General features: G+C 46.3%; 1 long non-coding RNA gene across 1 annotated transcript; it reads right to left on the bottom strand.

Annotated features, from left to right (window-relative positions):
- Nucleotides 1-20,393: 20,393 nt before the first annotated feature.
- LOC147117705 (uncharacterized) lies at nt 20,394-40,957 on the bottom strand. The gene is made up of 2 exons (XR_015078303.1): nt 40,859-40,957; nt 20,394-21,157 (listed from the first exon to the last, which is right to left on the bottom strand). It is a non-coding gene; the product is annotated as an uncharacterized LOC147117705 (long non-coding RNA).
- Nucleotides 40,958-72,089: the final 31,132 nt, after the last annotated feature.

The following is a 72,089-nucleotide window of genomic DNA, read 5'->3' as shown; positions in this document are numbered from 1 at the left end:
TCGCTTTCAAACAGCCGCCTAACCTCAAACAGACCATCGTTCGCAGCAAATTACCCAGCTTTCAGGAGAACAGCGAACACGACACCACACAACCCTGCCACAGCAACCTCTGCAAGACATGCCAGATCATCAACACAGATACCATCATCACACGTGAGGACACCACCCACCAGGTACATGGTACATACTCATGTGACTCGGCCAACGTTGTCTACCTCATACGTTGCAGGAAAGGATGCCCCGGAGCATGGTACATCGGCGAGACCATGCAGACACTGCGACAACGGATGAACGGACACCGCGCAACAATCACCAGGCAGGAGTGTTCCCTCCCAGTCGGGGAACACTTCAGCAGTCAAGGACATTCAACCTCCGATCTTCGGGTAAGCATTCTCCAAGGCGGCCTTCGAGACACACGACAACGCAAAATCGTCGAGCAGAAACTGATAGCCAAGTTCCGCACCCATGAGGACGGCCTCAACAGAGATCTTGGGTTCATGTCACGCTACATGTAACCCCACCTGACGCAGGGTCATCCAGACTCGAGTCGACATTGGCTTGTTCTCTCTACACAGATGCGGCCGGACCTGCTGTGATTTCCAGCCAAAAAAAATGTTTTTTGTCTGTTTTTTTGTTTTTCATACAGACCCCAGCATCTGCAATATTTGACCCCTTGTGACCCCACCTCATTGTTCTTTGATGTAATGTTTCCCTGACTGACCTGTTTGGACACCATTCACACCTTTGACTGCTGTGATTATCTCTCTGCCGAGGTGTGATAAATGGCAGTTGGAAAGGTTACCTGTAAACATCTGACATGATTCTCTGACTATATAAGCTGTGTCTTTATGCATTTCTCCACTTCACCTGAAGAAGGAGCAGCGCTCCGAAAGCTTGTGATTTCAAATAAAGCTGTTGGACTATAATCTGGTGTTGTGTGACTTCTTACAGTTGTATACAACAGGCACCCTTATTTTTCCTTTGGTGTATACTTTCTGCCCCGTATATGTTTTTAAGATAATGGATGTGTCTTTTAAAGGTATATGCGGAAATAGCCTCTCGTAATCCCATCGATTTATTACAGTCAGAGCTGATCCTGTATCTAGCTCCATTTTAACTGGGGACCCTGCTATCGTGAGGGTAACCCAAATGGTCTGGTAATCATCTTTGGCAAGTACATTATGTAATTTGAGATAGCTTAGTCTCTTGTTTTCGGAGTCGCTATCGCTCTTCTGGTCTTCGGAGCTACTGTCCGTCATCATTTATACCTTTCTGTACTTTTCTTTATTGATTTTTTTTCTCCTGTCTGTGGATTTATTTTGTCCAGATCGGCATACCCGTGCAATGTGTCCAATCTTTCCGCATTGCCTGCATGCTTTGTCCTTGAACCAGCAGTCCCTCTGGTCATGGGTGGATCTGCCACAGTGAAAACATCTCTCGAAACCCTGTGTCATTTCATGGGTGCCGAAGTCCTGTGTCTTTTGTTGTATTTCTGCAGCTCCTCTTGCGGCTGCTTCGTATGATACAGCCATACTGAAAGCCTTGTCCAGTGTTAAATCTTTTTCAGAAAGCAGCCTTTTCTGTGTTCCTTCACTTAAGAGACCGCAGACGAATTTGTCTCGAAGATAATCTGCTAGTCCTGCCCCGAATTGGCAGTGTTTTGATAGCTTTCTTAATTCGGTGAGGTAATCAGCGTTACTTTAATTCTTGTGTTGAGTTCTCTTGAAGAATTTGAATCGTTCCGCTATCAGCAGCGGTGTTGGGTTTAAGTGCTCCTGTAGGGTATCAACAATTTCTTTAAAATCCTTGTCCTTTGGTTTGGCTGGAGTGATTAAATTTCGTAACAGCCCGTATGTCTTTGCGCCCATTAGATTCAGCAGTACTGAAGCTTTTTTTTCATCTTCTATTCCATTTGCAGTGCAATATACCTCCACTCTTTCTACATATGTGGTCCAATCCTCTATCTCGCTATCAAAAGCATCAATATTGCCAGACTTAGGCATCTTAGAAAAGATATGGTGCTTCCCGCGCTTTTCTTTCTTTTCTGCAGAAAAGATATGGCGCTTCCCGCGCTTTACCGCCGCTGCTGCCGATGACAACGCTGTTTCCCGCGGTTTCCGTTCTTTTTTTATTTATTTATTTACAGTTCGAGACTCGTTCCCGCCGGACTTTCTCTCTAGGTCTGAACGCCGACCTTTTTGCAGCGCCGGCCGTCTCCCGAGTGCTCCCTCCCCGTCTGTTACTGCTTGCCTCCGCTTTCGCTGCTTGGCCCAGCTGTAAAACCAGCCACTGGAGCCCCAGCCTGATGCCCAGGAAGGATTAGCGCAGTGCCTGCCACCAGCTTGGCCAGCTGGTGAAACCACAGCTTTTTTCACTTTCTTGATTCTTCTGGACGCCAGAGGAATCGATGTCCTTGAGGTGCTGCCGAATTGCAGGTAAGTCCGTTTCCACTTCATCGCCACTGTTGTGTCTGTGTGTTGATAGAGACACTGAAGACAGGAGTTGGTTCATAGGTGTTTACTAAGCAAAGTCTGGAGGGGAACTAATGGATATAACACAATATACAGGCTTATATAGCCCGAGTGGCCATTACAGCACACATGGGGCTCTTAAAGGCACATACACTACAGTAGAGTAAGGGATATGCCAGGCCATGAGGTTACAGATTGTGGTGGAATACAATTCTGCTGCTGCTGATGGCCCACAGTGCCTCATGGATGCCCAGTTTTGAGCTGCTAGATCTGTTCTGAATCTATCACATTTAGCACGGTGGTAGTGCCACACAACACGATGGAGAGTGTCCTCAGTGTGAAGGCGGGACCTTGTCTCCGCAATGACTGTGCGGTGGTCACTGCTACTAATACTGTCATGGACAGATGCATCTGCGACAGGTAAATTGGTGAGGACGAGGTCAAGTAGGTTTTTCCCTCGTGTTGGTTCTCTCACCACCTGTCGCAGGCCCAGACTGGCAGTTCTGTCCTTCAGGACTCAGCCAGCTCAGTCAATAGTGGTGCTACCGAGCCACTCTTGGTGATGGACATTGACGTCCCCCACCCAGAGTACATTCTGTGCCCTTGCTACTCTCAGTGCTTCTTCCAAGTGGTGTTCAACATGGAGGAGTACTGATTCATCAGCTGAGGGAGGATGGTAGGTGGTAATCAGCAGAAGGTTTCCTTGCCTATGCTTGGTCTGAATCCATGAGACTTCATGGGGTCCAGAGTCAGTGTTGAGCACTCCCAGGGCCACTCCTTCCCAACTGTATACCACTGTGCTGCCACCCCTGGTAGATCTGTCCTGCTGGTGGGACAGGACACACCAAGGGATGGTGATGGACAAGTTTGGGACATTGGTTGAAAGGTTTGATTTTGTGAGTATGACTATGTCAGGCTGTTGCTTGACTAGTCTGTGGGACAGCTCTCCCAATTTTGGTACAACTCTCCAGATGTTGGTAAGGAGTGTAGGAATTAGCACACACGCTAGCGGGGTTGGGGTTATTGTCTCTGGCCAGTCAGAAGCCTCTGAGCTGCTCCAGGGACCCCCGTGCAGTTTCGAAGCGCTCCCCTATTCCTGGTTCTGACCGCCGGGCTTATTCGGTAGCGAGGTAGACAGAAAACGTGACTCGTGCTTTGGGTGCAAAACAGACCAGCATTTATTGAAACAAAAAGAAACAACTTAAAATAATCGATACAGCACACCTGTGCCTGGTACAGCACTCTTGCTTAACGCAGTACACATAGTGTCCACTAGAGCGCTCTTTGCTCAGTGCAACACTTCTTTATTTAAATACAGCACTTTTAAATACAGCTACTTAGTGTCCACTGAAGCACCTCTCTGCTTAGTGCAACACCCTTTTAATAGCACTTTCAATATAGAAACACCTTGCTCACTACAGCACCTTTGCTTAGTGGCTTTTACTTAAAAACAGCACTTTAATACAGAACATTTAGTGTCCACTGAAGCACTTCTCTGCTTAGTGCAACACCCTTTTAATAGCACTTTCAATATAGAAACACCTTGCTCACTACAGCACCTTTGCTTAGTGGCTTTTACTAAAAAAAAACAGCACTTTAATACAGCTACTCTCAGTGTTCACTACAGCCTTATCTGCTAGTGCAACACTGTTACTTAAATAGGGGAGGAGAGAACGGACACAACGAGGGAAAATCGACTAAAATCACAGTTCTAACAAAATTCCCACTTAATTCCCACCCCTATACCTATTCTAAGTTGCCTTGTAATGGGCCAGAAAAATATATGCTCACCAATGACAAACGCCTGCTCCGTGCCCTGCGATCTTTGATCTTCCCTGCCCCGAAGTAAAAACACCCCAGTATTTTAAAAGTAAACTGCTGGTGTTCCACTCCTTTAGGCAGGCTCCCACGTTGTAGAGGGCACGGTGTTAAGCTGGATTAATCCCATACTGCCTTACCAATGATTCGCAAAGCATGATGGACTACTTGACATACAGTGAATGGTTTAAATGTAAAAAGCTGATACAGGACTGTGGGAATGCAATACACATAGATAAGAAAGGACAAAACAGAATGTTTATAGAACAGAGTAGAGACAGTCTCAGGGCCGAATTTTGTTGAAAGCTAAAGTGAATTTTAAACAGAACTCTGTAAAAAAAAACAAGTGACTCGTGGAGCGCGTGATCGCCTAGTTTTCTGTTTTCACGACTTGCAATTTGTGAAAATGTATAAATATTGTAGCCCCGTGAGTCCGAGGCTCACTCTTTGGGAGGCATACTTGTGTGCAGAGACACAAAGAGTTTCTCAGAGTGAAGTCCAGTACCGGTTACCGGAATAAAACTTTACTTATTTTACAGTTTCTGACTTTGTGTATTACTGAGAAAGTGACAATAGACTGACCGGCGTGTTTAGTCTCCTAAAGCAGCGAACCCTGATACCCCGAGTTAGGGGTAGATCCTCCTCACAGAAGCGAGGGGTTAACAATTCTGGCGACAAGGATGGGATTCCAAAGCACTTCAGTCCAAATCACAGCGGTCTAGGCTGACTGGTCGCTTTCGGATGACTGAGCAACTAAGTGGCCACAGGTAAGATTTTTACCTTTTTGCTCTGTCTGTTATGAAGTGACTTGCCGCATTCGCTGTGATCCTGGCCTTGTGCTGGCAGAATCCTTTAGGTAAGAATTTGGTATTAGATAACACTTTCTCAAAGTCAGAAGTGTTAGGTTCAAGTCCTTTGGGTTCGAGTCCCATAAATAGGTTCAAGTCCTTTGGGTTCAAGTCCCATAAATAGGTTCAAGTCCTTTGGGTTCGAGTCCCATAAATAGGTTCAAGTCCTTTGGGTTCGAGTCCCATAAATAGGTTCAAGTCCTTTGGGTTCGAGTCCCATAAAGTGTTAGAAAACAGAGGTTATATTCCTTTGGGTGAAAGTCCCATAAAGTGGGGAAAACAGAAGTTATATTCCTTTGGGTGAAAGTCCCATAAAGTGGGGAAAGGGTTAAGCGCATTAAACCGGTTCGCAAGTACGTACATAAATTGGAAAAAAAATCAAGTATGTACTAAGAGTGGGAAAATGGGGGTAGGAAAAAAATAAGAGTGGGGAAAATGGGGGCAGGAAATATAATAATTGAACAAAATAAGAAAAAAGGGGAAAAAAGATAAACTTAAAGTTTTACCGACATGGAAGTTATTAACATCTGTGCCGAGACAAATAAAACACAAGATTTGCTGAGTGAAAGGATCCTTAAAAAATATGCTGGAATTTCAGTTTGTGTGAAAGTGTGACTGTTTTCCTGACTATGAATGTTTAAGATGTTATAGTATTTTTGTCTGAAAAGTCTGTCTTTAAAAGAAAGATTCTGTTATGTGTGTTTTAGCTCCACCCAATTCTCTGTGTTAAAAGCATTTTGATTTGATTTTGGAAGTTTTAAGAATGTGCGAATAAGATTATGCCCCAAGAATTGAAAAAAACCTTTCAACTACAATTTAAATTAAGCTGGTGTGTAAAAACTGAGAAGAACAAAAAGTTTGTTTTTCAAAAGATTAAGTTTCAGTCTAAGATTTGACCTTGGAGTCACGGTTGCTATGGTGAAGTCTTCTAAAGCAGTTTGATTTGATTTGTTTTGTGAAAGACTAATTTTCTCCAGTTATACTCAATGTTTTTACAGTATTTTGGAAAGACATCTGAAGAAAGGACAATAAGAAAATTAATATGACGTAATTTACTGTTTTCTGCAAGAGTGTGCTATTTTGTTTTATTTGTCTGTTCATAGTTTTACAAAAGATGGGCTTCTGCCTTAAAGTTACAGTTGCCGATGTGCTTGGAAGAAAATTAATTTGAATGTTTACAAGATCTGGATTAAATTGGAGTTATGAGGTTAATTAACCTATTAAAACCAAACTTTCATTGTGGCCACGGTGAAATTCTGGTTGGTGTGAATTTGTGTAGACCGCATTGAATAATACTTAGCTTGTGAATTTTGCTCAATCCCGTCTTTGTCCATATTACCTCCATGTTCATGTTTGGTTAAAGTGTAAAAACACAACTGTCTTTTTCGATCGGGAAAGTTTTTTAAGTTTACGTGAAGTAACGTAATGACGTGCATTTGATAATGTTTTGCTCCACCTTCTTAGAATCCTGCAAAGGAGTTAACCCAACTTTAGTATGAAGTTTAAAGATATTGGACGTTAAATAATTTAAGTTTCTTAATTTTAAGTTAATATTTCCCCAGTGACAGAAGGAACTTATGATTTGATAACTTAACCTTGGGCTCTAAGCCGAGTCACAATAGAGTCTCTACTTTCTTTTGTTATATGGAAGTTACCTTGTAAACTAATTGCAGCACTTCTGTCACTAATGTTAAAACACTGTGTAAGCTACCTAGCCTGAGAATTACTTGTTTCTGAAATTGGAAATGGAGGATAAATTGATAGAAATGAAATTGAACATTGACAAAACCTGCCGGTACAATAATACTGCTGTTTGGATTTTGGGATAATTTTGAAATGATGAAATGGACTCAGGCACTATATATTGGGTTACTTTTGGGAAAATAAAATATCCTCTAAAATAATGATAAATAAAAAAGTGTTAATAACTTGGATCAAGTGAGAACATTTGCTCTATGTTTTCTATCTTAAATATTGTACTGGACAGTAAAGTTTCTCCAGGACTCATGAATGAGATATGAATGGTAATTAAAGGAAAGTGATTGAGAGTGTAAGATGTAGTTAAGAATAATAAAAAACCTGCCGAGCGTGTGCTCATTCATCTTCAGTGTGCTGTCCCTTTAAAAGCCTGTGCTTCCCTCTTCGAGGTCACAGGCTGCGCACTTTCTCTTTCTCTCTCTCTCTCTCTCTCTTTCTCTCTCGCAATCATGACTGCGGCTAGAAGTTGTGATTGAAGTTGCATGGTGCGTGTGTGTGTCAACTAATGTGCAATGTGCAATGAATTACGAAATGAGAATGTACCCGATGGCTGAGAAATCGGCTAAAGACGCGAAGGCAGCTGTGGATAAAGTAGAGCAGGATATGTTAATTACAAAACAAGCTTTTGAACAATTGCCATACGATGAAGCATCAGAGTATGATGAAATTATCACTCAAACGTTGGTGAGATTGGGGGAATTATTGGCTTCAGCTCAGTCCCGGCAACAGCGATGGATTGTCAAATAGATACAAAATTCATTTTGAACCATTTGTCAAGGGAAGGGTATGTAGTATCAAAAGCAAAGATTCAATTTTGCAAAAAGCATGTAACATACTTAGGGCACATTCTGACACCAGGTGAAAAAGTCCTGCTCTCAGAAAGGACCCAAACAGTATCCCAACATCCGGAACCTACCACTAAAAGAGGAATACGAGCATTTTTAGGATTAATAAATTTCTGCAGGACAGATGGATACCAGAAATCACTAAACATACGAGGCCCCTAACTATACTAACAGGATCACAGGTTAGAGAACCGTTCGTTCTATCAGAAGCACAAAGAGATGCGTTCAATTCTTTAAAACAAGCCTTAAGAGAGGCCCCGCCCTTAGGAAGACCAATGTATGATAGACTATTTAGGTTGTATGTGACTACTACCGATTATTGAACAAATTATCCACACAGCACATGACGTCGGCAAGGATAAGTAGATATGAGATTAACCCACAGAACATGTAGGTGAACCAATACATGACTGTGTAACAAAAATTGAGACCCAAACAATAATCAGACCTGATTTAAAGGACGTGCCTTTGAATACCCCAGACCATGAGTACTTTGTGGATGTATCAGCCTCTAGATCAGATACAGGTGAAGGACAGATAGGATACGCAATTATAGAATCACCAAATCATTGGTCAGCATAGCAAGCAGAATTACACGCACTAGCAAGAGCATACGAATTATCAGAAGGGATGAAAGTAAATATTTATACGGACTCAAGATATGCCTTCGGATTAGCGCATGATTTCGGAATAATATGGAAAAGGGTTTTCTGACCACATCTGGAACTCCCATATTGAACCAAGTACAGGTAGAATGATTGACACAGGCAGTATTACTACCCAGGGAATTAGCCATAGTAAAATACCAGGCACACACACGGTTACATACACAGGTTGCTGAGGGGAATAGATTGGCAGATGAAGCTGCAAAATATGCCGCTATGTATATGGACAAGAAACAAATGCCGCAGTTGGAACAAAAGGAGGGAGGGAAGTAAGTATCCCTCTTGTGCCCCATCATTGGAAGATGTACAAAAGCACCAGGAGGACGCTCCTGAAAATGAAAAACAAGAGTGGATAAAAGAAAATTGTAAAAAGGATCCTTTGACACAACTATATGCCAACCCGAAGGGAAGGATAGTTGCTTCAAATTGAAAAATTCTTGGTACAACCCAAATTGGGAAAAAGTGGCACAGCAAACAATTGATCACTGTCTGATATGTCAGCAACACAACCCAGGAAAAGCCATACCAACAGTAACAGCAACAACTCCTATCCCAGACGGTCCCTTTACAAATACTACAGTTAGATTTTGTACAATTAGAATCAGCTTATGGATATAAATATGTACTAGTTATCATTGATGTATTTAGTAAATGGATAGAAGCCTTCCCAACAAGGAACAATACTGTGAAGACTGTGTGCAAAATAATACTGAAAGATATTGTGCCAAGGTTCGGAGTGCCAATACAATTGAGTTCCGACAACGGACCACATTTTGTTGCAGAAATTAATGCTGAACTTTGCAATGTTCTCAATATTAGACAGCATTTACATTGCCCACTCCATCCACAATCAGCAGGACTGGTGGAAAGGGCTAATGGAGCCCTAAAGCTAAAATTGGCCAAACTCTGTGTAGAAACCAAATTAAAATGGCCAGAAGTATTACCAATGAAAGACAGGGTTATCACCAGCAGAAATTATCTTCGGAAGACCTTTAAGAACCCCGTTCTCGGCTCCCATCCAAGACGACAGACAAATAGATATTCATGTAATGGACAATTAGATGATGTCTTATTGTATGTCACTAACCTCTGCTTTAAAGTTGTCTCATCAACAGGTAACAGCCATGACTAAACCAACACCAGAGGATGCCCGTCATCGACTCAAACCGGGTGATTGCGTTTTCGTAAAGAATTTCTACCGAAAAGGACTAGAACCCAGGTGGAAGGGACCCTATCAAGTACTGTTAACCACGCATACCGCGGTGATGGTCGAAGGAAAGACAAAATGGATTCACGCTTCACACTGCAAGTTGTCATCACCGCTCTTGTCATAATGGACATAACCTCAACAACGAGAAAGGGGACCCCAGGCGGGGTAACATCAGGAAAGATAGAAGAAACAGAGGATACCCCAGGCGGGGCAGAATTAATGGAGCACACCGAAAGAGAAGATCCGATGCAATGGAGAGGAGACCCCAGGCGGGGCAGAATAATCTTCAACTATATGGAATAGTTGACACCCTGTGCAGTATGTAGAGAAAAGGTCGAGGTTATCATGTAATGATAAATGGAGGGAATGTTAAGCTGGATTAATCCCATACTGCCTTACCAATGATTCGCAAAGCATGATGGACTACTTGACATACAGTGAATGGTTTAAATGTAAAAAGCTGATACAGGACTGTGGGAATGCAATACACATAGATAAGAAAGGACAAAACAGAATGTTCATAGAACAGAGTAGAGACAGTCTCAGGGCCAAATTTTGTTGAAAGCTAAAGTGAATTTTAAACAGAACTCTGTAAAAAAAAACAAGTGACTCGTGGAGCGCGTGATCGCCTAGTTTTCTGTTTTCACATGACTTGCAATTTGTGAAAATGTATAAATATTGTAGCCCCGTGAGTCCAAGGCTCACTCTTTGGGAGGCATACTTGTGTGCAGAGACACAAAGAGTTTCTCAGAGTGAAGTCCAGTACCGGTTACCAGAATAAAACTTTACTTATTTTACAGTTTCTGACTTTGTGTATTACTGAGAAAGTGACAATAGACTGACTGGCGTGTTTAGTCTCCTAAAGCAGCGAACCCTGATACCCCGAGTTAGGGGTAGATCCTCCTCACGGAAGCGAGGGGTTAACAATGGAGGCGAGGCCACAGAGAGAGAGAGGCTTCTGAGAAGCTATCTTTTATACCCCATTTGGGGCCGAACCCTTCCCGCCCAAATCCGGATGTATCTGGGCTAAACAAAAGGGATCCAAACTGTCCCCATTGTCTGTAATGGGTTTGGATGAATTACCCATTCGTTTAAACTGGGTTTTTTTCAGTTTAAATGTGTCCTCATTGTCTGTGATGGGCTTTGAATAAAGCTGCAGTTTAAATGTGTCCTCATTGTCTGTGATGGGAAATGTGTCCTCCTTGTCTGTGATGGGCTATGAATAAAGCTGCCGTGGTTTGGAAAAAAGCATGTCTATTTCCTTGATTGCTTGAGTAAACAGCGTGTAAACAAAAGTCATTGTCCTTGTGGTCAGACTGAAACCACAATCTCAAGTGGTTAATCCTTTGGGTAAACATTGTAGCAGTTTCTGTAAACACATCAATTGTCTGCTGCAGGGAGGGGAACTACCTGAACTGCCGTTGATTGGCAGTTTGACTGCTCCATTGAACCTTTTTCACAGACACAGCAGGCTGCCTTTTCAAGTCCTTTTTTTTTGTCTTCTGCCACGTGGTTTTGTTGGCCATTTTGATCCCTGGATTTTTAAAGGTATATTACCCAGGTATTCTTTAATCGAAATTCAATCTTCGGAACTGTAGGAAATCTCAAAATTATTGTGAAATCCCTACAGTCCCCCATCGGATACTAAAACTTGCTTGTAGTATCCTGTCCAAAGATGAGCAATAATTTCTGATCCCCCACATACAACCTTCCCTTATACTTATCTAAATCTATCTATCCCGACACCTCCATCTCCCCTGCCCAGAGAGAATCACAGTGTGGTAGGCATCTATCGACAGAAAACCAAAATTAATTAAATAATCAATACATGGAGGGAGTCCAATGCTCCTGCACCACTTATATTCACAGTAACTCAAGCATGGAGGGGGCCCGATGCCCCTGCACCACTTGTAACATAATTTTAACATGATACAACATCTTTAATGGGATTGTCACCCAGCCAACATATCTGAACAAGGTTTTATAAATTCTTAATCTTAAATTGAATTTCCAGTCACAGTTTAAATGTTGTGGGCATCCGCCTCCTGCAGACCCCTTTCTTCACAGGCTGGGAGTGCTCCTTCCTTGAGCACTCCTCGACACGCTGGTCCTCTGTGCCTTCCGGAACTCTGAAAAAGACAAAAAAAAACATCTCGCCAGGTCCCCTGGCTCGGGGGGGGGGGGGGGGGGGTGTAATCAGGTCCCGCGACCTCGATTCACAATACAATTCCGGAACAGTACCATACTTAAAACTTATACACTAATAATATCACTACTGAATTGCAATCTAAAAATTAAAATTAACACGTTCTACCTTAATACACATTCTACCTTAATACACGTTCTACCTTAATACACGTTCTACCTTAACCTTATACACACATCACTTGCACAAAACTATATACAAGCGCCGCCCATCTCCAGGCGGCCAGCCTAATCCCTGGTTGGGCTGCCACAGGCTGCTGCCTGCGGCGTGGCTGGACTGACTCCAGCTTCTAGTCCCTCACAGCTTATGGCTGCTGGTTGGGGACCTCTGCCTTTTGGCTTCTCCCTGACTCGGGAGACCACCCTACTCCACTGGAAAGTGGGTGACCATACTTTCTTGGGCTGGGGTACATGAAGAGATCTCCTAGGGAGTGTCGCTGGTGGGGCTACCCTGGTGAGCAGACCCTTAGCTCGGGTCACACTCCCTGCTGGCTGGGGACCTCCTCCTTCGGGTCCCTCCCTTCCCAAACCTGGGCTGGGGACAGGCACTCCTTTGCCACCAGTTGCCGGTGGCTGAGAGCCTTCCCCTTCAGGAACTAAAACCTGGTTCAGGCTCCTCCCCGGAGTCCCACAAGAGAGGGGGAATCGCTCGGGCCAAGTGCTGGGGAGCTTCTACAATCCCAGCTGCCTGTTCCCCTGCCCCCTGCTTAAACAACCCACATTGTTTGATATAACTGGCTGCCTGCCAGTAATCCTGTTCAAAATCATGAATAGCTCTTCCCCTAACACAAGCCACAGCGCCTGCCTGTGCAGCCTGTGAGCTTGTACCTGCTGTGGGCTGGGGATTTCTATTCTCAGGTTCACTCCCAGCTGCTTGTTTCCCTGTGAGTCCCATTAAGCTAGATGGGACCCCGTTAGACCGGGGTGAATTGGTCAGGTCTTCCGAGTGGACCACCGTGCTGGAGGCTCCAGTGTCCACCGAATATCTCCCCTGCACCATCTCCACCCCCATCTCAACATAGCGCCTGCTCCCCTCAGCATTTTCGCGGGGACACAGGTCAACAGGCTGCGCTGGCTCTAGTCATTGCTGGGAGTGAGGTGGGGCAGACGGGGTTAAAACACCGGTGGTGGCTGCTACTCTCCCCTGGCCAGTCAGAAGAGACCGTAGGGACTGCAAAAATAACTCAATTGCTGTGGGAGGGAGGTCTGGCCCTGCCTTTTGGGCTGGGGCTGTGGGATCCTTTCCTTTGTCCTTCCAAGGATTTTTACAGTCTTTTCTCCAGTGACCGTCTTTCCCGCACCCATAGCAATTTAACCTAGTCTGAGGGCCGGTTCCCCTCCTGGTGCCACTCTTTCTTACTCTGGCTCCCAGGTTTAACCTCATGGACTCTTCCCTTGGGTTGGGGAGCCTCGATACCCCTCATATTCCTGAAGGCTACTGTGAGCTGGCGGATCACCGCTTCTTCGGTGGTCTGGGGGTTTCGGGGGTCAAACCAAGCCATGACCTGGGCTTGGATCTGGGGTAGGCTGTTTGTCATGAGACACCAGAGCTAGTGGGTCAATTGGACTGGGTCCAGTGCTGCCCGCCCTGGCATTCCCGGGCATGCACTCCGGTAGACTGGCCACAGCCTGTCTGCGAACGCCTGCGGGGACTCCCCTGGGAGCTGCACTGTTCTTTCCGCCTGAGCGAACGGGCTACCACCATTGAGTCCCATGGCCTCCAATACCTCATTCTTGAGACCCTCATAATCCCTCTGCCCCCTTTTGCACTCGCCAGATAGGGACTGGAGGAGATCACCTGCCAGGGAAAACTGCAGCATTTTTGCTTGCTCTGCCTCATCACAGTCATTTACACAAGCTGCTTGCTCTATCTCCCTGAAGTGCAGAGAGGGGTCTCCCTTTTAAGTGAGCTTGGGGATGTGGCTAACCATGTCCCTGAGCTGGTGGGTGCCATATGGCACCAGAAACTGATTCTGGATGGCCCCTGGGTCATCTTCATCAACGGGCGGACCTTATCTCTGTTGTCAGAAGGGGTACACTGGTCCTGGTCCCAGCCTATCTAGCGGGGCCTGCTGTGCTTCCTCTACCACCTCATCCTCCACCCACCTTTGTTGCCAGAGCTCCTGAAAGTTCGGAGCCGTGGGTGGCGGTCGTGGGACCTCTGATTCCCTGACCGACCTTTCCCTGGGTGTTGCCTGTGGGACCGTTTTATTTGGGCTGCCAGTAAAATCCGACTGACCTGCCTTCGGTCTGATCAGACATATCATCCCCTTTGCTCTTTTTAAAGCCATATGCAAGCTTTCTATCTCTGCTCTACAGGGGCCATGATCTGCTTCCTCAAACCCTTGCTCGCAGGCCAGCTTATATGCTGCCTTTACCTCCCTAACCTTTTCCTCCTGCTCTTTTATTTCTTGTATGAGGCGAGCGTTCTCCTCCCGCAGCCTCATCTCATTGCTCTTGGGCTCTGCAACTAGGCACTTCAGGTACTCTGACTCGTGCCCTCACTAAACTGAACCACCAGGTGCTCTATCTTGGCCTGGTATTCCTCAACCTCCCTTTCCCTATCCCAACTCTCTGCTCTGGCTTCCCTAAGCCTGCGGGTAACCTCCCCAAGCCTGCGGGAACCAAACCACAAACAAACCAGTGGGATAAAAAGAAACCCAATAACTGCTGCTCTCTCCAGACTCAAACCACTGTCTGCCACATCGCACACCGTGGCCGACGCTCCAGCCGCGGTCGCCATTTTGTAGGAATTAGCACACACACACGCTAGCGGGGTTGGGGTTATTCTCTCTGGCCAGTCAGAAGCCTCTGAGCTGCTCCAGGGACCCACATGCGGTTTCGAAGCGCTCCCCTATTCCTGGTTCTGACCGCCGGACTTATTCGGTAGCGAGGTAGACAGAAAACGTGGCTCGTGGTTTGGGTGCAAAACAGACCAGCATTTATTGAAACAAAAAGAAAGAAACTTAAAAAATCGATACAGCACACCTGTGCCTGGTACAGCACTCTTGCTTAACGCAGTACATTTAGTGCCCACTAGAGCGCTCTTTCCTCAGTGCAACACACCTTTATTTAAATACAGCACTTTTAAATACAGCTACTTAGTGTCCACTGAAGCACCTCTCTGCTTAGTGCAACACCCTTTTAATAGCACTTTCAATATAGAAACACCTTGCTCACTACAGCACCTTTGCTTCGTGGCTTTTACTTAAACACAGCACTTTAATACAGAAACATAGAAACATAGAAGATAGGAGCAGGAGTAGGCCATTCGGCTCTTTGAGCCTGCTCCGCCATTCAATGAGATCATGGCTGATCATCCAAATTCAGTACCCTGTCCCTGCCTTCTCTCCTTATCCCTTGATCCCTTTAGCCTTAATAAATATATCCAACTCTTTCTTGAATATATTTAATGAACTGGCCTCCACCGCCCTCTGTGGCAGAGAATTCCACAGGTTCACCACTCTCTAGGTGAAGAAATTCCTCCTCATTTCAGTCCTAAATGGCTTACCCCTTATCCTTAGACTATGACCCCTGGTTCTGGACTCCCCGGCCATCAGAAACATCCTTCCTGCATCTAGTCTGTCCAGGCCTGACAGAATTTTATAGGTTTCAATGAGATCCCCTCTCAATCTTCTAAACTCCAGTGAGTATAAGCCCAATCGACACAATCTCTCCTCATACGTCATTCCTGCCATCCCAGGTATCAGCCTGGTGAAACTTCGCTGCACTCCTTCCATGGCAAGAACGTCCTTCCTCAGGTAAGGCGACCAAAACTGCACACAATATTCAAGGTGCGGTCTCACCAAGGCCCTGTACAACTGTAGCAAGACATCCTTGTTCCTGTACTCGAACCCTCTTGCTACGAAGGCCAACATACCATTTGCCTTCTTAACCGTCTGCTGCACCTGCATGCTTACCTTCAGCGACTGGTGCACAGGAACACCCAGGTCTCTTTGCACTTCCCCTTCTCCCAATCTATTGCCATTCAAATAATAATCTGCCTTCCTGTTTTTGCCACCAAAGTGGATAACCTCACATTTATCCACATTATAGTGCATTTGCCATGTTTCTGCCCAATCACCCAACCTGTCCAAATCGTACTGGAGTTTCACGACATCCTCCTCACAGCATACCCTCCCACCCAGCTTTGTGTCGTCTGCAAATTTGGAGATATTACATCCAATTCCCTCGTCCAGATCATTAATATATATTGTGAACAGCTGGGGTCCTAGGACCGATCCTTGTGGTACCCCACTAGTCACTGCCTGCCACTCGGAAAATGACCCGTTTACTCCAACTCTTTGCTTTCTGTCCGCCAACCAGTTCTCTATCCAAGTCAATACCTTGCCTCCAATCCCATGTGCCTTAATTTTGCACGCTAACCTCTTATGCGGGACCTTATCGAAAGCCTTCTGAAAGTCCAAATACACCACATCCACTGGTTCTCCCTTATCTATTTTACCAGTTACATCCTCAAAAAATTCTAGTAGATTAGTCAAGCATGATTTACCTTTTGTAAATCCATGTTGACTTTGTCCGATCCTGTCACTGCTTTCCAAGTGCTCTGCTATTACATCTTTTATAATGGACTCTAGCATTTTCCCCACTACCGATGTCAGGCTTACTGGTCTATAATTCCCCGCTTTTTCTCTACCACCTTTTTTGAATAGTGGGGTAACATTAGCTACCCTCCAATCCATGGGTACTGTTCCAGAGTCTATCGAGTTCTGGAAGATGACCAGCAATGCATCTACTATTTCTAGGGCCACTTCCTTAAGTACCCTGGGATGTAGATTATCAGGCCCTGGGGATTTATCGGCCTTCAGTCCCATCAATTTTCCTAACACCATTTCCCTACAAATACTGATTTCTTTCAGTTCCACCCTTTCATCAGACCCTATGTTCCCTGGCATCTCTGGGAGGTTATTTGTGTCCTCCTTTGTGAAGACAGAACCAAAATATGTATTTAGTTGGTCCTCCATTTCTTTGTTCCCCATTATAAATTCCCCTGATTCTGACTGCAAGGGACCTACGCTTGACTTCACCAACCTTTTTCTCTTCACATATCTATAAAAGCTTTTACAGTCAGTTTTTATGTTCCCTGAAAGCTTACTCTCATATTCTATTTTCCCTTTCTTAATTAATCCCTTTGTCCTCCTTTGTTGAATCCTAAACTGCTCCCAATCCTCAGGATTATTGCTTTTTCTGGCCAATTTATATGTCCTCTCCTTGGATCTTATGCTATCCCTAATTTCCCTTGTTAGCCACAGTTGAGTCACCTTTTTTGTTTTATTTTACGCCAAACTGGGAGGAACACATTCTGTAGCTCATCCATTCGGTCTTTGAATGTTTGCCATTGCCTATCCACCATCAACCCTTTGAGTGCCATTCCCCAATCAATCCTACCCAACTCGCTCCTCAGACCATCGTAGTTTCCTTTATTTAAATTCAGGACCCTAGTCTCTGAGTCAACTACTTCATTCTCCATCTTAATGAAGAATTCGATCATATTATGATCGCTCCGACCCAAGGGGCCTCGTACAACAAGATTGCTAATTAATCCTTTCTCGTTACATAATACCCAGTCTAAGATGGCCTGATCTCTGGTTGGTTCCTCGACATATTGGTCCAGGAAACCATCCCGAAAACACTCCAGGAATTCCTCCTCCACAGTATTGTTACTAATTTGGTTGGCCCAATCTATATGTAGATTAAAGTCACCCATGATGACTGCTGTGCCCTTATTGCACACTTCTTTAATTTCCCTTTTAATGCCATCCCCAACCTCCGCCTTACTGTTTGGAGGTCTATATACCACCCCCACTAATGTTTTTTTCCCCTTAGTATTTCTCAATTCAACCCATACAGATTCCACATCATCAGAGCTAATATCCTTCATTACAATTGTGTTAATCCCTTCTTTAACCAGTAATGCTACCCCACCTCCCTTTCCTTTTTGCCTATCTTTCCTGAATATCGAATACCCCTGGATGTTGAGTTCCCAGTCTTGGCCATCCTTGAGCCACGTTTCTGTAATCCCAACCAAATCATATTCGTTCACCCTTAGTGTCCACTGAAGCACTTCTCTGCTTAGTGCAACACCCTTTTTAACAGCACTTTTAATATAGAAACACCTTGCTCACTACAGCACCTTTGCTTAGTGGCTTTTTCTTAAAAACAGCACTTTAATACAAAACCCTTAGTGTCCACTGAAGCACTTCTCTGCTTAGTGCAACACCCTTTTAATAGCAATTTCAATATAGAAACAACTTGCTCACTACAATACCTTTGCTTAGTGGCTTTTACTAAAAAAAAAACTGCACTTTAATACAGCTACTCTCAGTGTTTACTACAGCCTTATCTGCTAGTGCAACACTGTTACTTAAATAGGGGAGGAGAGAATGGACACAACAAGGGAAAATCAACTAAAATCACAGTTCTAACAAAATTCCCACTTAATTCCCACCCCTATACCTATTCTAAGTTGCCTTGTAATGGGCCAGAAAAATATATGCTTACCAATGAAAAATGCCTGCTCTGTGCCCTGCGATCTTTGATCTTCACTGCCCCGAAGTAAAAACACCCCAGTATTTTAAAAGTAAACTGCTGGTGTTCCACTTCTTTAGGCAGGCTCCCACATTGTAGAGGGCACGGAGGCGAGGCCAGAGAGAGAGAGAGGCTTCTGAGAAGCTATCTTTTATACCCCATTTGGGGCCAAACCCTTCCCGCCCAAATCTGGATGTATCTGGGCTAAATAAAAGGGACCCAAACTGTCCCCATTGTCTGTAATGGATTTGGATGAATTACCCATTCATTTAAACTGGGGTTTTTTTCAATTTAAATGTGTCCTCATTGTCTGTGATGGGCTTTGAATAAAGCTGCAGTTTAAATGTGTCCTCATTGTCTGTGATGGGAAATGTGTCCTCATTGTCTGTGATGGGCTATGAATAAAGCTGCCGTGGTTTGAAAAAAAGCATGTCTATTTCCTTGATTGCTTGAGTAAACAGAGTGTAAACAAAAGTCATTGTCCTTGTGGTCAGACTGAAACCACAATCTCAAGTGGTTAATCCTTTGGGTAAACATTGTAGCAGTTTCTGTAAACACATCAATTGTCTGCTGCAGGGAGGGGCACTCCCTGAACTGCCATTGATTGGCAGTTTGACTGCTCCATTGAACCTTTTTCACAGACACAGCAGGCTGCCTTTTCAAGTCCTTTTTTTTGTCTTCTGCCACGCGGTCTGGTGGCCATTTTGATCCCTGGATTTTTAAAGGTATATTACCCAGGTATTCTTTAATCGAAATTCAATCTTCAGAACTGTAGGAAATCACAAAATTATTGCAAAATCCCTACAGGAGGACCTTGCAGGGTTGATTGGACTGGGTGTGCCATTGCCGTGTCCATAGCCGGTGCCGAGGTCGATGCCGGATGGTCCATCTGGTTTCATTCTTATTATTATTGTGTTTTGTAGTGGTTTGTTACAACTGAGTGGCTTGCTAGGCCATTTCCGATGGCAGTTAAGAGTCAATCACATTGCTGTGGGTCTGGAGTCACATATAGGCCAGACCAGGTAAGGACGGCAGATTTCCTTCCCTAAAAGACATTAGTGAACCAGATGGGTTTTTACAACAATCCGACAGTTTCATGGTTACCATTACTGATACTAGTAATTATTCCAGATTTATTTAATTAACTGAATTTTAAATTCCCCAGCTGTCTTGTTGGGATTTGAACTCACGTTTCTGGATCATTAATCCAGGCCTCTGGATTACTAGCCCAGTGACATTACCACTATGTTACCGTTCCCTATTTTGGCAGTGCTGGGGGCAATAGTAACTGCCATCTGTTCTCTCCACAAAAAGGCATGAGGCATGACAATAGGTCAGGCCCACACACTAAGAGACAGATACAGGACACACATATACACCGCTAATGATAATCCCTCATAGGCATAGGATACATCCTCCATTACCAGCTACACCTGAAGCAAGAAAAAGCCCCAAAAATACACCCCACCCCCAGTGCCCCCACCCCCCTGTGATGATAGTGAGTTTGAAGGAGATACACAGGGTAGGGCAAGAGCAAAGACAGGTAAGGGGCAGAGTCAGTGGGCAGTGAAATACTGTATTATACTTGACTTAGGGTCTATGTCTCCATTCCAGGAATCAGGACTATCGTTCAAAAGAAGGATGCTGCATCAGCGTAAAAGTATACGCTGGTCAGTGGCAACCATATGGTGCAAGGCGTTTTGGCTTCACTGTCCTTTGCAACACAGTTGGTGCCATAACAGTGTAATTGTTTGCTCAGGACTTTGCCACTGACCACTTGGCAACCACTGTAAGGACTTCAGAGACACAGTAGGAGCAACTCTCATGAACATGCCCAATGTTGCTATTGAGTCATGGGGTCTAAATCCCAGATGTGACATTGGCGGGCCTCATCGTGCTTCAGGACAGAAATCCAGGTAACCACGATGCAGGGGCTCAGATGTCTCAGGGCTGTGCTGTGGCCTGCTCTTGCCCAAATCAGTAGCATACATGAGGAATCTAACTCCAGTGGAGACTGCAGGCAGTTTTATTTTTATATTCATTTATTGCCTATACCTAGTTGCCCTTGAAAAGGTGGTGGTGGTGGGCTTTCTTCTTAAACCGCTGCAGTCCATGTGGTGAAAGTTCTCCCACAGTGCTGTGCGGTAGGGAGTTCCAGGATTTTGGCCCAGTGACAATGAACGAACGGTGATATATGTCCAAGTCAGGATGGTGTGTGACTTGGAGTGAAACTTGGATGTAATAGTGTTCCTATGCACCTGCTGCCCTTGTCCTTCTAGATAGTGAAGTTTGGAGGTTTGGGAGGTGCTGTCGAAGAAGCCTTGGTGAGTTGCTGCAGTGCTTCCTGTGGATAGTACACACTGCCGCCATGGTGCAGTGGTGGTGGAGGGAGTGGATGTTTAAGGTGGTGGATGGGCTGCTGATCAACTGTGTCAGTAGCACAGGAGATGTGCGGCTGTACCAGCGACAGGAGACACCTCCAGAAGTACTTAGCCTCCCACAGTAGGTACATTGCAGGGAGTTCCTAATGCAGATGCAGGGCCCTCTGGGCACACTGGTACAGGGAAAGTAGTCAGGCATTGCAGTACGCCAAGCTGAACATATTCACTGTTACAGTCAATGAAGAAAGAGGAGAGTTGTTGCATGATGAGGTCAGTCCCTTCCTTGTGTAGACTTGAAACCAGGAAGGAAGCCAGTACTTGTGGCTCAAATGTATTACTCTTCAGATAGGAGCACTTACTTGTCTTCTGCAGACTTTCAAACAAAGAAGGAAACAAGAGCATCTTGGCTGAAAAAGAAAACATACACGGTTCTTAATTAAAATCTTCACACGTCCGGCTTCAAGTGCATTGGGACAGAAAGAAATAGGTTGCATCTACTCCATAAGAATCGGTTCGGCTCATGGTTTCCAGGGTCGCGGCATTTTGTGTGAGCATCTAATGTTGTCGGGGTCCCTTCCTACTCTGATTTCGCACCAGCTAGGGTCCCTTGTGCCTCTTAGCCTTCACATTCATCCTCGGGTGCCTGTGGCCCCTGTCCCACTACCAGGGAGGAGACTTTCCTCCATTGCCCATTGCACGCCACAATAAATTGAGTCAACCTTGTAGCCAGTCTATCTCCTGGAAGGAGTTCTGGTCCACGAGTTGTAAAGGATGTGCACTCCCTGGGAAATGTCCATTCAGATGCATGATCGGCATTGCGTGGTCACAGACAATTTATGTATTGGTGGAGCTGCGCTGTTTAAAGAAAGAAAGAGTTAGCATTTATATTGCACCTTGTCCTGTCCTTAGAACATCCCAAGGTACCTCACAATCAATAGAATACTTGTGAACTATGGTCACTGCTGTTATGTAAGCAGAGGGAGCAGCCAAAGTGCATAAAGCAACTGAATGAATGACCAACAACAACTCACATTTATATAGCGCCTTTAACGTACTAACACAGGAGTGCAATCAGGTAAAAATTGACACCGAGCCAAAGAAGGAGACATTAGGACAGGTGACCAAATGCTTGGTCAAACAGGTAGGTTTTAAGCAGAACCTCAAAGGAGGAGAGAGGTGGAAGGCAAAGAGTTTTAGGGAGGTAATTTCAAAGCTTAGGGCCTAGATTGCTGAAGGCACGGCCACCAATGGATAATGTGTTTACAGGAAACTTTCTGGTGTCCGGCACTGACGGGACCAAGCTGGTGCCGGTCGATCAACACTGCCGGAGAAACCAGCGCTAATGTTAAAACATACGGAGCTTCTGAGCTCCATATCTAGCAACAAACCCTGTTGCTTAGCAACAGCTTCAAAACAGTCGGCGCAGCTTGCAAGCGTCTCTGTAGCTAAGCAACAGCTTCAGCTAGGCGCTTGCAGAGCCAGGAATGGAGAAAAAAAGCAACGAAAAGTAAAAAAAGTTATCTGAACCGACTCCTGAATTTTGCCGGTGGATAGAGCATTCCGGAGATTTAACTTCCGTTTAAATGAAAGTTTCCTGTATTATGGTTTTGGTTGAGGGAGGAATGTTGACTAGGACAGTAGGAGAACTCCCTACTCTTCTTCAAATAGTGCCATGGGATCTTTTATATCCACCGCAACAAGCAGACATCAGTTTAACATCTCATCCGAAAGACAGCGCCTCTTGGCAATTCAGTGCTCCCTCAGTGCTGGACTGAAATGTCAGCCTAGATTATGGTCTCAAGTCCATATCATGGCCTGTACTAATAGTGCCAATTAAGCCAAATATTAATCTGAGGCAGGGTTTATACCTGAACCATCAACTGACTCGTGTTTTCTCAACGGATGCTGCCTCACCTGCTGAGTGTCTCCATCATTTTCTGTCTATGTTTCAGATGTCCAGCATCTGCAGCATTTTATTCTTTTGCCTTATATTAATTGTAGCCAAGCAAACAGAATCATAGAATGATACAGCACAGAAGGAGGCCATTTGGCCCATCAGCTCTTTGAAAGAGCTATCCAATTAGATCCACTCCCTTGCTCTTCCCCATATTCCTGAACTCTAGCTGTACCAGTTTCTCAGTAGTGATATTTGAAGACTTGGTGATGGGTTTCTGCCAGTATCAGACACTGGGATGACCCAAATCAAAACACCAGTGATGTAAGCATCAAACACCCTAATATCTCCCTTCCTGACTCCATGTCCATTTTCATTATGCCTAGTCATGAGGCACGCTGGGGCATTTCTTTGCATTAAGTCCAAGTTGTTGTTATTATTGATGTAACTATAGGTTAAATTCATCAATCCCAGGCTTCCAGTGGCACTCAAAAAGAGTGTGGGTTGGAGTTAGAGTTACAATGTCAGGTGTCAGCCATGGCTCAGTGGTAGCACTCTCATCTCTGAGTCTGAACGTTGTGGGTTCAAGCTCCCACTTCAGCATGTAATCTAGGCTTACTCTCCAGTGCAATACTGAGGGAGTGCAGCACTGATGGAGGTGCTGTCTTTTGGATGAAACGTTGAACCAAAGCCTTGTCTGCCCTCTCAGGTGGATGTGAAAGATCCCATGGCAGTATTTCAAAGAAGGGCAGGGAAGTTCTCTAAACATCATTTTTAAAAATAACAGATTATCTGGTCATTTATCACATTACTGTTTGTGGGAGCTTGCTGTGTGCAGCTCAGCTGCTGTGTTTTCTACACCACAACAGTGACTACAATTCAAATGTAGTTCATTCACTATGAAGCGCTTTGGGACGTCTTGAGTTCATAAAAGGCGCTATATAAATGCAAGTTCTTTCTTTTTCTTTTTACAACACGTTGATGAAGATCCTATGACCCACACTCCCTCCCTTCTTAGGTCCCCACTGGGAGCAGGGGATCTGTGAATTTACCTTTATATGTTAGAGAAGGAGGAGACCCTTCATACACTCTGGGCTGGATGGAATGTTGCGCTCAGCACAAAGTTTGCCTGTGGTTAGGTAAGCATGAGCTCATCCAAACCTCTGTTGTCTGTATTCTAACTCGCACCAAGTCCCATTCAACAATCACGCCTGTGCTCGCCGATCTATATTGGCTCCCTGTCCAGCAACACTTCAAAGTCAAATTTCTCCATGGCCTCATCCCTCCCTATCTTTGTAACCTCGTCCAGCTCTACAACCATCTGAGAACTCCACCTCTCTCTCCCCCTTTAAGATGGTCCTTAAGTCCTACCTCTTTGACCAAGCTTTTGGTTACCTGTTCTAATACAATATCTCCTTACGTGGCTCGGTGTCCAATTTTGTTTGATAAAACTCCTCTGAAGCGCCTTGGAACGTTTTACTCAGTTAAAGCCGCCATATAAATGCAAGTTCCTATTGTTGATGTTTGCAGCCTGCATTCATTCAGTGTGTGTATTTAGGGGAGCACTGGAACTACTTATGTCGCGCAGAGGTGTTTTGTGGAGTGCGGCCTGTGCTCTGTGACCTGCGAGATCCCGAAATTGGTGTTGGCATTTAAGTTTAGCGAGTGGATCCTGCGAGACTTTCTCCAGCTGCTGTCGACAGTTTGGAATAGCACATAGAGCCTGTGGGAAGCGATGCAGCTGTTATTGGGAAAGGTAGTCCTGACAGCAGCTCCAGGCACCCTGAGGCCTGCGTGATAAATGCCTGTTATCATACAGGCGGGCAAGAACAGGACTCTGTCACGCACTTTCAACATAAATACAGAAAATGATTTAATAGTGTGTCAAGAAGGGTGCCAAAAGAATCCTCTTGTGCAACTTTTCTTGTTAATTCTGCTGCCAGTAGATATGTTTCAGTGGCAAAGACTCTATTGTATGTGCGTCCGACCTTGTGTCTATTCCCATCGAATCCCAAAAAACTTTTCGAGCTTGTCCTTTTCAGTGGGTGGTTTTTTTTTTTAACGACATTGAAAATGAAAATTAGAGCCACCAATGGGCAAGTACAATGGGCAAGACTTCACTTTTACCAATTAGTGCCAGTAACAGGAGTACACCCTTTACTTAGGGTTACAGGTGTCAGCCTTGGCTCAGTGGTAGCACTCTCGCCTCTGAGTAAGAGGGTGGACATAAAAGATCCCATGCCACTATTTTGAAGAAGAGCAGGGGAGTTATCCCCAGTGCCCTGACCAATATTTATCCCTCAATCAACATCACTAAAAAAGTTTTATCTGTTAATTGGCTATCATATTTCCTACATTACAACAGTGACTTCACTTCAAAAGTACTTAATTGACTGTAAAGAGCTTTGAGACGTCTTGAGGTTATGAAAGGCGCTATATAAATGCAAGTCTTTTTATTTACAGAGCTCTGGAGTATTTGAGGTTTGAGGATGGCCAGGCACAGTATTTGTAGAACACTCTAAGTCACTTCATGTTGCTGCTGCAGATGCACAGCCACATTCTGCGCTGACTCGCTCAAGAAAGCATTTGGGATTAAAGCCAAAATTAGTAAAGGATTCAGAAGCAGAAGTTCTGTGCATTTCCAATGGATCTCCATTATTTTAAAGGGCTCATTTTTGCATGGAACAAGTTTATATACAGTGGGGTTATATTAGATAAGACCCGAAAACGAGAGTGGGGATCGTGCTGCACGGTTAACCCGCGCCCGTTCATTGCACTGTAGGCAGCACGTTACTTTCATGCTGCCTGCTGTTTTAAATGATTGCTGCGTGCAACCAGCACTATTCATTGGCTGCACGCATCAGCAGGGGGCCCGATATCATGAGTGGCTAGTGCTACTTAAAAGCAGCCTGCACCTCTTAAAGGGGAGGTGCACTGTGGCTGCAAGAAGTGGTAGGAGTCATTTGTAAGCTGAATCTGTGCTGTAAAATATTGAAGAATGGCTAAACATGCAAGAGAGTGTGCGCCAAGATTTTCCAATAATAATACACTGGAGACCTTGGCAGAAGAGGTGGAAAGGAGGAGAGATGTCCTGTATCCACAGGGGGAGGCAGGAGGCCATCCAAACACACGCTCAGGAGGCAGTGGGAACAAATAGCAGCGGAGGTCAATGACAAGAGTGTTTCTCCATGAACATGGATGCAGTGCAGGAAGAAGATTAATAATCTCACACGAGTTGTCAAGATCAATGAGTTCATATTCAAATGGCATATCCTACCTACTGCACCACTAGCCTCATCCACTGCACTATTCAAAAAAGAAAGCATTTATATAGCACCTTTCACAACCACTGGACATCCCAAACTGCTTTACAGCCAATGGCTGGAATTTTCTTTACCTGGGCGGGCCAGGTGTGGGCGGTCGGCGTGGCGGGTCGTGACCCCATTGCTGCTTCCATCCCGCTCCAGAAATCGATTTTGCACTAATGGGGCTTATTAAGCACACCCAGTGCGTTACCCGGCCCAATTAAATGGTGCGGGTCTGATGAAGTCATCGATGACGCGTTTTCAGCCGAGATATTTAAAGGAGCCATGGCCACATTGCATTTGAAGGTTCATCTAGGAGTGTGCAGTCACTGCACTGGAGCTTTTAATTGTTCCAAGCACTTGGAAACTTGACTGCACAGAGGCAGAGGGCTGCACCCAGGTTCTCCGATGATTCCCTCCGTATGCTTGTGGAGGGAGTCAGAGCACGCAGGGAGGTCCTCTTTCCTTCCGATGGACGGAGGAGACCTCCACAGGAGACAAAAAGAGCCTGGCTCCAAATTGCAGAGGAGGTCAACAGCACGGATGTGGTTAGGAGAGCCTGGGTGCAGTGCCGGAAGCACTTCAATTATCTCATTAGATCAGGAAAAGTGAGTACAAAGCCACACTCAACTTCATCCTGCTGTGCCGCTCATTACATCCCCATCACTCTGCCTTCCCACGCCCACTCCTGCACATTATTGCTCACACCAACATACCTTGCACGTCCACCCATCCCTTTCTCTCTATCTACATTATCATATCCATATCTGACTAGCCACCCCTCACACTCACCCTCATTCTAATGCAATCATACTGACTAACAACACACAAGGAGGCCACTTGGCATTGCCACCATACTCCATCATAGTCACCCTCTAAAAATCTAACCCATCCATTTGTTACACTCATTCCATCACTCTCACTCAACCTTCTCTTCATTCCCTCCTTGCAGGAAAAGAGAGCCCACAATAAGAGGGAGAGGGAGCGAACTGGAGGTGGAACACCATTATTTGCTACCCTCACAATAGCAGAGGAGGCTGCATTATAAGTGTCAGGATTCGCCGAGCAGCTCGAGGTAGGAGACGGAGAGAGGGGGACATCTTAGCAACCTGGTAACAGAATTACAAATCAAACAGCTACATGGAATACATCAGTAGCTCATATGGGGACTGCTGTCAGCAGCCAGTGAATGGTCATCATGTGCATAATGGTATCTGTACCCATTCTTCATATGACATATCTACCTCATCTCTTTACTCTCCCACAGGTCCATCAAGAGCACCCCCACTCTCTCCCCCCCCCAATGTCCAGGAGGAAGACGACTCCTCAGAGGAGCCTCCAGCCTCTGAGGGTGTACCATCACCAGACATAGGCGCACCCAGCACCAGTGCAGAAACACACACCTCAGTGGGTCCCACGCAAGATAGAGTGGAGTTGTCACCTGGTGATTCACAAGTGAGCAAGAGGAGATGGTGGAGACCGGGACAGCAGTGGAAACTCCTAGCCGGAGGCCGCAGGTTGCTCCAAGCCCTGCTCAGCTGCATGCAGACGCTAAGCCTCGGGGGCCATCCAGAAAGAGGGCATTCCTGGAGGTGCAGCAAGAAGTGCAGGAGGCTTTGACAGGTTTTGCAACCGCAATGTCTGCAAATGCTCAGAGAATGGAGGAGTCCATCTCCAACATGAGAACCACCGTGTCACAGGTGATGATGACTGTAGGCTCTTCCATGGATAGGATGGCCAACTGCGTGGAGCAGCTGATGTGTCACTCACATGAGCATATGGTATCTATGGAGAATAGATGGCAGAGGCTCATAGGCCTCCTCTCTAGGAGGGATGTCAGTATAGATGTGAGTCCTCATGGCCCCACTGCTGTGCAGTAAGGTGCTCTCCAGCTCCTTGCTAGCAGGGAAGTGTGGGTGGCCCATGAGAGGGATGATGGTGAGAGGGGAGATGGAAGTGGGGGCTCCTCTCAAAGCACTTACACTTCTCCCCCGTTGCCACCTCCTCCGTCAGAGCCCCAGATTCCTCCTTGGATCGTGATGGCAAGTCTGCCCCTGCACAGTCGCAGGAGGAACAGACTTTGGCGGGGCCATCAGAGGCTCCAAAACCCAGAGGACGTCCACCAAGAGTGTCTAAGCAGTCGCAGCAGGGAAGTGAGCAGGCTGCCTCTACCTCTGCTGAAGCCACAGGGGTAGCACCACGTAGAAGCATGCGTAAGAGAAAGATGAGACACAAGTAGATTCATAAATGTAGCCACTTGGGTGTTTTATTCAATGTTAAAATCAAGTTTCCGTTAATGTGAGCCCAACAATAAAAATCTTTATTTTCACCACTTGGAGAAATTTTTGCACACCTTTGGAAGTGGCTTAGTTAGTTGTAGTTAATGGTGAGACATAACTGTACCTCCACCAATGGTGAATGGCTTGGTCATTGTGGGGATGGTTTATGGTTTTGCAGTGGGGTGGTACCAACCTGGCGCAGCAAGTGGCAGCCAGGGTGTACAGTGTAAAGTTAAGTAAATCTGGCCAAGATGAGGCCATCCCTGGCCTGTCAGGTAGCAATGTGCTTGGGTGCTGATGCCCTCTGTCCTGTGCAGCATCAGGTGGTTGCGGAGAAGGTTGGTGGTGTTGTTGTTGGTGCTGTTGGTGTGCCTGGTGCTGCTGGTGTTGGAGCTGATCGCGGTGGGATTCTGAGGACCGAGGTGAGACAGTATAAACAGCATCCATGCTGATGGAATAGATGGCAGGTCAAGTAGAGTTGACAGAAGCAATCTGTCAATGGTGAGAGTGGTTCTTCCAATGAAGTGGCACTGGATGGAGATTTTGCTGGAAACACTTGCAGCCTGCAGAAAGTTAAATCTGTGCTGGGAATGCAGTCAGCAACAACTTCTGCCTGAGGAAAGTGATCAGCTGTGAGGTCAGAGCTTTTATAACACATTTCATACTGTCACGTAATCAGCTGGAGCAATGGCCACTCAACAAGGTGTGGTTCCCGAGCTGCGTGAATCCTGTGGCCATGCAGGGAGATTTGAAAGGTAGGGAGAAAAAGGCTCTTAAGTGTCTGCCAACAAACTTATGATGATTTCAATTAGGTCACCCGCCTCTGCCGGTCAGGTCGCTGCCGCACCAGCAAACGCGCCCGAGGGAAAGGCGCGTGGGGGCGGGATGCCAACCTGCTCCGATATTTTTCAAATTTCCCACCCGACCCGTCTCTGATCGCGCCCACATGGACCCCAGAAAATTCCAGCCAACTATTGTAACGTGGGAAGCTCAGCAGCCAATTTGCGCACAGCAAGGTCTCACAAACAGCAATGTGATAATGACCAGATAATCTGGTTGAGGGATAAATATTGGCCAGGACACAGGGGATAACTCCCCTGCTCTTCTTCAAAATAGTGCCATGGGATCTTTTATGTCCACCTGAGAGAGCAGACGGGACCTCGGTTTAACGTCTCATTCGAAAGACAGCACCTCTGACAGTGCAGCACTCCCTCAGTAGTGTCAGCCTAGATTTTTGCGCTCAAGTACTGGAGTGGGACTTGAACCCACAAATTTCTGACTCAGAAGCAAGGGTGCTACCAGCTGAGCAACTGCACCCCCATCAACTACCTACCGAGAATCTCTATCAATCAGGACTCAACCCGCATATGCTTTACCTCACCCTCATACACGTAGCACTGTTGCAAGCCTCGCACCCACAACTCACAGCTCACATGCACTGGCAGCTATTCAACCATGACAGCCACATCACTCAAACATATTGAAGGACACTCACTGACACACTTACCTCTTTCTTGCAGGAGAAGATGGCGCATAACAGGAGGCAGCAAGAAAGAACTGGAGGAGGACAAGCGTGCCTGCATATTTTAACAGTATAGGAGGAGACAGTGCTGATCATCAGGGGAAGGGGCATCACTGAGTCCGTGGCCACTGGCGGCACTGAAGCGATCAATAATGAGGGTATCCGCATACCTAATCCTCCTTCTCTCATCCTACTTCTCCCTCATCCCTCAGTCTCTGAGAGACTGTAAGCACTCACTTCTTACTTTCTCCTCTTCCATTAAAAGACCCTATGCCTTGACCCTTTTTCATTTCAGATACCCAAGAACTGGAACTTGCCCAGTAAGTGGAGGAAGAAGAAAGTGAAGATGAAGAGACACCGTCACTCAATCTTACAGTCGCAGCCACCAGCTCAGATATTGACACTGCGCTCATTTTAGAGGATAGGATAAAGGTGTCCCCTGCACGTGGTGAGACACCGGGCACAAGTGCACAGGAGCCAGGGCGGGGGGGCAAAGATAATGCAGGTGTCAGCAGGCCAGAGGGCCAAGTCATACACTAGTTCTGTTGCAGAGGACTGAGATGAGGACTTTGCTGGGCCAAGCTACAGAGGAAGGCTGATGGATGAACACAACCAAATGCTTGGTGCACTGGAAAGCCTGCCAGACAGCTTGCACTCAATGTCAAGGAGCAAGTGCAGCACCAACTTGGGGCACAGTGCTTTGCGCAGAGCTTGGAGCCCATCCTTTCCTGCATCAGCACACTTGTGGAACCCACCATGATGCAATGTCAGTTGGCTGATGTCACAGCTTGCATTGCAGCACAAACTGGCTGGAGTCATACCTAGCACAGAGGAAGATGGTTGTGGTTGATGGAGGCCAAACCTCTCAGCCCCAGGACATCGCTGCAGGCGTTCCTCAGGGCAGTGTCCTAGGCCCAATCATCTTCAGCTGCTTCATCAATGACCTTCCCTCTATCATAAGGTCAGGAGTGGGGATGTTCTCTGATGATTGCTCAGTGTTCAGTTTCATTCACAACTCCTCAGATAATGAAGCAGTCCATGCCCGCATGCAGCAAGACTTGGACGACATTCAGGCTTGGGCTGATAAGTGGCAAGTAACATTCGCGCCACACAAATGCCAGGCAATGACTATTTCCAACAAGAGAGCATCTAACCACTACCCCTTGACATTCAATGGCATTACCATCGCCAAATCCCCCAGCATCAACAACCTGGGGTCACCACTGACCAGAAACCTAACTGGACCAGCCACATAAATACTGTGACTACAAAGGGTCAGAGGCTGGGTAATCTGTGGCGAGTGTCTCACCTCCTGACTCCCCAAAGCCTTTCCACCATCTACAAGGCACAAGTCAGGAGTGTGATGAATACTCTCCACTTGCCTAGATGAGTGCAGCTCCAACAACACTCAAGAAGCTCGACACCATCCAGGACAAAGCAGCCCGCTTGATTGGCACCCCCTCCACCATCTTAAACATTCACTCCCTCCACCATTGACACGCCGTGCCATCTACAAGATGCACTGCAGCAACTCGCCAAGATTTCTTCGGCAGCACCTCCCAAACCCACGACCTTTACCACCTAGAAGGACAAGGGCAGCAGGTTTGTGGGAACACCATCCCCTCCAAGTTCCCCTCCAAGTCACGTACCATCCTGACTTGGAAATATATCGTCGTTCCTTCATAGTCGCTGGGTCAAAATCCTGGAACTCCCTCCCTAATAGAACTGTGGGAGTACCTTCACCATGCAGACTGCAGTGGTTCTAGAAGGCGGCTCACTGCCACCTTCTCAAGGGCAATTATGGATGGGCAATAAATGCTGGCCTTGCCAGCGACGCCCTCATCCCAAGAACGTAAAAAAAACATCTTCCATCAAAGGTCTGAGTACAGCAATGGAAGCTCAGATGTTGCCTTGCAAGTCAGACTGCTGCTATCATGGGTCTGGATATCACTGTTCAAAGGGGCTTCCAGGGCATCACAGCAGTCCATGGAGCACGAACCTGCTGTCCTCTCTCAGGATGACAGCATTCCTGCTTCCACCCCTGAAACTCTGCCAATGCCCTTGTTGTTGCCTGTCAGCCAGCCAGCCCAAACTGCTGCAGCCCGGGCCGAGGTGGTGCAATCTGAAGCCGGGCCCTCTAGGCCCAGAACTGCTCGAAGTCGCCCTCCAAGGCCATCTGCAATCTCCTCAATGGGAGATCAGCAGACCTCCACCACCTATGCTGCAGCCACTGGGGAAGCACCTTATAGAGCACTAGAATAGGCAAAGGCACAGAGAAGACAGGCACAAAGGGTGATCATTTTATTTTTGTTTGCATTATGTAATTATTAAGTTTATAAATTTGGATTGGAATGTGAATTTTCTAGTGGGTATTTTTTGTGTTGTCAGAAGGGGGACAATATGATGGTCAGTGAGGAAAGGTAAGGAGCGTGGGATGGCTGGTGAATGGGGAGGTATGGTTGAGGTTACTCATTTCGCTCATTAATTATTTCAGTAGAGCACAGGCTGAAAGGGGCTGTCCACGTTGTAGCCTCCCTTCCTCTTCCAGTTCCTCCACTTCCTGTTGCACTTCCGCCTCCTCCACTTTCTTCTCCTCCTCCTCCGCTTCCCCGTGCTCCTGCTCCTCAACTTCTCACCTGATAGGTGGTGTCAAGGGCTGTTCCCTCATAATGGCCAGGTTGTGCAGCATGCAGCATACTACCACAAATCTTGATACCCACTCAGCAGAGTACTGCAGGGCTCCTCCAGCGTGGTCCAGGCAGCGGAAGCGTTGTTTGAGGATGTCGATGTTGTGCTCTATAATGTTCCTTGTGGCAGCATGGCTCTTATTGTAGGCCGGCTGTGCTCGTGTGAGTGGGTTCCGAATTGGAGTCATGAACCATGACATGAATGCATAACCCTTGACTTCCAGTAGCCAGCCTTTGACTTGCCATGATCAGTCAAATACAGCTGGCACAGAGGACTGCCACAGATGAAGGTATCGTGACTACTCCAGGCCAACGGGCATTCACCTGCATGATGTGCTGCCTGTGCACCAGCTACACATTGAGGGAGTGGAATCCCTTTCAGTTCAGGAAAATGGCAGAGTTCACATGAGGCGCACACAGGGCAATGTGCGTGCAATCAATGGCATCCTGCATCAAGGGGAAGCCTGCAATCTGAGCAAACGCTCATTCTCACGCTGCCTGCTTGTCTTTGGTAAGAGGGAATGAGATGAAGCTGTCTCTCTGTGTATAGAGAGCCTCAATGACCTCCCTTATGCAGCAGCATACTGCCAATTGTGAGATGTTGCTTATATTTCCAGCAGCAGCCTGGATACATAAAAGTTAGAAGCCATGGTCAACCTGACAGCCACAGGCCCTGCTTTGAGGTTGCAGTTGTGGGTGCAGCAGTTGGCAGATTTCACTCACGACCTCTTTAGTGAAGCGAAGACGTCTCAAGCATTGTTCCTCACTGAGTAAGAGAATTGTTCCCTTAAGACCTTCGGCGGATATGTTCGCTTGCTGAGACCCCATCTTCCCATCCTCCTCCTCCCCTTCTAGCAGCTTATCCTGCTCTGCGTGGCCTCTCTTCTATCTCCCAAACTTGCTCAATTCCAATAGGAAGGCCTACCAAGCCACCCATGTCTGGAAGCAACTTGTTTCAGCACAAGCTTTTAAATAAACATAAAAGTAATTCAGCACCAGCCAGACCACTACCTGTAGACTATTGTAACTTTAGGCAAGTATAGAAAAGCTTCAAAAACGTGTACAATTGCAACAGCCATCAGAAGAAATAATCCAGCAACTAACCTGTAAGTAGTTCATGATCCCTTTAAGTGACTCTGATGGGGGGGACCTTCATGCCGTTTAATGTCATGTTCAGCTGTGCGAGGTTAAGACAAGGCATAGGCTGGAGCGCTGGCGTTCGAAAATGGCAGCGCTGGCGTCATATCAACATTGCACACTGATTGATGTCATAATCTGCCTGCTCTGTCTGTTGCCAGTGGTTATTAGGTTCTCCTGCGCAAACCCCTTTACCAAGATGCCGTCTGGCATACTTCCCCATGGAAGTATGCGCGTGCATCGCGGATTCATTTTTTGCACTTTAGGAGGCCTCGTAGCGCCTAAAAAACAGGCGATATAGAGCCCGATTTAGTCCCCAGTGCCCTTAAAATAATGACTGTCCCAAGATGCTTCACAAAGGAGAAAAAACAGACAATAGTCTGTGGGGCTAATTCGGGATAGTTGACCAAATGCATCATTGAAGAGAGCAGTTTTGAGAAGGCTTTTGATAGTGGAGAGAGGTAACAAGAATGAAGGGTTTAGGAAGAGTATTCCAAATAGTAGGGCCAAGGTGGCTGAAAGCTTTACCACTAAAATAGAGTGAGGGATGGGGGCATGTGTGCAGGAGATGAAGAGGAGGTCAGAGTGAGAGGAGTGGAATGTACGTGTTGGTATGTAGGGCTCAGGAGGTTGTAGAGATCAGGTGAGGAAAGGTGATGGAGGGACCTGTAAAGAAGGACAAAGATCTCAAAGTCAATGGGTTGGGGGACAGGTGAGCTAAATGGACAGGATGATGGCTGTGCGATAGAATGTGAGCCGTGAAGTTTTGGATGAGATGGAGTTTATATAAGCTGATGCTAGGCAGACTGGTCAGGACTGTGTTGAAGAACTCAAATCTAGACGACTCGAATGCCAGGTTCAGAAGCTATGGGCAGAAATGCTGATATTTTTGAGGTGGATGTAGATGGTCTTGCTGAGAGGAAGTTAAATTTCTTAAACAAGGATGTCACTGAGCAGCTGCAGGACACTCTGAGGGGGGAGGGTGAACAGCCAGAGGTCGTTGTCCATATCGGTACCAACGACATAAGCAGAAAGAGGGATGAGGTCCTGCAGGCAGAGTTTAGGGAGCTAGGAGAGAGATTAAAAAGCAGGAACTCAAAGGTAGTAATCTCTGAATTACTCCCGGTGTCACATGCTAGTGAGTACAGGGATAGGAGGATAGAACAGATGAATGTGTGGGCTGGAGAGATGGTGCAGGAGGGAGGGCTTTAGATTCCTGAGGCATTGGGACCATTTCTGGGAAAGGTGGGATCTGTACAAGCCGGATGGGTTACATCTCAACAGAGCTGGGACCAATATTCTCACGGGGAGGTTTGTTAGTGCTGTTGGGGAGGGTTTAAACTAGCTTGGCAGGGGGGTGGGCACCAGCATATAGGAGTAGAAAAGAGGAATAAGATGCATAAAAGAGTGATTGTGTTGGATAGTACTGGAGAAGATAGTACTAGAGGCGATAGTAGTACATATTAGATTGGAGCAGACTAAGAAAGACTACAAAAAATTCAAGAATGGGTTTAGAATGCATGTACGTAAACGCACAAGTGTGATAAATAAGGTTGGTGAGCTACAAGCACAATTAGTCGTGTGGCAATATGATGTTGTGGCAATAACGGAAACGTGGCTTAAAAACGGTGGTGACTGGGCACTTAATAATCAAGGGTACAAGGTGTTCAGAAAAGATAGGGAAGGAAAAAAGGGAGGTGGGGTGGCAGTGCTGATTAAGGAAGACATTGTAGTGTTGAAAAGGGAGGATGTTCTTGAGGGGACAAGGACAGAATCCATTTGGTTAGAGTTGAGGAGCAAAAAGGATATGATCACGCTATTGGGGGTATTCTATAGGCCTCCAAATAGTGAGAGGGAGGTAGGGGAGCAAATCTGCAGGGAAATCGAAGAGATATGGAAGAGCTATAGAGTGGTGATATTGGAGGACTTTAATTACCCAAATATCGATTAGGATAATGCTAGGGTGAAAGGAAAGGAGGGGGAGGAATTTCTGAAATGTGTTCAGGAGAATTCCTTGACCAGTATGTTCTTGGCCCAACTAGGAAGGAGGCATTGCTGGATGTGGTGCTGGGGAATGAGGTGGGCCAGGTCAACCAAGTGTCTGTGGGAGACCACTTGGGTACGAATGATCATCGTATCATAAGATTTAAATTAGCAATGGAGAGGAGCAAGTAACAATCTAGAGTGGAACTTCTAAACTGGAATAGGGCTAATTTCAATGGGATACAAAAGGATCTAGCCAGGGTAAAATGGAACGAAAGACTGACAGGAAAAACTGTATTGGAACAATGGGTGATCTTTAAGGAGGAGATGTTCCAAGTACAGGCTAGGTACATTCCAACAAGAGGGAAGGGTAAGGGAAACAAAGCAAGGGCTCCTTGGATGACGAAGGAGATAGAGAAGATGATGAAACAAAAAAAGAGGGCGTATGATGCATGTCAGGTGAATTCTTCAAGGGAGAACCAGGCCAAATACAATAAGTTGAGAGGGGATGTGAAGATGAAAATAAGATTGGCAAAGAGAGAATATGAGAGTAGAATGGCGGTTAACAAAAAAGGAAACCCAAAAATCTTCTACTGGCATGTAAACAGTAAGCGGGTAGTAAGAGGTGGGGTGGGGCCTATTAGAGACAAAGAAGGTCATATATGATTAGAGGCACAGGGCAAGGCTAGAATACTCAACGAGTACTTTGTATCAGTGTTTACTAAGGAGGTGGATGCTGACAAAATATCGGTAGAAGTGGAAAAGGTAGAAGCAATGGAAGGGGTGAAAATTGATAAACAGGATATACTAGAAAGGCTGAGTATGCTTAGAGTGGACAAGTCGCCTGGTCCAGATGGCTTGCATCCCAGGTTGCTAAGGAAATTGGGGGAGGAGATAGTGGAAGGACTTGCCATAATTTTCCAATCTTCCCAAGATGCGGGGGAGGTGCCTAAGGATTGGAAAGTGGCAAATGTGACACCATTGTTCAAGAAAAGGTGTAAGGACAATCCTAGTAACTACAGGCTGGTCAGTTTAACATCAGTGGTGGGTAAAGTTTTAGAAACAATAATCAAGGAAAAAATTAACGGGCACTTGGAGAGGTTTAAGCTAATTAAGGAGAGCCAACACAGATTTGTAAAAGGCAGATCGTGTTTGACTAATCTAATTGAATTTTTTGATGAAGTAACAGAGAGGATTGATGAAGGGAATGCAATGGATGTTGTCTACATGGATTTTCGGAAGGCGTTTGACAAAGTACCACATAGAAGGCTGGTTAACAAAATTGAGGCTCATGGAATAGGTGGGTCGGTGACAGCTTGGATAAGGAATTGGCTTAAGGACAGAAAACAGTGAGTTGTGGTAAATGGCTGTTTTTCAGACTGGAGGATGGTAGACAGTGGTGTTCCCCAAGGGTCAGTACTTGGGCCACTGCTTTTTTTGATATATATATAAATGACCTGGATATTGGAATATAGAGTAGAATTTCTAAATTTGCCGATGACACCAAACTTCGGAGTGTGGCAAACAGTGGTGATGATACCAATCGACTGCAACAGGACATAGAAAGGCTAGCAGAATGGGCAGACAAATGGCAGATGGAATTTAATACAGAGAAGTGTGAGGTGATGCATTTTACAGAAGGAACAGGGAGAGGCAATATACACTTAATGGCACAGTTTTAAAGAGTGTGCAGGGACAGAGGGACCTGGGAGTTAATGTGCATAGGTCCCTGAATGTGGCAGGACATATTGAGAGAGTGGTTAACAAAGCATATGGGATCTTGGGCTTCATAAATCGAGATATTGAGTACAAAAGTAGAGAAGTTATACTGAACCTTTATAAAGCGCTGGTTAGACCACAACTGGAGTATTGCGTACAGTTCTGGTCACCACTTTAGGAAGGATGTGAAGGCCCTCGAGAGGGTGCAGCAGAGATTTACCAGAATGGTTCCAGCGATGGGAGATCTTAGTTACAAGGACAGGTTGGAGAAGCTGGATTTGTTTTCATTAGAGCAAAGGAGGTTGAGAGATGATTTGATAGAGGTGTACAAGATTATGATGGGTTTGGATAGGTTAAACGGGAAAGGCTGTTCCCACTAGTTGATGGTACAAGGACTAGGGGGCACAGATTTAAAGTTTTGGGCAAGAGATACAGGGGGGACGTGTGGAAATACTTTTTTTACGCAGCGAGTGGTGATGACCTGGAATTCGCTGCCGACGCAAGTGGTGGAAACGGCGACACTCAATGTTTTCAAGGGGAGACTGGGTAGGCACTTGAGGGAAATAAACTTGCAGGGCTACAGGGATAGAGCAGGGGAATGGGACTGACTGGATTGCTCTACAGAGAGCCGGCATGGACACGATGGGCCAAATGGCCTCCTTCTGTGCAGTTATGACTCTATGGGGGAGAAATTGGGTGAGTAGCGCCACTTGTTAGCGCCTAAAGAGGCAGGCAGTGGCTGGAGCGCCACTGGCTGCGCCTCCCAGGATATTGAGTTGGGGCGATAATGGTGGCGTTAGCCTTTTGCGCTGCGCCGCCACCGATGACGTCATCGGTGAGCGCAGCACCCCATTCACGCCCCGTTTGCGATATTTGGTAGCGAACGCCGCCGTTACGCCGTTCGCTACCCGCGCCCGGTTCACGGGGCCTTACTGTGCCGGCAGCGGCGCAAGTTAAGGTGGAGGTGCGGGGTGGCCGCCTTTTTCGGCGGCCGCCTGCCAGCACCTCCGTCCCCGGCCTCCTAACCCCCCCCACACAGCATTGCCAGCTGTTTCCCCGAGAGCCCAGCACTTCTCCTTGGTGCCAGGCTCGGTTGCCGGCACTCGCGAGCGGGGATCGCGCTGTTGCAGGCCCCTCCCCCTTAACAGTGGGAGGAAGGCCTGCAGTACTGCAGCGTGCCATGCCGCAGCATGTGGCGCTGCGGCACGTTGCGCTGCGATATTCAGTTTCAGCGCCCTAAGAGGGATGCGGAGCGCCTCGAGCCTCGCCCCGTGTCCCTCGAGGGGCGCTGAAACTGGGTTTCTGACAACTGCTGAAGCCTCCAACGCTGCGCTAAATCCTGCGCTCAGGCGACTTTTGCGCCACTTTGGCGCCCCAACCCAATTTCTAGGCCTATGATTATGACTCTATGGCCTAGAAATTGGCGTCAGAAAGTTGCCATGAAAAAAAAAAAGACTTGCATTTATATAGCGCCTTTCACAACCTCAGGACGTCCCAAAGCACTTTACAGCCAATGAAGTACTTTTTGAAGTGTAGAGTGTAGTCACTGTTGTAATGTAAGAAACACGACAGCCAATTTGAGCACAGCAAGCTCCCACAAATAGCAATGTGATAATGACCAGATAATCTGTTTTTTTAGTGATATTGATTGAGGGATAATTATTGGCCAGGACACTGGGGATAACTCCCCTGCTCTTCTTCGAAATAGTGCCATGGGATCTTTTACGTTCGCCTGAGAGAGCAGACGGGGCCTCAGTTTAACGTCTCATCCGAAAGACGGCACATCCAACAGTGCAGCAGTCCCTCAGTACAGCACCGAGTGTCAGCCTAGATTTTTGTGCTCAAGTCTCTGGAGTGGGACTTGAACCCACAACCTTCTGAATCAGAGGCGAGAGTGCTTCCAACTGACAGTACATGCTCATTATTTCAATCTTTGGGCGTGGCCAGTTTTGTCGGCGGGGCTGGCTTTCAGCGCGATGTTTTTTAAACCAGCATTAAAGATCTCGGAAACCGATTTAACGCTCGATATAACTTGTGTTTAAAATTTCGTGATCTTTTACGCTGGTTTAGCCGATTTCAGGAACCAGCACAAGCTAGCAGAAACCCTAGGCTATTATAGAGTCATAGGGGGAGAAATTGGCTGAGTAGCGCCACTTGTTAGCGCCTAAAGAGGCAGGCAGTGGTTGTAGTCGCCAATTTGCAACCGTTGAAGGAGGCTCTTCAAGTTAAGCTTGGACTTTTAGGTGCAAAGGCACTAGTAGGCACGTTTTAAAAGGTTTTATATATTAAAATTTATTTAATTTACTAAGAAACTGACTAGTGTACATAAATGAAACTAGTAAATGGTTCAGGATAGTTTTTTTCAAGTCATTTAAAATCAGGTTACTCACAGGTAGTGGGGCTAGACACACTTAGTAAAAATGCTTATTTTTTGTGATAAACCCATTTTCAACTGTATTAATAAAACTGCACCAGCTTACCACTCTTAAATAGGTTAATCAATAGTTTTTAAAGCAAGGGAAAAAAAATAATTACTTTCTAAAACGCTGCCCGATTGTGCTGGTTACATTTATGATTATGTAAATGAGTTTGGGCCGAAACTTGAACCATAATTTCACTTCAGAAAACCAGAGCAATTTCAAGCACAATTTGCGCCCGGATTGCCGATTGCACCCAAAGTGGAAACTCCACCCCCATATTGCTTTAGTAACGGCTTGGAAATGAACCAGGTACTCAACAGAAAATAACCCAGAAGTTTAGCTGACCCTGAGACTGACTAAATTATTTTTAAAACTCCTGTTTTTTAAAAGAAAATCTCCAGGTTAGCTACGTAAAGAGGCAATTTACAACACAATCCTTCCACTGATTAAGCTGTCGATTTGCTGATCTTTCTGTACAGCTGCAGTGCTTTTCATTGCATACTTCGCACACTGGAGAATGCTGTGAACTAGTGGAAGAATTCGTAGACTGAGCAACAGTCTGACAGGCTCCTTTCATGGCTTGTAACCATCTTTACATCAGTCCATAGGGTGGTTAGTCCTATACGGTGGGAGGGTTTTATGGGCCCCCACAGCCCGTACATTGAGTGGGGGGGGGGGCGGAGGGGTGCCCACACCCACACCCACCAAACAGAAGTATCCCACTGGATGTCACACAGAAGCCATTCGTGGGACTCTCTACAGGGGCATTCAAACCACATACCTTCTCACTTAGAAGTGGGAATGCTCCCACTAAGCCACAGGTTCACTCCACTCCACACTCAATAACCTCATTCTTCTCTTCTCATGTTGTATTGGAGCATGTAGAGATTACGGAGTGATTTAATAGAGGTGTTTAAGATTATAAAGGCATGGGACGGATTAGATAGAAAGAGATTATTTCTAGTGATTGAGGAGTCTCGAACAAAGGGACATAGTTATAAGATGAATTGTAAGAGATTTAGTTCGGAGAGCAGGAGAAACATTCTTGTTTAACACAGAGGGTTGTGAGGCTGTGGAAGTCTTCGTGATTGGAGCAGAGACCATGGGCCGAAATTTGCAATTGGAGGCGTGCCTCCGACCCGAAAAAAAAATACGAAAGTACCTGGTGGCTCCGGAGCTTCGAGTCCTGGGCCTCCAGGCGTATGTTTGCGTAAAGGCCCACGGATCCCAGGAACTCAGGCAGTTCGGAAGCCTCCCTGGGATCACGTGGGCCAGGCCAACCAATTAGAAAGGGGGATTCCTCATAAGCGTATGGGGATTCCATTTACGAACAGAACCTATTGAGAAATCCCCAAATAAAACACAATTCTAATAATTAAAAAAAATGTTCCCATGTTCAAAATTAATTAAAAGTCCCTTTGATTAAGCGTGTAAAATAAAAATTTATTTTTTGAAAAATAATGAAAACATTTTAATCTGGCCCAAAATCTACATGAACTACTTTTAAATGTTTTTGTATGTTTTAAATCATTTTTAAAATTTTAATTTAACATTCATTTCAACCCTTACACTGGTAAAAGCGGGCCCTACGTCTGCTTTTACCAGGTGATAGGGTTTCGTGCGCATTCGCTGGGCAGTAGCTGGGCAAATAGCCCAACTCTGTGCCGGCGGAAGTGTTTCGGGGGCGCATGCGGACAACCTGTCAAGAAGAAACTTGACAGATGGCAAGTTCCGGGTTTTGACCGGTGCGCAGCCCATGCAGAAACCCGGAACTTGCGGAGCCATTCTGAGCGGGCACAGGCGATTTGGACAACTGCGCATTTGGAGGACAAATGCCAACACGGGCAGTTTGTTTCTAATTTTTATTGGGGCAATTTGATCACTGCCCGCCAGTAGAAATCGGGGAGTTAAAATTGCCGCGGAACTTACCCGCCGAAGTTGCGCTCTGTTTCTGCAGTTTCCGATTTTAACCCGCTCTTCCGAGCAAGCGAGAGGGACACTTGTTGGAAACCGACAAGGTCCTTGTTTAAATATGCAGGTCAGGCTCTGATGACATTTTTTGGGCCCAACTGCTACCTTAGCCGGAGGCCTGTGCAGGGAAGCAATTGTAGTTTCCTGCCAGGCCAAACTAACGGAAAAAAGAGTCAAGGCCAAAAGAGGTTAAAAAAGTCTTTTTATTTTATTTTTACTTTCCTTGTGGGGCCAGAAAGAGCAGGAGTGCTCCTTCGGGGCCCATAAGGAAAATCTAAGCCACCCCTTGCCCAGGGCTTCACTCCCACCCCCCGCACCCTCCCCCCCCCACCCCACCCCCAATTGCGAGGCCTTCCCCAACCCCTTTCCAGCCACTTAGCTGAGAGTGGTGCGGGATGGTTCCTTCAGTCCCCGGCCCAACATTATCTCCCGCCCACTGGCCAGCTGTCCCCTCCTCCCAGGAGACTCACGTCATGCAGATGAGGCCCAGGAGTTTGCCTCCCGCTTCGGCCACCCCCTCACCCGCAGGACGCCCGGCCTGAGTTAAAATCGCATGCGTTTCACAAGCATCTTCGCATTAGTTTGATGGCATTCATTAAATCAAAACACACGATTGCATTGCTGGCACGTAAATGTGATAGTGAGCAAATTGGCAGCCCGTTTTACAACTCTCCCAATTTGTATTTGCATTGAACTTAAAATGGCGATTTAACGACCAGGAAATGGGCGCAAGGATGTTCAAATTCTGCCCCCATGTCTTTCATACGTGCCCTCATGTGCACTTCTCAGGGTCAACGCCCTGGGGTTCACCATTGACCAGAAACTCAACTGGACTAGCCACATAAATGCCATGGCTACTAGAGCAGGTCAGAAGCTGGGTATTCTACAGTGAGTGTCTCACCTCCTGTCTCCACAGAGCCTCTGAACCACCTACAAGACACAAGTCAGGAATGTGATGGAATACTCTCCACTTGCCTGGATGGGTGCAGTTACAACAATAGTCCAGGAGCTCAACACCATCCAGGACAAAACAATCCACTTGATCGGCACCTAATCCACCAGCATAAACATCCACTCTCTCCACCACTCACGTACCGTGGCTGCAGTGTGTACCATCTACAGGATGTATTGCAGCATCTCGTCAAGGCTCCTTCGACAGCACCTCCCAAACCCACGGCCTCTACCACCTAGAAGGACAAAAGCAACAGATGCATGGGAACACTATCACCTCCAAGTTCCCCTCCAAGTCACGCACCATATAATCGTCATTCCTTCCTCACTACATCAAAATCCTGGAGCTCCTTACTTAACAGCACTGTGGGGGCACATTCACCACACGGACTGCAGCGGTTCATGAAGAAGGCTCACCACCGCCCTCTCAAGTCTCTAGTGTCAGCTGTGGCTCAGTTGGTAGCACACTCGCCTCTGAGTCAGAAGGTTGTGGGTTCATAGTCCCACTCCAGGGACTTGAACACATAAAGCTAAGCTGACACTCTGAGGGAGTGCTGCACTGTTGGAGATGCTGTCTATTGGATGAGACGTTAAACCGAGGCCCCGTCTGCTCTCTCAGGTGAACGTGAAAGATCCCATGGCACTATTTCGAAGAAGAGCAGGGGAGTTATCCCTGGTGTCCTGGCCAATATTTATCCCTCAATCAACATAACATAAACAGATTATCTGGTCATTATCACATTGCTGTTTGTGGGAGTTTGCTGTGCGCAAATTGGCTGCCGCATTGCCCACATTACAACAGTGACTACACTCCAAAGGTAATTCATTGGCTGTAAAACGCTTTGAGACGTCCGGTGGTCGTGAAAGGCGCTATATAAATGTAAGTCTTTCTTTCAAGGACAAATAGGGATGGGTAATAAATGCTGGCCTTGCCAGTGACACCCACACCCTGTGAATGAAATAAATTTAAGAAAAATCTTCCTCCCCCAAGGACAGGTCCCTCAAATGTGACCCTTGCAGCTCGCTTGTGATGTGTGCCTAAACTGAGTGTATCACCATGACGACTGATCCTCTCAGATCCTAGGAGTCCACAAGCTGCGTAGAAACCTGCCTTGTAGCCATTTAACTCCTGTGCCCCTGCCACCACTGCGCCAGCTCCAGTTCTGCCAATTGTACAGCAGGGTGCCCTGCACCAGGGCACAAACCGCAGAAAACCATAGGCATTTCCAGCGCAGAAAGAGGCCCTTAGTAACATCCATCTGTGCTGGTTCTTTACTGGAGCAGTCCAAAGCTAGGCTCCACTGCCCCATAGTGCTCTCCCCATAGCCCCGTATCTTCCTATCCTTCAGATGTTTATCCACTTCTTCCCTTAAAAGATGCCTCAACTACTCTCTGTGGCAAAGTATTCCAAGCTCCAACAAATCTGCTTAAGAAATATTTTACTAACCCCTCACCTCAAAGTTTCATATTATGTATAGCTATTACAGGTGTCAGCCATGGCTCAATGGTAGCACTCTCTCCTCTGAGACAGAAGGGTGTGGATTCAAGGCCTACCCAGAGACTTGAGCACAAAACCCGGCGACCAGCGAGGCCCGAGACCAGTCAGGAGCAGTGATTCAGAGCCGGTATAAAAACCGGAGAGAGGCGAGGCCCGAGACCAGTCGGGACCAGCGGGAGCAGCGAGGAGGAGCTCGGGAGAAAACCCGGCGACCAGCGAGGCCCGAGACCAGTCGGGAGCAGTGATTCAGAGCCGGTATAAAAACCGGAGAGAGGCGAGGCCCGAGACCAGTCGGGACCAGCGGGAGCAGCGAGGAGGAGCTCAGGAGAAAACCCGGCGACCAGCGAGGCCCGAGACCAGTCGGGAGCAGTGATTCAGAGCCGGTATAAAAACCGGAGAGAGGCGAGGCCCGAGACCAGTCGGGACCAGCGGGAGCAGCGAGGAGGAGCTCGGGAGAAAACCCGGCGACCAGCGAGGCCCGAGACCAGTCGGGAGCAGTGATTCAGAGCCGGTATAAAAACCGGAGAGAGGCGAGGCCCGAGACCAGTCGGGACCAGCGGGAGCAGCGAGGAGGAGCTCAGGAGAAAACCCGGCGACCAGCGAGGCCCGAGACCAGTCGGGAGCAGTGATTCAGAGCCGGTATAAAAACCGGAGAGAGGCGAGGCCCGAGACCAGTCGGGACCAGCGGGAGCAGCGAGGAGGAGCTCGGGAGAAAACCCGGCGACCAGCGAGGCCCGAGACCAGTCGGGAGCAGTGATTCAGAGCCGGTATAAAAACCGGAGAGAGGCGAGGCCCGAGACCAGTCGGGACCAGCGGGAGCAGCGAGGAGGAGCTCGGGAGAAAACCCGGCGACCAGCGAGGCCCGAGACCAGTCGGGAGCAGTGATTCAGAGCCGGTATAAAAACCGGAGAGAGGCGAGGCCCGAGACCACAGCTGGGGCAGTCGGGAGAGCAGGAGGCCAGTAACTGCTGGGGCAGTCGGGAGAGCAGGAGGCCAGTAACTGGTGAGTTTAAAAGCTCACCTTTCGCGGGCTTTTTCTTTCACAGCTGGTGCAGTCGGGAGAGCAGGAGGCCAGTAACTCTTATATAGGTGGAGCTGTTGCTAAACCCGAAACACTACAGTGTAGTGTCTCCCACCCTTCCACCTCCTCTAACCTTTTAGGGGTTAGGGGAAGTTGAAAAGGTAGGTTCAATTTATTTTATTTCAGGAGCCTAACCTAGGTGGAGAAGGTTCCAGGACAGGAGGCGGCAGTGAAAATACAACACCAGAAAACAGGTAGGTGACTGGTTGGTGAGTACTTTCACAAACTTATTCTAAGTAGAATTCAATAATTAAGCTAAATCGTAGTAAATAAAAGGGTATTGTAAGGGTTAAGTCATGGAAGGGCAGCTCGGACCCGTGTCATGCTTCTCCTGTGCCATGTGGGAAATCAGGGACACTGTCCCTGACAACTATGTGTGCAGGAAGTGTGTCCAGCTGCAGCTCCTAGCAGACCGCATGGCGGCGCTGGAGCTGCGAATGGACTCACTCTGGAGCATACGCGATGCTGAGGATGTTGTGGATAGCACATTCAGTGAGTTGGTCACACCGCAGGTAAAGGCTAGCTCAGACAGTAAATGGGTGACCAAAAGGCAGGGTAAAGGCAGGAAGGTAGTGCAGGAGTCACCTGCGGTCATCTCCCTCCAAAACAGGTTTACCGTTTTGGGTACTGTTGGGGGAGATGACTTATCAGGGGAAGGCACCAGCAGCCAGGTTCAGGGCACCATGACTGGCTCTGCTGCACAGAAGGGCGGGAAAAAGAGGGATAGGGCTATAGTGATAGGGGATTCAATTGTAAGGGGGATAGATAGGAGTTTCTGTGGCCGAGACCGAGACTCCAAGATGGTATGTTGCCTCCCTGGTGCAAGGGTCAAGGATGTCTCGGAGCGGGTGCAGAGCATTCTGAAGGGGGAGGGGGAACAGCCAGTTGTCGTGGTACATGTAGGTACCAACGATGTAGGTAAAAAGAGGGAGGAGGTCCTACAAGCTGAATTTAGGGAGTTAGGAGCTAAATTGAAAAGTAGGACCTCAAAGGTAGTAATCTCTGGATTGCTACCAGTGCCACGAGCTAATAAGTTTAGAGAGAGTAAGATAGATAAGCTAAATACGTGGCTTGAGCAGTGGTGCAAGGGAGAGGGATTTAAATTCTTGAGGCATTGGAACCAGTTCTTGGGGAGGAGTGACCTGTACCAAGGGGACGGTCTACACCTGAACTGTGAGGGAGCCGATGTCCTCGGGGTAATATTTTCTAGGGCGGTTCGGGAGGATTTAAACTAATTTGGCAGGGGGATGGGAACCTAGGTAGTGGAAAAGAGGGAAGTCATATGAAGTCAGAAATAGATGGTAGAAAGGTGAGAAGCAATAAGCAAAGGAGAGAAACACAAAGGGCCAAACTAATTCATAATGAGAGTGTGAAAAAAGCAAGCCTGAAGGCTTTGTATCTTAATGCTAGAAGCATTAGGAACAAGGTGGATGAATTAGTTGTGGAAATAGAGGTAAACAAGTATGATTTGATTGGGATTACAGAAACGTGGCTGCAGGGTGGGCAAGGCTGGGAACTTAACATCCAGGGATATACAATATTTAGGAAGGATCGGCAAAAAGGTAGGGGAGGTGGGGTAGCATTGCTGGTAAAGGAGGGGATTAATGCAATGGAAAGGAAGGATATTAACTCGGATGAAACGGAATCTGTATGGGTAGAAATGAGAAATAGCAAGGGGAGGAAAACGTTAGTGGGTGTGATATATAGGCCTCCAAATAGTAATATGGAGGTGAGGGAAGGCATAAAAAGGGAAATTAGAGAAGCGTGCGATAAGAGCACAGCTGTCATCATGGGTGACTTTAATTTACATATTGATTGGACTACCCAAATTAGTAAAAATTCTGAGGAGGAGGAATTCCTGGAATGTTTTCGGGACGGTTATCTGGACCAATATGTCGAGGAGCCGACTCGAGATCAGGCCATTTTAGACTGGGTATTGTGCAATGAGAAGGGACTTATCAACAATCTTCTTGTACGAGGCCCCTTGGGTCAGAGCGATCATAATATGATCGAGCTCTCAGTCGAGATGGAGAGTGAGGAAATTGAATCAGAGACTAAGGTCCAGAACTTAAATAAAGGGAATTACAAGGGTATGAGACGGGAATTGGGTAAGATTGATTGGGTGGTGTTTCTGGGGGGATTGACAGTGGATAGACAATGGCAAGCATTCAAAGATAGAATGGAAGAATTCCAGAACATGTTTATACCGGTTTGGCATAAAAATAAACCTAAAAAGGTGGCTCAACCGTGGATAACGAGGGAAATTAGGGACAGCATAAAATCAAAAAAAAGGGCATATCAACTGGCAAAAAAAAGCAGCAGACCGGAAGATTGGGGGCAGTACAGGATACAGCAAAAGAGGACAAAGGGATTAATCAGGAAGGGGAAAATAGAATACGAAAGTAAACTTGCAGCAAACATAAAGACAGACTGCAAAAGCTTTTATCGGTATATCAGGAGGAAAAGACTGGTAAAATCCCAAGTCGGTCCCTTGCAGTCCGATTCGGGAGAATATATAATGGAGAATAAGGAAATGGCAGACCAATTAAACTCATACTTTGGTTCTGTATTCACAAAGGAGGACACAAATAACCTCCCAGGAATATCGGCAAACATAGGGACTAATGAGAGGGAGGAGCTGACAGAAATTAGTATCTCTAGGGATATGGTGTTGGGTAAGTTGAGGGGACTGAAGGCCGACAAATCCCCGGGGCCTGATAAACTACATCCTAGGGTACTTAAGGAGGTGGCCCTGGAGATAGCAGATGCTCTAAGGATCATCTTCCGGAACTCCATTGACTCGGGAACAGTACCCGTGGATTGGAGGGTAGCTAATGTTACCCCAATATTTAAAAAGGGGGGTAGAGAGAAAGCAGGGAATTATAGACCAGTAAGCCTTACATCGGTTGTGGGCAAAATGCTAGAGTCCATTATTAAGGATAAAATAGCGGAGCACTTGACAAATGGGGAAAGGATCGGACAGAGTCAACATGGATTTACAAAGGGTAAATCGTGTTTGACTAATCTGCTGGAATTTTTTGAGGAAGTAACTGGTAAAATAGATGGGGGAGAGCCAGTGGATGTGGTGTACCTTGACTTCCAGAAAGCCTTCGATAAGGTTCCACACAAAAGATTATCATGCAAAATTAAGGCTCATGGGATTGGGGGCAAAGTATTAACGTGGATAGAGAACTGGCTGGCGGATAGAAAACAGAGAGTTGGAATAAACGGCTCGTTTTCGGAGTGGCAGGCAGTGACCAGCGGGGTGCCGCAAGGATCTGTCCTGGGACCCCAGCTGTTCACAATATATATAAATGATCTGGATCAGGGAATTGGATGCAATATTTCCAAATTCGCTGACGACACTAAACTAGGAGGAGGGGTGGGCTCTGATGAGGATGTCAGGAGGCTACAGTGCGATTTGGACAGGTTGGGGGAATGGGCGGATACGTGGCAGATGCACTATAATGTGGATAAATGCGAGGTTATCCACTTTGGGGGTAAAAACAGGAGGGTAGATTATTATCTAAATGGCAATAGATTGGGAGATGGGGAAGTGCAGAGGGACCTGGGTGTTCTTGTGCACCAGTCACTGAAGGAGAGCATGCAGGTGCAACAGGCGATTAAGAAGGCAAATGGTATGTTGGCCTTCATATCAAGGGGGTTCGAGTATAGGAATAGGGATACCTTACTACAGCTGTACAAGGTGCTGGTGAGACCGCATCTGGAGTATTGTGTACAGTTTTGGTCGCCCCATCTGCGGAAGGATGTTCTTGCCATGGAAAGAGTGCAGCGGCGATTCACCAGGCTGATACCTGGAATGGCGGGAATGACCTACGAGGAGAGATTGAATAGTTTGGGCTTGTACTCACTGGAGTTTAGAAGATTGAGAGGGGATCTCATCGAAACATATAAAATTATGGCAGGCCTGGACAGGCTGAATTCAGAGAGAATGTTTCCAATGGCAGGGGAGCACAGAACCAGGGGCCACAGTCTAAAAATAGCGGGCAAATCATTTAAAACAGAGATGAGGAAGAATTTCTTCACTCAAAGAGTGGTGAGCCTGTGGAATTCCCTGCCACAGAGGGCTGTGAAGGCTAATTCAATAAATATTTTCAAGAGAGAATTGGATATATTTCTGAAGGCTAAGGGGATTAAGGGTTACGGAGAAAAGGCGGGGACGGGGTACTGAACTGGTAAGATCAGCTAAGATCTCAGACGAAGATCAGCCATGATCTCATTGAATGGCGGAGCAGGCTCGAAGGGCCGAATGGCCTACTCCTGTTCCTATCTCTATGTTTCTATGTTTCTATGTTCTAATTTTAAGATTATGTCTCCTTTTTCTTGATTCCCCCATCAGAGGAAATAGTTTCTCTTTATCTACCCTATCGAATCCGTTTAACATAAGAACATAAGAACATAAGAAATAGGAGCAGGAGTAGGCCAGTCGGCCCCTCGAGCCTGCTCCGCCATTCAATAAGATCATGGCTGATCTGATCCTAACCGCCAATCTACTATCACAGATCAGATCACCCCTCAATCTTCTATACTCAAGAGAAGTTCATGCAACCTGTCCTCATAACTTAACCCTCTAAGCCCCGGTGTCATTCTGGTGCATTGCACCCCCTCCAAGGCCAATATATCCTTCCTGAAGTAAGGTGCCTAGAACTGACTGCAGTACTCCAGAAGGGTCTGACCAAGACTCTATACCACTGAACAAGGCATGCTGATATCTGCACCCAATTCCCATCTGAGCACCCATCAAGTGAGATTCCGTGCTGGGAGCAGAGACTCGCAATTTCAATTTTGCAATAGGCAGCAAGTTCGGGCATGCAGGCCGTATGTCCTGACCCATGTTCACCCCCAACAGAGCTCCAAGCCACTAGTAGAGCCTTGCTTATCGGTGGCATCTGAAGTAACATGCTTCCCACTATATTACACTAATATTTTGTCTCACATCTCATTTTGTCATCCTGACTTGAAAATATATTGCCGTTCCTTCATCGTCGCTGGGTCAAAATCCTGGAACTCTCTCTGTAACAGCACTGTGGGAGTACCTTCACCACACAGACTGCTGTGGTTTAAGAAGGCGGCTCACCACCACCTTCTCAAGGGCGATTCGGGATGGGCAATAAATGCTGGCCTTGCCAGCGACGCCCACATCCCATGAATGAATAAAAACATTTTTTAAAAAGCACCCTCCCATGTATGTTCTGCTAAATATGAATCTGCTATGAGTCATATAACTATTGAACCATTGGCATTTACTGTGATACAATCTTTGATGTATTTTAAGCAGCCTAAGCAACATATGGGCCGAGAAATTTGGATCCCAACGCGTGAGTACACACGGGGTACTCGCCCGTAGGCCCAACGAAAGTGCCAGTTTCGTGCATGCACTGCACATGCGCGGGAAACCGGCACTTCCGTTCCCCTGAAAGAAGGGGTTCAGAAGCCGAACGCGTGCGCTGGAGAGGCAGCGCGTGCGCATTGAACTTACGTTTTTTTTCCCGGTTTTTCCGGGAGGGTAAGTCTCCAGTGGTTACACTTTTAAAAAGCAGGTGCAAGGCCTGCTTTTAACAAGGTAAGTGGTGAATTAATTAAAATTAAAACATTTTTTCCACAGGTTTATTATTTTTAAATACTTTAAAGAAAGATAAGTTTATTTTTAGCCCCATTAGAAAATGTAATTAATTTTTTCAAAAATTTAAATTATTGTTTAAAATAGTTATTTCATGTAATTTATAGTTTATTTTAAAAATGTGATTTTTTCTTTTTAATTTATTTGAGGTTTTAGTGATGTTTTGGGGCTTATAGTATTTATAGGTTTGACAGCTCTTCCTGTCAAACTTATGAATGAAGCATTCCCTGCTACCATTGGCTCTCCATGGCCTACGTGATCCCAGGGGACGCTTCGAACTAACTGCGCCCCTGGGATACGCAAGCACTGCGCGCCGGCAGTTGGAGGAGGCCCAGGATCGGAATCTCACGCGGGCCCACAGCTCAACGGCCGCCGCGCTAGGTAAGTGCAGGTCGGGGGCTTGCACCCGCAGGAAGCCCCCGACCCGAATTTCTATGATATCTTTAAACTCAACTAAGAAAGAACTTGCATTTATATAGCACCTTTTACTACCCCAAAAGTCCCAAAGGGCTTCACAGCCAATTAATTACTTTTGACACGCAGTCACTGGCACACAGCAAGATCCCACAAACAGCAATGAGGTAAATGACCAGTTAGTCTGTGTCAGTGATGTTGGCTGAGAGAGGACACAGGGAGAAATCCCCGCTCGTCTTCAAAATAGTGCCATGGGATCTTTTATGTCCACCTGACAGGGCAGGCGGGGCCTCGGCTTAAAATTCATCCAAAAAAACTAACAACTACGTTAATTTGCACATTTGACAAGTTAAACTTTCATTGAAATTACGCACTAAATAAGAATTTCAAGGGCAATCCATCTTCAGCCTGCACACATTGAGGATGCATAAGAGTAAGGAACGTGCAGGACACAGAAGGACATCACAGCATGTAGCTTGCTTTCATTTATTCTGAAAGGATCATTGGTTTTCTGGTATTGAAGGAATGGGGCAGTTGGTAAATACAACAAGCACTCAGCAACGGAGGTATGTCGATGAGGAAGGTCCTCGATTAAATCCCTGCTCTGTGTTACTCTCAGTTGCGTTGACAAATGGGTGTGAGAATTGGTGTCACTGGCACATGCACTCAGAAAATCGGCCTCTATTTGTTAAAGGCTGCACATAGTGACACCAGAATGGAGAGGATTGGGCAATTCCCCCATCAATCACGCCCGCTGTAAGTGACTGGGATTGATTTTACGCTCATAATTTGCATTATGTAACTATTCTCCACTCATTGCTGGAGAAATAATCCTGCTTTTATCAGGAGACTGCTGTGGTTTCGGTCACGAGTTTTGTTTGCTGTAGTCCGAAGAGACACTGGGCCAGAAATTCGGGTCCCCACGGGTGAGTACGCGCTGGATACTCACCCGTAGGCCCAACGAAAGTGCCGGTTTCGTGCATGCACTGCGCATGCACGGGAAACTGGAACTTCCGTTCCCTTAAAGGAAGGGGTTCACAGGTCGAACGCATGCGCCGGAGAGGCAGCGTGTACGCCTGGAACTTCCGGTTTTTTTACAGGTTTCTCCGGGAGGGTAAGTCTCCAGGAGCTACGCTTTTAAAAAGCAGTCGCAAGGCCTGCTTTTAACAAGGTAAGTGGTGAATTAAGTAAAATTAAAACATTTTTTCCACAGGTTTATTATTTTTAAATACTTTAAAGAAAGGTAAGTTTATTTTAGTCCCATTAAAAACTGTAATTATTTTTTTCAAAAATTTAAATTATTGTTTAAAATAGTTATTTTATGTAATTTATAGTTATTTTTTAAATGTGATTTTTAAAAAATTTATTGAAGTTTTAGTTATGTTTTGGGGGCGAACTCTATTCATAGATTTGACAGGTCTTCCTGTCAAATCTATGAATAGAGATTCCCTGCTATGATTGGCTCTCCATGGCCCACGTGATCCCAGGGGGACGCTTCGAACTAACTGCGCCCCTGGGATACACAAGCACTGCACGCCGGCAGTTGGAGCAGGCCCAGGATCGGAATCCCACGCGGGCCCACAGCACAACGGCCGGCGCGCTAGGTAAGTGCAGGCCGGGGGCTTGCACCCGCGGGAAGCCTCCGGCCCGAATTTCAGGCCCACTGTTTAAATAGAATCTGTTTGCGGTTAGTCCCACCATAAGTCCCACCCCGCCTCCAACTGATTGGCTGACACAGTGGTGTCAATGCTCACTCCATTGGTTAAAAATAAATTTCTTTGATTGCTTTATATTTTAACATTTCCCATTTTTATCTCCCCTTCGGCTGTGAAGCCTGTTTAATGTTGTAAATTTAGCTGGCGATTTGGTCATTGCTGGGACTGGAACAGGATGTTGGCAGAGTGGTTGCTTGGTTCCACAGGTGCCCTGTGGTATTGTGTGATTTTTTCCCCCCTCCTCGCTCTCCCCAACCCCTCCTCCCTTCCTCATCCTCCTCACAGCTGCCAACGGTGCCACACTCTCCCACGTCAACCACTAATGACTTGCAGCTGCTGCCAGTCTTTGGGGCAGTGCCACGCGTTATTACTGCTGGTGAGTAGCCAATGCCAGGTGCTGGCACCATTAGTTACGAGGCGAGGGAAAAGCCCGTGATTGCCCCCTTGTACCAAATGTAATGTCATTTTGTGTAGATTCGTGCCCTGGCATTTAATTTTGGGTGGGTGGGCAGGAAAATGGGGGAGGAACTGTGACATTCAGATAAGATTTTTTTTAATCTGTTTGATTTAATGTTACTTTTTTGAAAAAAACTTAAACTACAACCATCTCTGCTTGTTATCTGATGGCCTGTTAATGGTGCAGTTAGTAGTTAGCCACAGAAGTGCCCTTGTTAAGTAAAAGTACTTCATTTTATTTCCAGTCACTCAATGGCGGGAAGGACAGAGTGGCAGACTGTTATTCACCAGCTCATTGTGCTCATTGTGCTCAAAGTTCTTTCATTGCAACAAGCTGTGGTTGTTGTTGGACTCCTGTTTGAAGTCCGCCTTTTTTCTCTCTCTCTCTTGTGATTTGACTTCATTGTTTCAATTCAATTAATTCTTTTACTAAAATTGCTTCCGTTTCACAGAGTTGAAGTGCAGACCTGACCGCCTACTGACTGCACCAAATATGGAGGGCAGTGCCGCTCATTAATAAGTATGTGCTTGCCCGAGAGTCAGCTAACTCATGCTCTTTCAGAAAGTTTAACATGTCAATACTTCCAAAAGGCACGGAGGGAATGATATCATCCCTGACTATAACTGTGGGAAATAATTAACAGACGCTGAGTAGAAAGGTCTATTTGCCCACTTTCAATTTGAAGCGAAGTTTAGCACAATGGAATAGGACTCTAATCTCTGACCTTTCCACTCCGGGGCCTGGATTTAACAGACAACTGGGGATGAAAACATCTCCTTGCTGGCAGTTGCCAAGAGTGCCAGGTAAAGTGAGTTTAGGCAGTCACGATCCACATCCTAGTTGGCACAGTTCCACAGCACAGAAGTGATTAGAATTCAGCACTAATGTCACAGATCTTCCACAAGAGACCACCAGGATGGCACGAGAAACAGAGATGTCGCACTCTATTGGTGCAGAAAAGGATGCTGGTCAAAAGTTGGGTTTCGGGTGTATCATAGCATCATAGAGTTAAAAATTCGGGGGCTTTACGCCACCCGTTACTGGCAAAAAATAGCGAAAATAGGGCGGCCGCTGCTCTTTCGTCAGCTGGTGACGGGTCCCATGGCGTCCTCCATTTTCCAAGGCCTGGCAACACTGCCGGTAAGATTGATTACCCTGCAAATTTAAATGAGTGAGTACAACGCCAACTTAATGTCACCTCGGCGAACTTGGACCTTATCGCTGAGTTCAGCGCTGGGTCCTAAGCTCGCCATGAAAACCCAGCATTCAGCACCTCTTAAAGGGACACACACATTGTTCAGGTAAGTTTGCATTTAAGTTTTTGGTTTGGATTTTTTTGATTTTACTTAAGTAGCGGCTTGCTGCAATACATGTTAAAAGTTTTTTTAAGTGTGTGGGGAGTGCTGCCGGATGCTTGCAAGGCCTCGGATGGTAAGGGCAGGCCTCTGAGAAGACAGAAAATGCTGCAAATACTCAGCAGGTCAGGCAACATCGTGGAGAGAGGAAAGGTTGAGATGCTGCCTGAGTATTTCCAACATTTTATGCTGTCATTTCATATTTACAGCATCTGCTCGCAGAGAGAAGAGGAAGACGCAGAAGAGGAAAACGTGGAAGAGGAAGACGCAGAAAAGGAGGGCGCAGAAGAGGAAGAAACAGAAGAGAAAGAAGCCAAAGAGGAGGAAGCCGAAGGAAGGATGCAACCCAGACAGCACCTTTCTGCCCAGGATAGCTGAGATGGAATGATCCACCTATGGTACCAGTGACCACAACCCCAATTCCCCATTCAACATTTGTTCCACACCTTACCTTACCTCTGTTACTGACCATCACAACGTCCTCTTGGCCACAATGCTGAAATAAAAGCCACCACAAAGCAAACTTTCCAATCCAGCTTTATACATCTATCCAGCCAATATATCATCAAGAAAACAACTCATCACCCTTATGCATTCCCTTAGTGATTGTCTTGAGTGTGCTGTTGCCTATCCTAGTGATGTCTCACAGTGCTACCCCAGTGGCTGCAGCATGGCTGGTGGAAGGCTGCTGACTTTCAGTGGGGACACTGCAGATGGCCTTGCAGGACAACTTTGAGGAGCTGGTGGCTGGGAATGTGAAATTGAGTGACGGTGTTTCTTCTTCCTCTTCTTCTTCACTCTCTCCCCCCTCTTCTTGGTCAACCACTGCTGGGCAGGCTGCATTTCTTGGGTGTGTGAAATGAGGAAGGCACAAGGGTGGAGTTGTAGTGAGGGGAGGGCGGGAAAGCAAGAGTTGCATGCGAGGGCTGGCCAATGGCTCAGCCATGCCCCTGCCAAGGATGGCCTGCACCATCTCCTCCAAGATGGTCAAGTGAGGCTAGAAATGGGAGGTGTGCCTCATGATTGGTACAGATTGCTGGAAGGTGAGTGATGGGGGAGGGGGGAAGTCATGCATTGAAAAGTGTGTGAGGTGAGTGGTGCAGTTGGTAGGAGACGGCTTTTGAAGATGCATTTGCTGACCTTGACCAGTCGTCTGAGGTCATGAAGCTTCTTTGGGCAATGGAGCCAGGTCCTGGGGGCAACACTGCTGGCAGTGAAGGGCTCGGTGATCTAGTCCCACATCGTTCTTTCTGGAGGGCCTCCTGGCCCCTGTGGGTAGAGGACCTCCCTTGCAGTGTTGACCCCCTGCACAAAGCTGGAGTGCTGCGTGCGAGACCCTGGGTGCCCCTTCCCTGGCTTGCTGAGCCATTTGTGTTAGTGCAGAAGCACTTTTCCCATTTTTTTAGGTGTGGAAGGGAATTCAGCTTTAAGAGCTGAAGACTCACATTTGGGATTTCTTTTTAATGTTAATTCTTTTTTAAAAAGGCAGTAATGGCTGAAAATGCATTTCACTTCATTTTCATTTTTATCAGTTCAGAAGGCATTGCCCTTTCAATTCGTTGCACATTTTAATGTTCCATAGTGCCTAGCAAACTCATTGCCTTGCTTCCAGAGGCTGTTGGAAGATGGAACGCCACTTCTGGATGGCAATTTCGCCTCCGATGCCTGCACTAACGCCACCAGGAGGGCGTTACATGGTGAGTTAGCGCTGGGCTAAAAATCTTTAGTCCCCAGCACAAATTTTTCTCTCTTTCTGTCGCAACCATTTTCAACGGCCGTTATCCCAGCGACTCTCGTGGCGGCCACGAATTTCTAGGCCATAGAATCTTACAGCACAGGAGGCCATTCGGCCCATCATGCCTGTGCCGGCTCTTTGAAAGAGCTATTCAATTAGTCCCACTCCCCTGCTCTTTCCCCATAGCCCTGCAAATGTTTCCTTTTCAAGTATATATTTAATTCCGTTTTGCAAGTTATTATTGAATTTGCTTCCAACACAGTGCATTCCAGAACAAAACAACTTGCTACGTAAAAAAGAAAAATCCTCCTCATCAATGTTCCCTGTAATTTTTTGGGGGGCCGCACAGCCCCTTTAACTGACTACCCGGCCCATTCAAAAGTCCGCACATGTGCGTTTTTTCAATTTGAAAGCCGGCTCACCAGCTGCCCATGACCCCTGGAGCACTGCGTGGCCATGCAGCTTAAAGGGAACATTGCTCCTTATCGCTCTGCCAAGTATCTTAAATCTGTGTCCTCTGGTTACCGATTTCCTGCCAATGTAATCAGTTTCTCCCTATCTACTCTATCAAAACCCTTCATCATTTTGAACACTGCTATTAAGTCCCCTCTTAACCTTCTCTGCTCTAAGGAAAACAACCCCAGCCTCTCTAATCTCTCCACATAACTGAAGATATACTGAGATCAGAGCAAAAGGAGCTTTAACCCACATTTGCCCTGGCAGCATTGAACTTTTTTTTATTCTACCTAATCCGTCTTTTCTATACCTTGTTTTCCTGAAGAAAACCAGCTTTGAAACCTTTCAATGTCTTCTTCCTCCTGGGCATCAGCATCCATTTTGGAGCTGGAAGTCATTTTGCAAAAACTGGGTTTTGTAAGGCTGCAAAACAGCTCTAAAGGCCAGTTTTATTAGCCAATTGAAAGTACAGAATGTAAAAATTATCATAGCCACATAGCAGGAGTGCTGCACAGTCAGAGGAGCCACCTTTTAGAAAGCACATTTAACCAAGGCCCTCTCAGGTGAACATAAAAGACCTCATTGCGCCATTTGAAGAAGTGCAGGGAAGTATTCCCAGTGTCCTGGCCACTATTTCTCCCTCAACCAACACCAAAAAAACAGATTATCTGGTTATTTATCTCATTCCTGTTTGTGGGACCTTGCTGCTGTATTTCCCTATATAAGAAAGAAAGCCTTGCATTTCTATAGCGCCTCTCACGACCTCAGGACATCCCAAAGTGCTTTAGAGACAATGAAGTACTTTTGAAGTGTAGTCACTGTTGTAATGTAGGAAATAATAACAGAGGCTACAGTTTAAAACAATTGGCTGTGAAAGAGAGCTTTGGTTGGGAATTTGGAAAGAGTGGGAATTCGGATAAGAGGGGGAAGGAGTTGTTGCTTTTTGCCAACACTACTTGTAGTGCTGTGTGTTACAGGTAGATATTTAATTGCAGTACCCTTAACCTAATCTAGATCAAGTAAGTAGTCAGGAAACTACACTGTAAACTAAGTAACCTAATTACAAATTTAATTAAATAAAACAAGGTTATATAGGGATGGCAGTGCAGGCGGTGTGCCGCAACTGCAGTATGTGGGAGTTTGTGGAGAGCATTGTGATCCCGGACAACCACGTTTGCAGTAAGTGTCTGCATCTTGAGGAACTTCAGCTCAGAGTTTTTGAGCTGGAGTCTGAGGTGCAGACATTGCGGGGCATCAGGGATGGGGAGAGTTACCTGGACACTTTGATCCAGGAGGCAGTCACACCCCTTAGGTTAGGTAGTAGTACAGGTCTGGTTAGTGGTCAGGGACAGGAGGCTGTGACTGCAACTCAGGCAGGGAAGGGGACCCAAGGTGCAGTGCTAGAGGAGCCTCAGCCTTTGCCCTTGTCCAACAAGTATAAGGTTCTTGCTGCCTGTGTGGATGAGGGAAAAGCCTGCAGGATGGATGAGCAAGTTGACCATGGCACCATGGTGCAGGAGGCCATTCAAGTGGGGGGAGTGAAAGGGAATGTAGTTGTGGTAGGGGACAGTATAGTCAGAGGGATAGATACTGTTCTCTGTAGCTGCAACTGAGAGTTCCAAAGGTTGTGTTGCCTGCCCGGTGCCAGGGTTAAAGGCATCTCCTCACGGCTGGAGAAGAACTTGGAGTGGGAGGGGGAGGATCCAGTTGTCGTGGTCCACGTAGGATCCAACGACATAGGTAGAACTAGGAATGAAGTTCTGCTGAGGGAGTTTGAGGAACTAGGATCCAAATTAAAAAGCAGAACCTCAAAGGTAATAATCTCTGGATTGTTGCCTGAGCCACGTGCAAATTGGCATAGGGACAAACAGATTAGAGGTTTAAATGCATGGCTCAAAGAGTGGTGTGGGAAGAAGGGGTTTCAGTTCATGGGGCACTGGCACCAGTACTGGGGAAAGAGGGAGCTGTTCCATTGGGACGGGCTCCACTTAAACAGGGCTGGGACCATTGTCCTGGCGAACCGAATAACTAAGGCAGTAGACAGAGCTTTAAACTAATGAAGGGGGGGAGGGGTGGGAGGATTCAGGAAAGAGTCAATTTAAAAGCAGCGAGGGAAATGTCAAGGCTCTAGAGCAGAGTAGAGTTTTGGGTAAAAGTAAGCAGAGTGGGTCAGGAAGGGACAGAGAGAGTAACAAAGATAATAGGGCATCAGTGACTAAGGTGACATTTGGGAAAAAGACAAATAAGTCAAAGCTAAAGGCATTATATCTGAATGCACATATACATTCCTTTAAGGCACAAAAACCCCACAGGAAAAATGATCCAACTGTGGCTAACAAGAGAAGTTAAAGATAGTATTAGATCAAAGGAAGTGGCTTATAATGCTGCCAAAAAGAATAGTAAGCCTGAGGATTGGGGGGATTTTAGAATTCAGCAAAGGAGGACCAAGAAATTGATAAAGAAAGTGAAAATAGAATATGAGAGTAAGCTAACGAGAGGCATAAAAACAGACTGTTAAAGCTTCTATAGGTTAGTACAAAGGAAAAGATCAGCGAAAGTAAATGTGGGTCCCTTACAGGCTGAGACAGGAGAAATTATAATGGGGAATAAAGAAATGGCAGGGAAATTAAACAAATACTTTGTGTTTATCTTCACAGAAGAAGACGCGAAAACTTCCCGGAAATAGTGGACAACCAAGGGTCTAGCGAGAATGAGGAACTGAAAGATAGTGGTAGTCGTAAAAAGACCTAATGGTCTACATCCTAGGGTTTTGAAAGAGGTGGCTTTTGAGATAGTGGATGCATTGGTTGTCATTTTCCAAAATTCCATAGATTCTAGCACTGTTCCCGCAGATTAGAAGGTAGCAAATGTAACCCCACTATTTAAGAAAGGAGAAAGAAAATGGGGAACTGCAGACCAGTTAGCCTGACATCAGTAGTAGGGAAAATACTAGAATCTATTATTAAGGACGTGGTAACAGGGCACTTATAAAATAATAATAGGATTGGGCAGAGTCAACTTGGATTTATGAAATGGAAATCGTGTTTGACAAATCAGTTAGAGTTTTTTGAGATTGTAATTAGCAGAATAGATAAGGGGGAACCAGTGGATATGGTGTATTTGGATTTTCAGAAGGCATTCGATAAGGTGCCATACAAGGGCTCATGGGATTGGGGGTAATATATTAGCATGGATTGAGGATTGGTCAACGGACAGAAAACAGAAAGTAGGATTAAACGGGTCACTTTCGGGTTGGCAGGCTGCAACTAGTGGGGGTACCGCAAGGATCAGTGCTTGGGCCTCAGCTATTCACAGTCTACATCAGTGATATGGATGAGGGGACCAAATGTAATATATCCAAGTTTGCTGATGATACAAAGCTGGGTGGGAATGTAAGTTGTGAGGAGGATGCAAGCAGGCTTCAAGGGGATATAGATAGGCTAAGTCAGTGGGCAAGAACATGGCAAATGGAATATAATGTGGAGAAATGTGAAGTTATCCACTTTGGTAGGAAAAATAGAAAAGCAGAGTATTTTTTAAATGGTGAGAGATTGGGAAATGTTGGTATTCAGAGGGACTTGGGTGTCCTTGTACACAAATCACTGAAAGTTAACATGCAGGTACAGCAAGCAATTAGGAAAGCAAATGGTATATTAGCCTTTATTACAAGAGGATTTGAGTATAAGAGTAAATAATAATAATATAATCAACTTTATTGTCATTGTTAGTGCACAAGTGCAGTACAACGAAATGTAAGCTTGCGGCTCCCGAGAGTGTACATTTTGATTAAGACATTTAACATACATTTGGCTTGTAACATAAACATAAACATAATAAAGTGCATTGACAGATGTGCAGGCTTTAGAGTTTATTAGCAGAGTTCAGTAGGATGACAGCCCTGGGAAAGAAGCTGTTCCTAAACCTGGTCATGCGGGTGCGAATGCATCTGTAGCGTCTCCCAGATGGCAGGGGGACGAACAAACTGTGGCTGGGGTGGGTAGGGTCTTTGATGATGGTCAGTGACCTCCGTAGACAGCGTTTCTGGTAGATGTTCTCAATGGTCGGTAGCCGGGTGCCGGTAATGCGTTGGGCAGTTTTGACTACCCGCTGCAGGGCTTTCCGGTCATAGGAGGTACAGCTGCTATACCACACTGTGATACAGTTCGTCAGGATGTGATACAGTTCGTCTTACTGCAATTATAGAGGGTCCTGGTGAGACCACACCTGGAGTATTGTGTACAGTTTTGGTCTCCTTACCTAAGGAAGGATATACTTGCCATAGAGGGAGTGTAACGAAGGTTCACCAGACTGGTTCCTGGGATGGGGGTATTGTCCTATGAGGAGAGATTGAGTAGACTAGGCCTATATTCTCTACAGTTTAGAAGAATTAGAGGTGATCTCATTGAAACATACAAAATTCTTACAGGGCTTGACAGAGTAGATGCAAGGAGGATGTTTCCCCTGGCTGGGGAGTCTAGAACCAGGTGTCACAGTCTCAGAATAAGGGATCGGCCATTTAGGACTGAGATGAGGAGAAATTTCTTCATTCAGAGGGTGGTGAATTTTTGGAATTCTCTATCCCAGAGGGCTGTGGAGGCTCAGTCGTTATGTATATTCAAGACACAGATTTTTGAATATTAAGGGAATCTAGGGATATGAGGATAGTTCAGGAAAGTGGGGATGAGGTAGAAGATCAGCCATGATCTTATTGAATGGCGGAGCAGGCTCGAAGGGCCAAATGGCCTACTCCTGCTCCTAATTCTTATGTTCTCATGAAACACTTTGGAGCGTCCTGGGAATGTGAAAGGTGCTATATAAATGCAAGTCTTTCTTTCACATGCAATTAACTATCGGTAGTGGGGAAGCTTTTAGAAACAGTAATCAGGGACAAAATTAACAGTCACTTGGACAAGTGTGGACTAATTAAGGAAAGCCAGCATGGATTTGTTAAAGGCAAATCGTGTTTAACAAACTTGATTGAGTTTTTTGATGAGGTAACAGAGAGGGTTGATGAGGGCAATGCGGTTGATGTGATGTACATGGGCTTCCAAAAGACGTTCGACAAAGTGCCACATAATAAGCTTGCCAACAAAGTTGAAGCCCATGGAATAAAAGAGACAGTGGCAGCATGGATACAAAATTGGCTAAGTGATAGTAAACAGAGAGTAGTGGTGAATGGTTGTTTTTTGGACTGGAGAAAGGTACAGTGGGGTTCCCCAGGGATCGGTTCTAGGACCACTGCCTTTCTTGATATATATTAATGACTTGGACGTGGGTGTACAAGGCACAATTTCAAAATTTGCAGATGACACAAAACTTGGAAGCATAGTGAACAGTGAGGAGGAGAGTGATCTGGTCCTCTGTAATGAGACAGGATTAATAAAAAAATGTCCTAGTAAAGGATCCCCTTGGTATGAGTGGCCATAACATGGTTGAATTCCAAATTCAGTTGGAGGGTGAGAGAGTTGGATCTCAAACCAGCGTACTAAGCTTAAATAAAGGAGACTATGAAGGTATGAGAGCAGAGTTGACTAAAGTGGACTGGGAAAATAGATTAAGGTGTAAGACGGTACAGGAGCAGTGGTGTACATTCAAGGAGATATTTCACAACTTTCAAGAAAAATATATTCCACTGAGGAAAAAGGGGCGTAAAAGAAAAGACAGCCATCCGTGACTAAGTAAAGTAATAAAGGATAGTATCCGACTGAAAACAAGGGCATATAAAGTAGCCAAATCTAGTGGGAGGATAGAAGATTGGGAAGCATTTAAAAGCCAGCAAAGAATAACTAAAAGATTAATTAAGAAAGGGAAGATAGATTATGAAAGTAAACTAGCAAAAAATATAAAAACAGATAGCAAGAGTTTCTACAGTTATATAAAAAGAAAAAGGGTGGCTAAAGTGAATGTTGGTCCCTTAGAGGACGAGACCGGGAAATTAGTAGTAGGGAACATGGAGATGGCAAATACGCTGAACAAATATTTTGTATCAGTCTTTACAGTAGAGGACACTAAAAATATCCCAACACTGGACAAACGGGGGGCTATAGTGGGGGAGGAGCTAAACACGATTAAAATCACTAAGGAGATAGTACTCGTTAAGATAATGGGACTTAAGGCAGATAAATCCCCTGGACCTGATGGCTTACATCCTAGGGTCTTGAGAGAAATAGCGGTAGGGATTGCGGATGCATTGGTGGTAATTTTCCAAAACTCCCTGGATTCAGGAAAGGTCCCAGCAGATTGGAAAACTGCTAATGTAACGCCCTTATTTAAAAAGGGAGGTAGACAAAAGGCTGGAAACTATAGACCAGTTAGCCTAACATCTGTGGTTGGTAAAATGTTGGAGTCCATTATTAAGGAAGCAGTAACAGGACATTTGGATAAGCATAATTTAATTGGACAGAGTCAGCATGGATTTATGAAGGGGAAGTCATGTTTGACAAATTTGCTCGAATTCTTTGAGGACGTAACAAACAGGGTGGCTAAAGGGGAACCAGTGGATGTGGTGTATTTGGACTTCCAAAAGGCATTTGACAAGGTTCCACACAAAAGATTACTGCACAAGATAAAAAATCACGAGATTGGGGGTAATACAGGTAGACTACCCTTTATCCGGACTTCCGAAAACCGAAACCCTCTAAAAACCGAAGGTTTTTTCGTTCAGCGTAAGTCGTGCGTACGACTTACGCTGAACGAAAAAACCTTCGGTTTTTAGAGGGTTCCGGTTGCGGAAGTTCGGATAAAGGGTAAGTCGTGCGCACGACTCCCCGCCGACCCCGCCAGCCCCGACAACCGCCGACCCCGCCAGCCCCGACAACCGCCGACCCCCCCGCGGACCCCGCCGGCCCCGACAACCGCCGACCCTGCCAGCCCCGACAACCGCCGACCCCGCCAGCCCCGACAACCGCCGACCCCGCCAGCCCCGACAACCGCCGACCCCCCCGCGGACCCCGCCGGCCCCGACAACTGCCGACCCCGCCAGCCCCGACAACCGCCGACCCCCCCGCGGACCCCGCCGGCCCCGACAACCGCCGACCCTGCCAGCCCCGACAACCGCCGACCCCGCCAGCCCCGACAACCGCCGACCCCGCCAGCCCCGACAACCGCCGACCCCCCCGCGGACCCCGCCGGCCCCGACAACTGCCGACCCCGCCAGCCCCGACAACCGCCGACCCCCCCGCGGACCCCGCCAGCCCCGACAACCGCCGACCCCGCCAGCCCCGACAACCGCCGACCCCCCCGCGGACCCCGCCAGCCCCGCCAACCGCCGACCCCCCCCCGCGTACCCCGCCGGCCCCGACCCCCGCCGACCCCGACTGACTTACGCTGAGCGTCAGCGTAAGTCGTGCGCACGACCCCCCGCCGACCCCCGCCGACCCACCTTCCGAAATCCGAAATTCTCCTTTATCCGAAACTCGGCTGGTCCCGAGGTTTTCGGATAAAGGATAGTCTACCTGTATACTGGCATGGGTGGAAGATTGGCTATCTAACAGAAAACAGAGAGTTGGGATAAATGGTTCATTCTCGGGTTGGCAATCAGTAACTAGTGGTGTTCCGCAGGGGTCCGTGCTGGGACCCCAACACTTTACAATCTATATTAACGATTTGGAGGAGGGGACCAAGTGCAACGTATCCAAGTTTGCCAACGATACAAAGATGGGAGGGAAAGCAGTGAGTGAGGAGGACATAAAAAACCTGCAAAAGGACATAGACAGGCTAAGTGAGTGGGCAGAAATTTGGCAGATGGAATATAATGTTGGAAAGTGTGAGGTTATGCACTTTGGCAGAAAAAATCAAAGAGCAAGTTATTATCTAAATGGAAAGAAACTGCAAAGTGCTACAGTGCAAAGGGATCTGGGGGTCCTGGTGCATGAAACACAGGTTAGTATGCAGGTACAGCAGGTGATCAGGAAGGCCAATGGAATCTTTTATTGCAAGGGGGATGGAGTATAAAAGCAGGGAAGTCTTGCTTCAGTTATACAGGGTACTGGTGAGGCCACACCTGGAATACTGCGTACAGTTTTGGTTTCCATATTTAAGAAAAGATATACTTGCTCTCGAGGCAGTTCAGAGAAGGTTCACTCGGTTGATTCCGGAGATCAGGGGTTGACTTATGAGGAAAGGTTGAGTAGGTTGGGCCTCTACTCATTGGAATTCAGAAGAATGAGAGGTGATCTTATCGAAACATATAAGATTGTGAGGGGGCTTGATCGGGTGGATGCAGGAAGGATGTTTCCACTGATGGGTGGGACTAGAACTAGGGGGCATAATCTAAGAATAAGGGGCTGCCGTTTCAAAACTGAGATGAGGAGAAACTTCTTCACTCAGAGGGTAGTAAATCTATGGAATTTGCTACCTCAGAGAGCTGTGGAAGCTGCGACATTAAATAAATTTAAAAAGGAAATAGACAGTTTCCTAGCTGATAAGGGAACTAAGGGTTATGGGGAGCGGGCAGGGAAGTGGACGTGAGTCTAGGTTCGGATCAGCCATGATCCTATTGAATGGTGGAGCAGGCCCGAGGGGCCATATGGCCTACTCCTGCTCCTACTTCTTATGTTCTTATGTAGACCTCAGGAAGACATAGACAGGCTGGTGAAATGGGCGGACACATGGCAGATGAAATTGTACGCAGAAAAGTGTGAAGTGATACATTTTGATAGAAAGAATGAGGAGAGGACATATAAACTAAATGGTACAATCCTGAAAGGGGGCACGAACAGAGACTTGGGGGTATGTGTGCACAAATCGTTGAAGGCGGCAGGGCAGGTTGAGAAAGCAGTTAAAAAGGCTTACGGGATCCTGGGCTTCATGAATAGAGGTATAGAGTACAAAAGTGTGGAAATTATGATGAACCTGTATAAAACACTGGTTCAACCCCAACTGGAGTACTGTGTCCAATTCTGGGCACCACACTTAAAGAAGGATATGAAGGCCTTAGAGAGGGTGCAGAAAAGATTTACAAGAATGATTCCAGGAATGAGGGACTTCAGTTACGTTGATAGACTGGAGAAGCTGTGGTTGTTCTCCTTGGAGAAGAGAAGGTTGAGAGGCGATTTGATAGAAGTGTTCAAAATCATGAGGGATCTGGACAGAGTAGATAGAGAGAAACTGTTCCCAATAGCAGAAGAGTCGAGAACCAGAGGACACAGATTTAAGGTGATTGGCAAAAGAACCAAAGGCAACATAAGAAAAAACTTTTTTACGCAGTGAGTGGTTAGGATCTGGAATGCACTGCCTGAAAGGGTGGTGGAGGCAGACTCAATCACGGCTTTCAAAAGGGAGTTGGATAAATACCTGAAGGAAAGAAATTTGCAGGGTTATGGGGAAAGGGCGGAGGTGTGGGACTAGCTGAAGTGCTCTTGCAGAGAGCCAGCATGGGCTCAACAGGCCGAATGGCCTTCTTCCGTGCTGTAACCGTTCTATAATTCTTATGATTCTATGATACTGGGATCACTCTGAACACACATAACTTTAGTAGTCTGCACAAGGGTAGCTAGCGCTCCACCTAGTGGAGCAAGTGGTATTGCAACACATTCTTTTTTAGACGATACTTCACTTTATTTATGGCCCAGGGTCAGGTCTACACTATAGAGAGGAAGAACTTAATGATAAATAACATTGGCATTTATAGTGTCCATTTTCTACATTACAACAATGACTACACTTCAAAAAGTACTTCATTGGTTGTAAAGCACTTTGGGACATCCTGAGGTAGTGAAAGGCGCTACATAAATGCATATCTTTCTTTATTATCATATTGAAATGTCTCAAATCACCTTACACAAGGACTTATTTTGGAGTGCATTGACTACTGTATGTAGGCAAACATGGCAGTCATTATGTGGTGGGAACATTCAATAAACAGCTTTGAGATGAATGACCAGTTGACCTTTTCTTTGAAGGCATTTAGTCGAGGGATGAACGTAGGCCATTACACCAGAGAAACTCCTGCTCTTTATCGACAACCGCAATGGGATCTTTCAATATATCCAGGACATGGTTTCACACACAGTACATGCTACAGTTCATGTTGCACAGTAATCGCGGGAAATTGCAGTGAGGGTCATACATAGTAGACAGTTCTTGCAGCATTTCCACTACACTGCAAATGATATAGAACCATTGAAGTTTACAAAACTGAAGGAAGCCATTCAGCCCAGCACATCTGTGCCAGCCCTTTGCTAGAGCAATCCAAAATTAGTCTCATTGACTCGCTTTCTCCACATATCCCCGTATTTTCCACTACCTTAAATCTACTCGTCCCTTAAAAGGTGCAATCATCTCTGAGTCAACATTTCTCCTAACATCTCTCCACACTCTTTTTGTAACAATTTTAAATTCATGACCCTCGACATTGACTCCCCCAACCAGAAAGAATAGTCTTTCCCTGTTCACTCTATCAACACGTCATCATTTTAAAGAAACATCTATTAAATCTCCTCCTTTCCTTATCTACTCCCGCAAAAACAGTATCAGTATTGGAAGTTTCCCTGGTTTCGCCCCGGTGAGTGTAAGGGGGTAATTTTAACCCACAAGAATGGGTGGATTTGGGGCAGGTGGGAAGTAAAAATTGTAGAAATTTCAAACCCGACCCCAACGCGTTCACTTCCGGTTTTCTCAGGGACAGATTGTGGGGTGGGCAACCAATCCGCCCTCAGGAGGCGGGTTGGCCATTGAAATCTGTTAAGAAGGCTGTGTGCCTCCACATTAACATGATGTTTATTTTTAAGTCATTTTGGCCAGGTTTCCCGGGGCTCGGAAAACCAGCAGGTTAAAGGAGGCGAGGAGGGCCGGATCCATAAGGTAAGTGCCTTTACAGCACTGCTTGTGGGCCAGGAGGAGCAGGAGTGTTTTCCCCGGCCCAACAAACTAACCTCTTCACAGACCCCCGCGATCGACCGACAATCACCCGCCCTCATCTCCCCCCCCCCCCGCCTTCCACGTTCTCCCTCTCCACGATTTACCCCTGACCTCCACGATTTATTCCCGACCTCCACGATCACCCACGCGATCTCCCCCCCAACCCCCGCCCCCCGATCCTTCCCTCCCTCCCTCCCTCCTCTCCCCTCAGGCTGGCTGTCGGGCAGGAAACCTGCAGAAACAATTGCTGTTAATTTCAGCAGGATGTCCGTGAAACCCTTACTTCCGGTTTTCCCATCCGTAAATCCTCCTCGCCCCCTCCCCCCCCCCACCCCCGCTCTCTCAATGGCCCCGAGTAAATATCAGGGCCCTGTCAGCCCTGGTTCAGTTGGTAGCACTGTCGCCTCTAAGTCAGAAGGTCGTGGGGTCAAGCCCCGTTCCAGAGACTTCCAGAGTATTGAGGGAGTGCTGCACTGACGGAGATGCCATCTTTCGGATGAAATGTTAAGCCGATGCCCTTCTGCCCTCTCAGATGGACATAATAGATCCCAGAGCACCAATTCGAAGAAGAGCAGGGGAGCTCTCCCGGTGTGCTGACCAACATTTATTCCTCAACCAACATCTAAAAACAGATCATCTGGTCATTATCTCATTGTTATTTGTGGTAGTTTGCTGTGCACAAATTGGCTGCCGCGTTTCCTACATTACAAAAGTATTTCATTGACTGTAAAGCACTTTGGGATGTCCTGAAGTCACGAAAGGGGCTATATAAATGCAAGTCTCTCTTTTTGTAGGCTGTACACTCTCCATGACTTTAATGTTCTTTCTATAATGGAGCACCCAGAATTGCATGCAGTATTCTATTTATTATAAATGATCAATTGCGCAGTTTCTATAAGCTGCAGCACCTGCCGTTTAAACGCAAGTTCTCCCAATGTTTAGCATTGTGCAGTCGGCTGTTAAAAACTTGGTCCAATGTATATAATTTCCACCAGACAACAGTTGTGTCACCTGAGTACAAGCTGGCTCCCCCTGCTGGATAACTGAGCCACATTGACAGCAGCATCAGTGAACGCTGTCTACCGGGAACTTCCTTCGTGTTGAAGCTAGAGAGGATCATGTTCAGTTAACATTTTGGCCCACTCTTTTTTGGGTCAGTCGATCTTTTTTAACAGGTTACTGGATGGTGTTAATATTCCACTGTAGCCAGATCCACCAGCCTTTAGTGACAGAATAAGCCTAACTTAATTTTTGTAACATGGAAGTTCCTCTCATTGTATCATGAATACTGTTGGCAACTCTGGTTGGCCATATTCCTGGAGATTTTATCACAAGACCTTCCACTTCCAACTGCTCCGACCGGTCAAACAGTCATTCTCCAACATCTTCATAACGAATCAATACAAGTGTTAAAAGAAAATGAAGAAACACACAATTATTTAATTACCACAATGATGCTTCACCCTGGTTGCTGACAGCAGTGTCCAGGAGATTAATCTTTAAATCGTGGAGACTCCTGGATAATACTGGATGGATGGCAACCCTACTCCTGCCCCTCCATCACCCAACAGACACCAGCCCTTCCTTCATCTCACCGTATCCTGCCCTCCATCACCCAACAGACACCAGCCCTTCATCTCACCATATCCGCTCCTCCGGCCTTGCCCCGCTCCTCCGGCCTTGCCCCTGCTTTTCCGGCCTTGCCCCTGCTCCTCCGGCCTTGCCCCGCTCCTCCGGCCTTGCCCCGCTCCTCCGGCCTTGCCCCTGCTCCTCCGGCCTTGCCCCTGCTCCTCCGGCCTTGCCCCTGCTCCTCCGGCCTTGCCCCGTTCCTCCGGCCTTGCCCCTGCTCCTCCAGCCTTACCCCACCTCCTCCGGCCCTCGATCCTCACTGACACCCCCATGGGAGGTTTCCCATGAAAATCAGGCCCTGCCATTAAATTCTCCCGGATTTCCCAACCGCTTCTGAGCCAACCCCCACTCCCAACCAGCCTTCCCCATTAAAATTCCGCCCTATATTTTTGGGAGAATGTTCCATCTGACTCTCTATTCAGGTGAATGTCATGTGTCTGGCGTTCTATGGCGTTATTTAAAGTGTCCTGACCAACACTTCCCCCACAACCAACACCACCAAAAAACAGAGTCACTGGTTCCTCATTTCACTATGTTTGTGGGGCCTTGCTACCTGCAAAGTCACTGCTGTGTCACTGACATAACTGCACAGTGTAATTCATTGTATGTGAAGCACTAGGGAACATTAGTGCAATGCAAATTCTTTTGCTGCTTTCCATTCTGTTGTGTGGAAAGCTTTTTAACCTGTTCCATAGTAGACAGGGCCACAGTTTGACTTCCAACACTGCTAAACTTCCCCAGAACACCTTAGTGTCAGCCGAGATTATGTGGCCCACTGTGGATTGAAGCTCACAACCTTTTGGACACTGAAGCAAGCAACAGAGCCAAGCAACTAAAGCAGAAGAAAGAAAGAAAGTTCTTCCTGTAATTGTGAATTACAACTGGTTATAGATCTCCTCATAGACACATGACATCTACGTTGGTGCGAGCTCAATACAAGGTGATTTGCATCAGTAAAAAATTCTCATGTTTTCTACTCCAAGTGGCAAAAGAAAGTATGTTCTCTGCTTCAAGGTAGCTGGAACCAGGAGTAGGTCATTCAGCATCTCGAGCCTGCTCCACCAGTCAATCAGATCATGGCTGATCTGTACCTCAACTCCATTTACCCACCTTTGCTCCACATCCCTTGATAACCTCACCTAATAAAAATCTATCAATCTCAGTGCTGAAAATTTCAATTGACCCAAAATCCACAGCTTTTTGGGGGAGAGTTCCAGATTTTCGCTACCCTTAGTGTGAAGAAGAGCTTCCTGATTTCATTCCTGAATAACCGAGCTTTAATTTTAACATTGTGCCCCCTTGTTATGGATTCCCCCACTCTGTATCTACCCTTTTATCATTTTAATGACCTCAATTAGATCTCCCCTCACCCAACTTTCTAAACTCAACAAGCCAGGTTTAACCTAATTTAACCATTTTAAGTCCTGGAATTATTCTGGTGAATCCTTAACGCATCATCTTAAAATTATGTATTTAAACATTACAGTTTTTTAAAAAAAAACGAAATCATTTAAAAGTTCTTAAATGCTGTCTTTTTGTAAACTCAAGCACAAGGTATAATAAAATTTGCAGCAAATGATGTGGTTTGGCTGGAGTTCATTGATGGCCACAAGAGGGTGCTCAGTGTCCATTTATAGCCTTCACAATGGTTCAGCAAGTACGGATCTATTATTAAAAATAGATACTTAAGATCACAAATGCATCACTACTTTTATAAAACCAAAAACAGAAAGTGCAGGAAACATGCATCAAGACTGTCAACATCTGTAAAGACATAAAAACCGAAAATGCTGGGAACACTCAGCAGGTCAGGCAGCATCTGTGAAGAGAATTGACGTTTCAGGTTGATGACCTTTCGTCAGACATTTTGGGTACAGACTCCTCTCATCAGAACTGAAAACTGTAAGATTAGAAAGTCCATAAATTGCGTTGAACACAGAAAAAGAAAACACAGGTATAATCATGAATGGGTTGAATGGCGTGCGCTCTTATTAGAGAATAGGGATTTTTATCTTTATTCATTCTTGAGATGTGGGCATCGCTGCCAAGGCCGGCATTGATTGTCCAACCCGAGCACAATTGAGTGGCTTGCTAGGCTACTTCAGAGGGCAGGTAAGAGTCAACCACGTTGGTGTGGGACTGGAGTCACATATAGGCCAGACCGGGTAAGAAAGAAAGACTTGCATTTCTATAGCGCCTTTCACGACCACCGGACGTCCCAAAGCGCTTTACAGCCAATGAAGTATTGTGAACAATTACTGTGAAGTACAACGAAGTGAGGACGGCAGGTTTCCTTCCCTAAAGGACATTAGAGAACAGGTCGGGTTTTTACGACAATCCAGCAGCATTATGGTCACTTTGACTGATGCCGACTTTTTTATTTCCAGATTTTTTAAACTGAATTCAAATTCTCAAACTCCATTTTCAAAATGGCATCCGAATGCTTAACACATTTGTGTGAAATTATCCAGTCCACTAATGTAATGGCGGTATTAACCGTTTAGAAATTGTGCCGCTTTTAAAACAGCAGCTGAAGTTGATGCATACAGTGTCCATACATTAGTGTTGGCCAGTGTCATTTCTAGGCTTGTGTGACTCATTTTGGTTTTTTTTAATAGAGTGGACTTTAT

Source organism: Somniosus microcephalus, chromosome 5 (assembly GCF_052327205.1).
Source record: "Somniosus microcephalus isolate GS21.2 chromosome 5, FLI_Smic_1.0, whole genome shotgun sequence".
NCBI lineage: Eukaryota > Metazoa > Chordata > Chondrichthyes > Squaliformes > Somniosidae > Somniosus > Somniosus microcephalus.
The sequence above is the reverse complement of the archived record's forward strand: the minus strand, read 5'-3'. Positions and strand labels throughout refer to the sequence as shown.